Source organism: Salvelinus fontinalis, chromosome 34 (genome assembly GCF_029448725.1).
Source record: "Salvelinus fontinalis isolate EN_2023a chromosome 34, ASM2944872v1, whole genome shotgun sequence".
In the NCBI taxonomy this organism is placed as follows: Eukaryota; Metazoa; Chordata; class Actinopteri; order Salmoniformes; family Salmonidae; genus Salvelinus; species Salvelinus fontinalis.
Window position 1 is genome coordinate 35,069,617 of NC_074698.1, and position 72,089 is coordinate 35,141,705.

Sequence of the window (72,089 nt, forward strand, 5' to 3'; positions counted from 1 at the left end):
ACCTGTTTCTGTAGGTTGTAAGCCTTATCTGAGCCAGAATGGCCCTAGTGCAGCAGCCTGTTACCTGTTTCTGTAGGTTGTAAGCCTTATCTGAGCCAGAATGGCCCTAGTGCAGCAGCCTGTTACCTGTTTCTGTAGGTTGTAAGCCTTCTCTGAGCCAGAATGGCCCTAGTGCAGCAGCCTGTTACCTGTTTCTGTAGGTTGTAAGCCTTATCTGAGCCAGAATGGCCCTAGTGCAGCAGCCTATTACCTGTTTCTGTAGGTTGTAAGCCTTCTCTGAGCCAGAATGGCCCTAGTGCAGCAGCCTGTTACCTGTTTCTGTAGGTTGTAAGCCTTCTCTGAGCCAGAATGGCCCTAGTGCAGCAGCCTGTTACCTGTTTCTGTAGGTTGTAAGCCTTATCTGAGCCAGAATGGCCCTAGTGCAGCAGCCTGTTACCTGTTTCTGTAGGTTGTAAGCCTTCTCTGAGCCAGAATGGCCCTAGTGCAGCAGCCTGTTACCTGTTTCTGTAGGTTGTAAGCCTTATCTGAGCCAGAATGGCCCTAGTGCAGCAGCCTATTACCTGTTTCTGTAGGTTGTAAGCCTTCTCTGAGCCAGAATGGCCCTAGTGCAGCAGCCTGTTACCTGTTTCTGTAGGTTGTAAGCCTTCTCTGAGCCAGAATGGCCCTAGTGCAGCAGCCTGTTACCTGTTTCTGTAGGTTGTAAGCCTTCTCTGAGCCAGAATGGCCCTAGTGCAGCAGCCTGTTACCTGTTTCTGTAGGTTGTAAGCCTTCTCTGAGCCAGAATGGCCCTAGTGCAGCAGCCTGTTACCTGTTTCTGTAGGTTGTAAGCCTTCTCTGAGCCAGAATGGCCCTAGTGCAGCAGCCTGTTACCTGTTTCTGTAGGTTGTAAGCCTTATCTGAGCCAGAATGGCCCTAGTGCAGCAGCCTGTTACCTGTTTCTGTAGGTTGTAAGCCTTCTCTGAGCCAGAATGGCCCTAGTGCAGCAGCCTGTTACCTGTTTCTGTAGGTTGTAAGCCTTCTCTGAGCCAGAATGGCCCATAGAGCAGGAGCATATTACCTGTTTCTGCAGCTTGATGCAGCTTGATGTACAACTCCCAGGATGCTCGTCTGTCGCAGGGCCTTATCCGCAATTCATCTCCTTAATGCTGAGTATCAAACTCCCAACCTTCCAATCTCAGGGCGGACACTAACCACAAAGCCTCTGAGTTGTTAAATCTGTCGAAATATATTGGAAATCCACTCTCCTTAAAAACACAGTCAACTGGACTCATTAGTGTGAGCTTCTAGAACGTGCTGGACAGATGTGCCTCCGGTGACACTTTAAACCAAGCCTGCAGATCAGTGGTGTAAAGTACTTCAGTAAAAATACTTTAAAGTACTACTTAAGTTGTTTTTTGGGGTATCTGTACTTTACTATTTATATTTTTGACAACTTTTACTTCACTACATTCCTATATAAAATAATGTACTTTTTACATTTTCCCTGACACCGAAAAGTTCTCGTTACATTTGGAATGCTGAGCAGGACAGGAAAATGGTCCAACTCACACATCCCTACTGCCTCTGATCTGGAGGACTCACTAAACACATGCTTCGTTTGTAAATTATATTTGAGTGTTGGACTGTGCCCCTGTGTCACGACTTCTGTCGAAGTCGAAGCCTCTCCTTGTTCGGGCGGTGCTCGGCGGTCGACGCCACTGGTCTTCTAGCCATCATTGATCCATTTTTCATTTTCCATTGGTTTTGTCTTGTCTTCCTACACACCTGGTTTCAATCCCATTCATTACCTGTTGTGTATTTAACCCTCTGTTTCCCCTCATGTCTTTGTCAGAGATTGTTTTATGTTCAGTATTTTTGTGTTTTGTATTTGGTGGGCGATGGGTCCTCGTACCCACTTTGTTTCATTGTATTTCATGGTTTTGGAGTTGTGTGTTTTAAGTTATTAAACTACTCCATTCCACTAAGTTGATTCTCCTGCGCCTGACTTCCCTGCCACCTATACACACGACTGTGACAGCCTGGCTATTTCTTAAAAAACAAAACAAGAAAATTGTGCTGTCTGGTTTGGTAAATATAAAGAATGTTAAATAATTTACTGTTTCTTTTGATACTTAAGTATATTTCAGCAATTAAGTTTCATTTTGAGAACCTATGGCCTTTGATCTGGCGGACTCACTAAATACACATGCTTAGTTTGTAAATGATGTCTGAGTGTTGGAGTGGGCCCCTGGCTATCCATAAATACAATTCTGTTATTAGGTTGCCTTTTTGATTGCTTAATATAAGGAATAGAAAATGATTCATACTTTTACTTTTGATACTTAAGTATATTTAAAACCAAAAACTTTTAGACTTTTACCCAAGTAGTATTTTACTGGTTGACTTTCACTTTTACTTGAGTCAATTTCTATGAAGGTATCTTTACTTTCACTCAAGCATGACAATTGGCTGTTTTTTCCACCACTGCTGCAGATCTAACGTTTTAAAACTTGTTATAAGCATGTTTTAGCCTTTAATGTCTTATAATAAGGGGTATATATCTCTCTTCAGGATACCTCCAGAGTGGGATAGAGATATGGGGAGACAAACACCTGTAGAATAGTCCTAAGAGCCATATCTACACCACAAAATAAACACTAAATCAATGCATTGCACCACTACCTACTGGATGGACTGTGCAGCTAGAGTGTGACACACTACTACTACCTACTGAATGGACTGTGCTACTAGAGTGTTGATCAGTTAGTCCTAGTTGTAAATTCTACCCTAATTACCTGCAGTCATTGGCTTATAACAAGTGCTGCATCACTCTTCAGGTGATCCACACTAACTGATAGACTGGATTAGAGAGCATGAGTCATAGTTCAATGACGCTATGGCCCCAACAACACTAAGAAGGTTACTGTTAGTTACTCTGACAACATCAGCTGGTCTGTCAGTCACTAGACTGGAGTTGTACAGTTAGTTGACGTCAAGCAGCTAAACAAACAACGTATATGGGCATTGTTGATTTTTATTATCGTCAACCCTTTTATAGACAAAAATACAAATCTACGTGACCGACATTACATCATTGTTGACGTGTTTAAAACAGAATCCGCGGCTTCTCTTCAGCTGATAGGGCTGTATGCTTTGGAGACAGTTGATCACAAACTCACACGTCACAGAACCTTTGGTCTTCATTGGTTCAGACTGTAAACTGTTGCAGATGTGGTACCTCAATGATAGAATTGGAAGTCTTTCGGGCGAGTTGATTGCAGGACAGAGGCTCAAGGAGAGGGTATAGGATGGGAGAGGGTATAGGATGGGCACACTAGAGGGTATCCATAGAGACGGATAGAGGGCACACTTGCCACAAAGCCAGTTTAGCATGGGCAGCGCCACTGAAGGTTTTAACAGTCTTTAAGTAGTCAAATGGGTGGGACTTCCTATAGATTAAGGAAGATCACAGAATTCCATCCACGGCAGCAGGAGGAATCAACCAATTAATGACACTCCTCAGCAAACATCACCAACCTTGGCATTATTCCTGTTTAGACTATATACACTGCAGTTTAGTAGGTGGTATGCACCTTTTCAGTTTGTCTACGCACCGCAGATACACTTGTAGAAGAAGAAATTTACCACTTTAAAATGGAGATAGCCCTCAATGGCGCTTTCCATGCCGTCACAGATGGTAAAACGGCAAATGGGGGTGGGCCTTCTTTGCAACTCAATGGCTGCACCATGGAAGATTATTTAAAGCCCCAAGGCAGGAAATCAGAGCAGCACTTGATAATGTTGTGCGTGTTTGAGTTTCACAACATTGCAGTCAGTCTGCCAGAATCACTGATCTAAATAGCATCCTAAATAATTATGATTCTGTGCTTTGCCTTGGTCAAACGGATTCCCTGAAACACAGTTTTTCCTGCTGGTTTTATCGTCTTGTGACTGCAGACTTGTAGACTGACATGACAGAGTACAGCCCATACAGTCACCAATACATAGAATCAGAGGGTTAGAACAGGTGTAGTCAACTCTGACCCTATAAGGTCCAGAGCCTGCTGCTTTTCTGGTCCACCTGATCATTCATTACACAAACCTGGTGTCCCAGGTCTAAATCAGTCTCTGATTAGAGGGGAATCACCCACCTGGTGTCCCAGGTCTAAATCAGTCCCTGATTAGAGGGGAATCACCCACCTGGTGTCCCAGGTCTAAATCAGTCCCTGATTAGAGGGGAATCACCCACCTGGTGTCCCAGGTCTAATTCAGTCTCTGATTAGAGGGGAATCACCCACCTGGTGTCCCAGGTCTAAATCAGTCCCTGATTAGAGGGGAATCACCCACCTGGTGTCCCAGGTCTAAATCAGTCTCTGATTAGAGGGGAATCACCCACCTGGTGTCCCAGGTCTAAATCAGTCTCTGATTAGAGAGGAATCACCCACCTGGTGTCCCAGGTCTAAATCAGTCTCTGATTAGAGGGGAATCACCCACCTGGTGTCCCAGGTCTAAATCAGTCTCTGATTAGAGGGGAATCACACACCTGGTGTCCAAGGTCTAAATCAGTCCCTGATTAGAGGGGAATCACCCACCTGGTGTCCCAGGTCTAAATCAGTCTCTGATTAGAGGCGAACAATGAAAAAAATGTAGTGGAACTGGCTTCGAGGTCCAGAGTTTAATTTGACGGGATTAGAACATTTCAAATGGCCCCTCGCTCCCCTCGCAAACAATGTTGATCTCTTGCTTTTCCTTCATGTTGATATCTTACAACTATCTAGTACTGTGATACTACTGAATGATCCCACATAGTGGACAACTGATGTTTTCCTGTCTTTGTTATAATTAATTCAAATTAGCTATATAATCTGTTGCGGGACCAGACATTGGCCCTGCTAGACTACTCTTTAAATACATCCTCCAAGTAATCACTGATCTGACATGCATGGTTGCTTACATCAGTCATGTCAAATCAGTGATTACTTCAAGGAAGGGACGAAGGATCGTATTGCATTGTAAGATGATTCCAACAGGGTCATTTGGACTACTCTGGCTACTCAAACAGGGTCATTTGGGCTACTCAAACAGGGCCATTTGGACTACTCAAACAGGGCCATTTGGGCTACTCAAACAGGGCCATTTGGGCTACTCAAACAGGGCCATTTGGGCTACTCAAACAGGGCCATTTGGGCTACTCTGGCTACTCAAACAGGGCCATTTGGGCTACTCAAACAGGGCCATTTGGACTACTCTGGCTACTCAAACAGGGCCATTTGGACTACTCTGGCAACTCAAACAGGGCCATTTGGGCTACTCAAACAGGGCCATTTGGGCTACTCAAACAGGGCCATTTGGGCTACTCAAACAGGGCCATTTGGACTACTCAAACAGGGCCATTTGGACTACTCTGGCTACTCAAACAGGGCCATTTGGGCTACTCAAACAGGGCCATTTGGACTACTCAAACAGGGCCGTTTGGACTACTCTGGCTACTCAAACAGGGCCATTTGGGCTACTCAAACAGGGCCATTTGGACTACTCTGGCTACTCAAACAAGGCCATTTGGGCTACTCAAACAGGGTCATTTGGACTACTCTGGCTACTCAAACAGGGCCATTTGGGCTACTCAAACAGGGCCATTTGGGCTACTCAAACAGGGCCATTTGGGCTACTCAAACAGGGCCATTTGGGCTACTCTGGGCTACTCAAACAGGGCCATTTGGGCTACTCAAACAGGGCCATTTGGGCTACTCAAACAGGGCCATTTGGGCTACTCAAACAGGGCCATTTGGGCTACTCTGGCTACTCAAACAGGGCCATTTGGGCTACTCTGGCTACTCAAACAGGGCCATTTGTGCTACTCAAACAGAGCCATTTGGACTACTCAAACAGGGCCATTTGGGCTACTCAAACAGGGCCATTTGGGCTACTCAAACAGGACCATTTGGGCTACTCTGAGCTACTCAAACAAGGCCATTTGGGCTACTCAAACAAGGCCATTTGGGCTACTCAAACAAGGCCATTTGGGCTACTCTAACAAGGCCATTTGGGCTACTCTAACAAGGCCATTTGGGCTACTCAAACAAGGCCATTTGGGCTACTCTGAGCTACTCAAACAAGGCCATTTGGGCTACTCAAACAGGGCCATTTGGGCTACTCAAACAGGGCCATTTGGGCTACTCTGGGCTACTCCAACAGGGCCATTTGGGCTACTCTGGGTCTGGTATTCTACACCATTAATTTGGAAGCTGATTCGTGTCCTCTTTGGAAGCAGTGAGTATGTTTTGGAGCAGTGTTGGGCAATCATTGTACTGATACACTGTTGTTAAAGACAACAGTAAACATCACAACAAAGACATATTGACGTAAAAAGCTGCCTTTATTCAGGCATCCAGATAATAATTGAAGTACCGGTATACAGTATCTGATGCTTTTTGTATAGGCTGTGTGAGTGACCAAAATTAGCAGATTTTATTACGTATTCGCTGTTGTTGATGTTGGCAATGTCACTTTGAAAAAAACTATATTTAGGTAACCAATGCTTTTTTTGGAAAACAAATAAATTATAATAGAATAAACACAAAGAAATAATTTCCTACACATTTTCACTTTTTGCCAAAACAAAGAAGTGGGAACGGCCTCTCCTTTGCAGCTTAAGTAGAAAAGAGAGTAGTGAAAATGTTCCCCAGTCAGTCTGTGTACTGTTTCGTTGTTGGTTGAGCTGTGAACCCAGGTGGGAACCAGGTCCTCCCGCTCTCCTTCTCCCTCCACCCCTCCACAGGCTTCAGGGGTCGTCGGAGGTTGCGGCAGGTTAGTACTCCCAGAGACAGGAGGGGTCCACGGTTGCAGCGTCGCCCTTCAGCGTGCCGCTGTCCCCGCGCAGGTACTTGCCGTTCTTGCCCTTGATGCCCACCCGCCCGTGCTCCAGGAACTCCAGGAAGAAGTCCTCAGGCTTGTCTCCGTCTGAGCACACCAGGCCGCTGCTGGAGACATACCAGAACGTTCCACCCACGCCTGAGTGGAGATGGACAACGTTATTGTTAGTTAGAGATAAAGAGTGACATACTTGGTTTGGTGTACTTTGTAGTAATACTGATAGCACTATACCTTTTACTCTAAGACAGTAGAACACAATAATACTGATAGAACTATGCCACATTTTACTCTAAGACAGTAGAACACAATAATACTCATAGAACTATGCCACATTTTACTCTAAGACAGTAGGACACAATAATGCTGATAGAACTATGACACATTTTACTCTAAGACAGTAGAACACATGCAGATAGAACATTTACACATACATGGTACATGAAGACAAATGCAAACTGCCCACACACACACACACTGACTTTTGATGTGGTAGGCGCCATCGCTGAAGAGCAGTAAGAAGATGTCATAGACGGATCGGTTGGCATCCAGCGTGTTGGAGCTCTTGTGATGACACACAAAACCGTTCTCCCCTCGCAGGATCAACATGGGCCGATTAATGAGCTTCATCAGGAAGAGCTCATCATCACCTGCAACACAACGACAGGAAGGTAGAATAACAATGACAATAATATTAATAATGACAATAACAATAATGACAATAATATTAATAATGACAATAACAATAATGACAATAATAATAATGACAATAATATTAATAACGACAATAACAATAATGACAATAATAACACTACATAATAATGACAATAATTATTATAATAATAAGTACAATAATAATAATAATAATAAAATAATAATAACAATACATAATAATGACAATAATAATATTTATAATAAGTACAATAATAATAATACAATAATAATTATAATAAGTACAATAATAATAATAAAATAATAATGACAATAATAATAATTATAATAAGTACAATAACAATAATAAAATAATAATGACAATAATAATAATGACAATAACAATACATAATAATGACAAAATGAATGATAATTTGGTGGGTGCTTATATTTGTCCTATTTCACACATCTACAAGTGTGTTAATACGCATGTGTGAATTGGAACCCACTGGGCACAGACGTCACTTCAACATCTAGTTTTGACTTTGGTTGACTAACGTGAATTCAACTTGAAATCAACAAAAAATGTCACCATGACATTGAATTTAGTTTAAAAGTTGAGAAAAAAATGACAAAATACATTTACGTTGATGACTTTTTGTAAATCCAATCAGTTTTCCAGGCTGATTCAACTTTGTTTTGTTGAAATGACGTGGAAACAACGTTGATTCAGACGTTTTTTGCACCCAACTCCGGCCAGGTGAGGCTTTAATAACACATGTCCTTTTGACAGAAACGGACTGTCCATAGTACGGTAGGGCGGTAGGGACATAGGGCGGGTGGAAAATAAGGCTATAGGGTGGACATAGGGAGGTAGTGACATAAAGGGGTAGGGCGGTAGAGCCATAGGGCGGGTGGGACACGGGGCGGTAGAGACACGGGGCGGTAGGGACATGGGGCGGGTGGGACACGGGGCGGGTGGGACACGGGGCGGTAGAGACACGGGGCGGTAGGGACACGGGGTGGTAGGGACACAGGGCAGTAGGGACACAGGGCAGTAGGGACACAGGGCAGTAGGGACACAGGGCAGTAGGGACATGGGGCAATAGAGACATGGGGCGGTAGAGACATGGGGCAGTAAGGCCAAATGCCAGATGGGACTCTGGATTTTAGCCCAGTGGACCTGTCAGAATTATATTTTTTGAGCCAGTATTTTCTATTTGTATTTATTATGGATCCCCATTAGCTGTTGCCTAAGCAGCAGCTTCTCTTCCTGGGGTCCAGCAAAATGAAGGCAGTTTATACCATTTAAAACATTACAATACATTCACAGATTTTACAACACACTGGGTGCCCTCAGGCCCCTACTCCACCACATATCTACAGTACTAAATCCATGTGTATGTGTAGTGCGTATGTTATCGTGTGTGTGTGTGTGTGTCTGTCTGTGCCAATGTTTGTGATAGTTTACAGTCGCCGCTGTTCCATAAGGTGTTTTTTCATCTGTTTTTTAAATCTAATTTTACTGCTTGTGTCAGTTACTTGATGTGGAATAGAGTTCCATGCAGTCATGGCTCTATGTAGTACTGTGTCTGTTCTGGACTTGGGGACTGTGAAGAGACCTCTTGTGGCATGTCTTGTGGGGTATGCATGGGTGTCCGAGCTGTGTGCCAGTAGTTTAGACAGACCTCTTGTGGCATGTCTTGTGGGGTATGCATGGGTGTCCGAGCTGTGTGCCAGTAGTTTAGACCGACAGCTCGATAACTAAAAGTATTGAGGAAGTCAATCTCTCTTCCACTTTCAGCCAGGAGAGATTGACATGCATATTATTAAATTAGCTCTCTGTGTACACCCAAGGGCCAGCTGTGCTGCCCTGTTCTGAGCCAATTGCAATTTTCCTAAGTCCTTTTTTGTAGTGGGGCCCTAAAGGAAAAAAAAATGGGCCAGTGTGAGAGATTCCCGGGTTGATGTCTGGTCCCAGTCCATCCCTGTCCTTTGATCACCATTAATCTTCTATTCTTCTTCTCTTCCGTCCTCTGATCACATGCCAATTCTCTTCACACATGACATGTGCTCATTTGTCCCTCAGTCCTGTTGAGCACATTCCATGTGACACATTCAACGTGATCTCTATGCTAACTGAATCACATCAGAGATTTGGATCTCAAAGCACTTACCTACGGAATCACTGACGGCTGAAAGCTGCCCATTCTTTTTGGTGCACACGTACTTCCCATTGCTTGCCTTCAGTGCTACACTGCGGCCGAGCCATTCAATGTGAAACATGGTGTTGGCCTCCCTGTGGTTTTCCGGATAAGGGGATGAAAGAGAGGAATGAAAAGGGGGGGGTTAAGTTGAAAAGAATTTCATGGAAGGTTGTTTAAATCTAGTATAATTGTTTAAAGCAAAGTGTTTTGATGTATGCCCTCATAAGCGACATTACATAAAACGGTTCATATCCTCTGGTCGCAGGTCTGTTTAGTAGAGGTGTTTCCCTGTCCATTCTTCAGGCACCCTAAACTGTGGCACATTTTTGTTCTATTCCAGAACAAGAACACTAAGGTTAAATTAATTTGATTTAGTTGTTGACAAGTTCAATCAGGTGTGCTTGTTCTGACAAGACAACATCTGCATGTCCAACAGATAATGTTAGCATGTTAGCAAGAATGTCCAAAAGAATGAATTGGGAAGCCGTCTGTAGCCAACTCTGTGGTGTGCATTCTCATGGCGAACTAGTGAGTGTAACATAGATGTACTTACACCTCCGTGGCTGTGGACTGGATCCCTCCGTGGGAGACCAGTGTCCAGTAGTTACCGCCGTTGGTCCTAAACATGCACTTCCTGCTCTCCTTATCAATCTCCATCTGGAAGGTCTCCATGTCTGTCTCCACATCCTGGTTGGCTGAGATGCTCACACCTATGATACAACACAACAAACTTTATTGTACAGAGGCAACAACAAAACTTCATTGCTCCATTATACAGAGACAACTAATAACATTTTATTGATCCATTAAACAGAGACAACAAAACGTTATTTATCCATTATACAGAGACAACAAAACGTTATTTATCCATTATACAGAGACAACAACAAAAGGGAAATGAAAGAGAAAAAGACAGTTGAGAATAGAATGCCATGGCTCGGAGTCGAAGGACATTACAATGACGATGATTACAAGCTCTTCTCACAAGCCATTTACACTCAAAGGTGATTTGCAGGAGAACCATGGACACAGCAGTGATGTGACAGCTCATTAAATAACTGTCTGTCTCTCGTCTCTTCTCCTCTAGTGTTACACAGCTCAGGGACTCACAGCACAAAATCTGGTCAGAAGACAGTGCTATTCTTCTATCCCTGGCCTTGTCTAAATGGGCTGTGTGGTTAAGGTGAGGTACGCTGGATCATGTCGTGTAGGCCGAAGCTTTAGACATCCTATTCATTTAGGATGATGAGTTCTTCCTTATAGAGCTTCTCTGAAAGCTGACTATTCGAGAGTATATCTCTCTCTTTTTAAGGAGTAGGTCACCGAGCTCCACCGACCCAGATTGGATATAAAGGATCAGAAAAAACAGGGTAGGTTCACACACAAGTCAACAGATTTATGATCCTTTTCATTTTGTGATTTTAATGTATTTTTTTTTCAATCTCTTGCACTTCTGTATCATCCAAACCCAAATATGAGCTCCTTCCAATCGTCCACATTTCCTCCCTTGATACAAGCCCACATCTTTTTATCACTTCCACTCATAAATGCTCTCTGCTCCTTTATAGTGCAGGACTGTCAGGACAGAACATTGCCAACGTGTCATGTTAAACAGTATAATAGTCCTGGTCTTCTCGATGTGTAACTCTGCAAGTAAACCCTCATGTTGAGAGCAGGGGGGATATTACAGTATGCAAACACCACTACTGCAGGACTGTGAGCTCATAAAACACACAGTACCTAAATAAAAAATTACGAGGACATAAACACATTGCACCAACAATTTGAATGTGAATTACCGAGGCATAGCCGCTGCAACCTTGTCTCAGAGGAAAACGTATTAAATTTTCCTAAAATCCGTGCCGCTCCATTTAGAATGATAGGTTACTTTACATTGGCCTACAATGTAATAGCGGCCATACAATATAACATAATACGAATTGTAGGACGTATAGTATTTTACGTCTTGATCGTACCAGTTTTCTTTAACCCGTTTAGTACAGTATGATATATTATCTTCAACTGCTGTAGTATGATATGCTACGTTAGGGGTTAAGGTTAGAAGTTGGGTTATAGGGTTAAGGTTAGGGTTAGAGTTAGCTAACATGCTAAGTAGTTACAAAGTAGCTAAAATGTTGTAAGTAGTTGCAAAGTTGCTAATTAGCTAAAATGCTAAAGTTGTCTGTGATAAGATTCAAACACACAACATTATGAGTTGCTAGATGTTGGCGTATTACACCCATCCATTCACCCCAACCAATCACCCTCCTTTCGTTTTTTGCCTTAAGTAACCTACTGTCATCCCAAACGTATCATACTAATATGAGTGTATCGGATTTACATGGGCCAATGTAATGTAACCTAACGTAAAGCAACATATCATACTAAATGGAGTGGCACAGATTTGAGTCAAATACAGTCAATTCAGAAAGTATTCAGGTCCCCTGACTTTTTCAAACATTTTGTTACATTACAGCCTTCTAAAATTAATTAAACATTTTTTTCTCTGATCAATCTACACGTAATACCCCCTAATGACAAAGCAAAAACAGGTTTTAGACATTTTTGCAAATTTATAACAAAAAAATACAGAAATATGACATTTGTATGAGTATTCAGACCCTTTACTCAGTACTTTGTTGAAGCACCTTTGGCAGAGATTACAGCCTTGAGTCTTCTTGGGTATGATGCTACAGGCTTGGCCCACCTGTATTTTGGGAGTTTGTCCCATTCTTCTTTGCAGATCCTCAAGCTCTGTCAGGATGTATGAGGCGTTGCTGCAAATCTATTTTCTGGTCTCTCCAGAGATGTTCGATTGAGTTCAAGTCCAGGCTCTGGCTGGGCCACTCCAAGACATTCAGAGACTTGTCCCGAAGCCACGCCTGCGTTGTCTTGGCTGTGTGCTTAGGGTTGTGGTCCTGTTGGAAGGTGAACCTTCACCCCAATCTGACGTCCTGAGCGCTATGGAGCAGGTTTTCATCAAGGATCTTTCTGTACCTTGCGTCGTTCATCTTTCCCTCAATCCTGACTACTCTCCCAGTCCCTGCCACTAAAAAACATCCCCACAGCATGATGCTACCACCACCATGCTTCACTTTAGGAATTGTGCAAGGTTTCCTCCAGACGTGACGCTTGGTATTCAGGCCAAAGAGTTAAATCTTGGTTTCATCAGACCAGAAAATCTTGCTTCTCGTGGTCTGAGTCCTTCAGGTGCCTTTTGGCAAACTCCAAGAAGGCTGTCATGTGCCTTTTACTGAGGAGTGGCTACCGACTGGCCACTCTACCATAAAGGCCTGATTGGTGGAGTGCTGCAAAGATAGTTGTCCTTCTGGAATGTTCTCCCATCTCCACAGAGGAACTCCGGAACTCTGTCAGAGTGACCATCGGGTTCCTGGTCACCTCAATGACCAAGGCCCTTCTCCCCTGATTGTTCAGTTTGGCTGGGTGGCCAGCTCTAGGAAGAGTCTTTGTGGTTCCAAACTCCTTCCATTTAAGAATGATTGAGGCCACTGTGTTCTTGGGGACCTTCAATGCTGCAGACATTTTTTGGTACCCTTCCCCAGATCTGTGCCTTGACACAATCCTGTCTTGGCGCTCTATGGACAATTCCTTCGACCTCGTGGCTTGGTTTTTGCTCTGACATGCACTGTCAACTGTGGGACCTTATAGGTGTGTGCCTTTCCAAATCATGTCCAATCAGTTGAATTTATCACAGGTGGACTCCAATCAAGTCGTAGAAACATCTCACGGTGATGAATGGTAACAGGATGCACCTGAGCTCAATTTTGAGGCTCATAGCAAAGGGTCTGAATACTTTAGTAAATAAGGTGTCAAATATTGTTGTTTCATACATTTGCAAAAATGTCTAAAAACCTGTTTCCACTTGCCATTATGGGTTATTGTGTGTAGATTGATGAGGACATTTTTTTCTTTAACCCATTTTAGAAATGTTTTTTTCTTTTTTATTTAACCTTTATTTAACTAGGCCACTCAGTTAAGAACAAATTCTTATTTAGAATGACGACCTACCCCGGGCCAAACCCTAACCCGGACGATGTTGGGCCAATTTTGCGCCGCCCTATGGGACTCCCAATCATGGCTGGTTGTGATACAGCCTGGAATCAAACCAGGGTCTGTAGTGACGCCTCTAGCACTGAGATGCAGTGCCATAGAGGGCTGCGCCACTCGGGAGCCACACTGGTTGTAATAAGGTTGTAACTTAATAAAATGTGGGAAAAGTAAAGGGTTATGAATACTTTCTGAATGCACTGTATAATACGTTTTGCTCTGAGACCAGGCTGAATCACTATAGAGTTCAGCTTTATCATATCTAATAGGTTTTGGGTTCAGCTGTATAATATTTTATAGGTTTTGGGTTCAGCTGTATCATATTTTATAGGTTTTGGGTTCAGCTGTATAATATTTTATAGGTTTTGGGTTCAGCTGTATAATATTTTATAGGTTTTGGGTTCAGCTGTATCATATTTTATAGGTTTTGGGTTCAGCTGTATCATATTTTATAGGTTTTGGGTTCCGCTGTATAATATTTTATAGGTTTTGGGATCAGCTATATAGTGTATTATTGGTTTTGGGATCAGCTGTATAGTGTGTTATTGGTTTTGGGTTCAGCTGTATCATATTTTATAGGTTTTGGGTTCAGCTGTATAATATTTTATAGGTTTTGGGTTCCGCTGTATAGTGTATTATTGGTTTTGGGATCAGCTGTATAGTGTGTTATTGGTTTTGGGTTCAGCTGTATCGTGTTTTATTGGTTTTGGGTTCAGCTGTATAATGTGTTATTGGTTTTGGGTTCCGCTGTATAGTGTATTATTGGTTTTGGGATCAGCTGTATCGTGTGTTATTGGTTTTGGGTTCAGCTGTATAGTGTGTTATTGGTTTTGGGTTCAGCTGTATCGTGTGTTATAGGTTTTGGGATCAGCTATATCGTGTGTTATTGGTTTTGGGTTCAGCTGTATAGTGTGTTATTGGTTTTGGGTTCAGCTGTATCGTGTGTTATTGGTTTTGGGTTCAGCTGTATAGTGTGTTATTGGTTTTGGGTTCAGCTGTATCGTGCGTTATTGGTTTTGGGTTCAGCTGTATAGTGTGTTATTGGTTTTGGGTTCAGCTGTATCGTGTGTTATTGGTTTTGGGTTCAGCTGTATAGTGTGTTATTGGTTTTGGGTTCAGCTGTATCGTGTGTTATTGGTTTTGGGTTCAGCTGTATCGTGTGTTATTGGTTTTGGGATCAGCTGTATAGTGTGTTATTGGTTTTGGGTTCAGCTGTATCGTGTGTTATTGGTTTTGGGTTCAGCTGTATAGTGTGTTATTGGTTTTGGGATCAGCTGTATAGTGTGTTATTGGTTTTGGGATCAGCTGTATAGTGTGTTATTGGTTTTGGGATCAGCTGTATCGTGTGTTATTGGTTTTGGGATCAGCTGTATAGTGTGTTATTGGTTTTGGGATCAGCTGTATCGTGTGTTATTGGTTTTGGGTTCAGCTGTATCGTGTGTTATTGGTTTTGGGTTCAGCTGTATAGTGTGTTATTGGTTTTGGGATCAGCTGTATAGTGTGTTATTGGTTTTGGGTTCAGCTGTATAGTGTGTTATTGGTTTTGGGATCAGCTGTATAGTGTGTTATTGGTTTTGGGTTCAGCTGTATAGTGTGTTATTGGTTTTGGGTTCAGCTGTATAGTGTGTTATTGGTTTTGGGTTCAGCTGTATCGTGCGTTATTGGTTTTGGGTTCAGCTGTATAGTGTGTTATTGGTTTTGGGTTCAGCTGTATCGTGTGTTATTGGTTTTGGGTTCAGCTGTATAGTGTGTTATTGGTTTTGGGTTCAGCTGTATCGTGTGTTATTGGTTTTGGGTTCAGCTGTATCGTGTGTTATTGGTTTTGGGATCAGCTGTATAGTGTGTTATTGGTTTTGGGTTCAGCTGTATCGTGTGTTATTGGTTTTGGGATCAGCTGTATAGTGTGTTATTGGTTTTGGGATCAGCTGTATAGTGTGTTATTGGTTTTGGGATCAGCTGTATAGTGTGTTATTGGTTTTGGGATCAGCTGTATCGTGTGTTATTGGTTTTGGGATCAGCTGTATAGTGTGTTATTGGTTTTGGGATCAGCTGTATCGTGTGTTATTGGTTTTGGGTTCAGCTGTATCGTGTGTTATTGGTTTTGGGTTCAGCTGTATAGTGTGTTATTGGTTTTGGGATCAGCTGTATAGTGTGTTATTGGTTTTGGGTTCAGCTGTATAGTGTGTTATTGGTTTTGGGATCAGCTGTATAGTGTGTTATTGGTTTTGGGTTCAGCTGTATCGTGTGTTATTGGTTTTGGGTTCAGCTGTATCGTGTGTTATTGGTTTTGGGTTCAGCTGTATAGTGTGTTATTGGTTTTGGGTTCAGCTGTATCGTGTGTTATTGGTTTTGGGTTCAGCTGTATCGTGTGTTATTGGTTTTGGGATCAGCTGTATAATATTTTATAGGTTTTGGGTTCAGCTGTATAATGTGTTATTGGTTTTGGGATCAGCTGTATAGTGTGTTATTGGTTTTGGGTTCAGCTGTATAGTGTGTTATTGGTTTTGGGTTCAGCTGTATCGTGTGTTATTGGTTTTGGGTTCAGCTGTATCGTGTGTTATTGGTTTTGGGATCAGCTGTATAGTGTGTTATTGGTTTTGGGTTCAGCTGTATCGTGTGTTATTGGTTTTGGGTTCAGCTGTATAATATTTTATAGGTTTTGGGTTCAGCTGTATAATATTTTATAGGTTTTGGGTTCAGCTGTATCATATTTTATAGGTTTTGGGTTCAGCTGTATCATATTTTATAGGTTTTGGGTTCCGCTGTATAATATTTTATAGGTTTTGGGATCAGCTATATAGTGTATTATTGGTTTTGGGATCAGCTGTATAGTGTGTTATTGGTTTTGGGTTCAGCTGTATCATATTTTATAGGTTTTGGGTTCAGCTGTATAATATTTTATAGGTTTTGGGTTCCGCTGTATAGTGTATTATTGGTTTTGGGATCAGCTGTATAGTGTGTTATTGGTTTTGGGTTCAGCTGTATCGTGTTTTATTGGTTTTGGGTTCAGCTGTATAATGTGTTATTGGTTTTGGGTTCCGCTGTATAGTGTATTATTGGTTTTGGGATCAGCTGTATCGTGTGTTATTGGTTTTGGGTTCAGCTGTATAGTGTGTTATTGGTTTTGGGTTCAGCTGTATCGTGTGTTATAGGTTTTGGGATCAGCTATATCGTGTGTTATTGGTTTTGGGTTCAGCTGTATAGTGTGTTATTGGTTTTGGGTTCAGCTGTATCGTGTGTTATTGGTTTTGGGTTCAGCTGTATAGTGTGTTATTGGTTTTGGGTTCAGCTGTATCGTGCGTTATTGGTTTTGGGTTCAGCTGTATAGTGTGTTATTGGTTTTGGGTTCAGCTGTATCGTGTGTTATTGGTTTTGGGTTCAGCTGTATAGTGTGTTATTGGTTTTGGGTTCAGCTGTATCGTGTGTTATTGGTTTTGGGTTCAGCTGTATCGTGTGTTATTGGTTTTGGGATCAGCTGTATAGTGTGTTATTGGTTTTGGGTTCAGCTGTATCGTGTGTTATTGGTTTTGGGTTCAGCTGTATAGTGTGTTATTGGTTTTGGGATCAGCTGTATAGTGTGTTATTGGTTTTGGGATCAGCTGTATAGTGTGTTATTGGTTTTGGGATCAGCTGTATCGTGTGTTATTGGTTTTGGGATCAGCTGTATAGTGTGTTATTGGTTTTGGGATCAGCTGTATCGTGTGTTATTGGTTTTGGGTTCAGCTGTATCGTGTGTTATTGGTTTTGGGTTCAGCTGTATAGTGTGTTATTGGTTTTGGGATCAGCTGTATAGTGTGTTATTGGTTTTGGGTTCAGCTGTATAGTGTGTTATTGGTTTTGGGATCAGCTGTATAGTGTGTTATTGGTTTTGGGTTCAGCTGTATAGTGTGTTATTGGTTTTGGGTTCAGCTGTATAGTGTGTTATTGGTTTTGGGTTCAGCTGTATCGTGCGTTATTGGTTTTGGGTTCAGCTGTATAGTGTGTTATTGGTTTTGGGTTCAGCTGTATCGTGTGTTATTGGTTTTGGGTTCAGCTGTATAGTGTGTTATTGGTTTTGGGTTCAGCTGTATCGTGTGTTATTGGTTTTGGGTTCAGCTGTATCGTGTGTTATTGGTTTTGGGATCAGCTGTATAGTGTGTTATTGGTTTTGGGTTCAGCTGTATCGTGTGTTATTGGTTTTGGGTTCAGCTGTATAGTGTGTTATTGGTTTTGGGATCAGCTGTATAGTGTGTTATTGGTTTTGGGATCAGCTGTATAGTGTGTTATTGGTTTTGGGATCAGCTGTATCGTGTGTTATTGGTTTTGGGATCAGCTGTATAGTGTGTTATTGGTTTTGGGATCAGCTGTATCGTGTGTTATTGGTTTTGGGTTCAGCTGTATCGTGTGTTATTGGTTTTGGGTTCAGCTGTATAGTGTGTTATTGGTTTTGGGATCAGCTGTATAGTGTGTTATTGGTTTTGGGTTCAGCTGTATAGTGTGTTATTGGTTTTGGGATCAGCTGTATAGTGTGTTATTGGTTTTGGGTTCAGCTGTATAGTGTGTTATTGGTTTTGGGTTCAGCTGTATCGTGTGTTATTGGTTTTGGGTTCAGCTGTATAGTGTGTTATTGGTTTTGGGTTCAGCTGTATCGTGTGTTATTGGTTTTGGGTTCAGCTGTATCGTGTGTTATTGGTTTTGGGATCAGCTGTATAATATTTTATAGGTTTTGGGTTCAGCTGTATAATGTGTTATTGGTTTTGGGATCAGCTGTATAGTGTGTTATTGGTTTTGGGTTCAGCTGTATAGTGTGTTATTGGTTTTGGGTTCAGCTGTATCGTGTGTTATTGGTTTTGGGTTCAGCTGTATCGTGTGTTATTGGTTTTGGGATCAGCTGTATAGTGTGTTATTGGTTTTGGGTTCAGCTGTATCGTGTGTTATTGGTTTTGGGTTCAGCTGTATAGTGTGTTATTGGTTTTGGGTTCAGCTGTATAATATTTTATAGGTTTTGGGTTCAGCTGTATAGTGTGTTATTGGTTTTGGGTTCAGCTGTATAGTGTGTTATTGGTTTGGTGCATGAAAAGGGGCAGGAGTTTTTCCTGACTACGTGACCTGGCCAGGAAAAACTCTGGTTTCTATGTATAGCCTAAAACTCTCGGCCATAGATAACTCCTGGTCCTAGTTTTAGGCTTTATCTTCTAATTAGGTAATGCGGACAGGAAAAACTCCTGGCCTCTATACACAGCATGCGTTTCCTCCTGATTTGGGATCTCCCTGAGGTTTGAACGTCCAAAGAGGAAGTCCCCGGAGGTGAGAGGACCAGGGTGGTGTTCATTAGAAACTAAACGGGATAAAACTGAATGAAACATTGCATTGCATGCCCTAATGAACACGACCACAGGAGAGGTGGTGTGAGAGTTGACCTTGGCACCGCCTTGCCCCGAGGTATCCCGCTGCTCGGATGAGCCTGTCATTTGCACGACCTGTCTTATCCTGCCAGTTTATCTCGCACAGCAGATTACACGTGTCCCGAGGTGACCGCAAGTTGTGGCACTTACATTGTGATAAAAAAATGATTAAATGAACATGTCTGGTTGTGTTGTGACAGACGAAGCAGTGCACATGCGGGATTAGGTTCTGGGTGCTAAGATGACATGTTGGGTAACACATGTACTGTAGGCCTATGTACAGCGCCTTCAGAAATGATTCCCAGCCCTCAACATATCCCACAATTTGTTATGTTACAGCCTGAATTTGAAATGCATTAAACATTTTCTCACCCATCTACACACAATACCCTATAATGACTAAGTGAAAACATGTTTTTGACATTTTTGCAAATTTATTGAAAATGAAATACAGAAATATCTCATTTACATAAGTATTCAAACCCCTGAGTCAATTCTTTGTAGAAGCATATTTGGCAGCAATTACAGAAGTGAGGCTTTCTGGGTAAGTCTCTAAGTGCTTTCCACACCTGGATTGTGCACAATTTTGTATTTATTTATTTATTTCACCTTTATTTAACCAGGTAGGCCAGTTGAGAACAAGTTCTCATTTACAACTGCGACCTGGCCAAGATAAAGCATAGCAGTACGACAAAAACAACAACACAGAGTGACACATAAACAAACGTAAAGTTAATAACACAACAGAAAAGAAAAATAGAAAGATCTATGTACAGTGTGTGCAAATGTAGAAGAGTAGGGAGGTAGGCAATAAATATACCATAGAGGTGAAAATAATTACCATTTTAATACATTAATACTGGAGTGAGAACTGGAAGGAGAGGCGGCCAAAGGAAGTGTTGGCTTTGGGGATGACCAGTGCAATATACCTGCTGGAGCGCGTGCTACGAGTGGGTGTTGCTATGGTGACCAGTGAGCTGAGATAAGGCAGGGCTTTACCAAGCAAAGACTTATAGATGACCTGGAGCCAGTGGGTTTGGCGACGGATATGTAGTGAGGGCCAGCCAACGAGAGCATAGAGGTCGCAGTGGTGGGTAGTGTATGTGGCTTTGGTGATAACACGGATGGAACTGCGATAGACTACATCCAATTTGTTGAGTAGAGTGTTGGAGTCTATTTTGTAAATTACATCGCCGAAGTCAAGGATCGGTAGGATACTCAGTTTTACGACATGAGGCGGCATGAGTGAAGGACGCTTTGTTACGAAATAGGAAGCCGATTCTAGATTTAATTTGGGATTGGAGATGCTTAATGTGAGTCTGGAAGGAAAGTTTACAGTCTAACCAGACACCTAGGTATTTGTAGTTGTCCAGATATTCTAGGTCAGAACCGTCCAGAGTAGTGATGCTAGTCGGGTGGGAGGGTGCGGGCAGCGATCAGTTGAAAAGCATGCGCTTAGTTTTACTAGCATTTAAAAGCAGTTGGAGGCCACGGAAGGAGTGTTGTATGGCGTTGAAGCTCGTTTGAAGGTTTGTTAGCACAGTGTTCAAAGAAGGGCCAGATGTATACAGAATGGTGTAGTCTGCGTAGAGGTGGATCAGAGAATCCCCAGCAGCATTAATCTTTTCAAAATTCTTCATGCTCTGTCAAATTGGTTGTGGGTCATTGCTAGACAACCACTTTCAGGTCTTGCCATAGATTTTTTGTAGATTTATGTCAAAACTGTAACTCGGCCACTCAGGAACATTCACTGTCTTCTTGGTTAGCAACTCCAGTGTAGATTTGGCCTTGTGTTTTGTGTTATTGTCCTGCTGAAAGGTAAATTAATCTCCTAGTGTCTGGTGGAAAGCACTCTAAGCCAAGTTTTCCTCTAGGATTTTGCCTGTGCTTAGCGCCATTCTGTTTGTTTTCATCCTGAAAAACTCCCCAGTCCTTAACGATTACAAGCATACCCATAACATGACGCAGCCACCACTATGCTTCAAAATATGGAGAGTGATACTCCGTAATGTGTTTTATTGGATTTGCCCCAAATATAACACTTTTGTACTCAGGCAAAAAATGTATTGCCATATTTTCTTGGCAGTATAGTGCCTTGTTGCAAACAGGATGCATGTTTTGGAATGTTTTTATTCTGTACAGGCGTCCTTCTTTTTACTCTGTCTATGAGGTTAGTATTGTGGAGAAACAATGTTGTTGATCCATCCTCACTTTTCTCTAATCACTCTGTAACTGTTTTAACGTCACCATTAACTTCATGGTGAAATTCCTGATCGGTTTCCTTCCTCTCTGGCAACTGAGTTAGGAAGGATACCTGTATCTTTGTAGTGACTGGGTGTATTGATACCACATCCAAAGTGTAGTTTGCTCGAAGGGATATTCAATGTCTACTTTTTTATATTTGTACTAATCTACCAATAGGTGCCCTTCTTTATGAGGCATTGGAAAACCTCCCTGGTCTTTGTGGTTTAATCTATGTTTGAAATGCAATGCTCGACTGAGGGACCTTACAGATAACTAACTGTATGTATGGAGTACAGAAATTAGGTAGTCATTCAAAAATCACGTTAAACACTATTATTGCACACAGAGTGATTCCATGCAACGTATGTGACTTGTTCAGCACATTTTTACTCCTGAACGTATTTAAGCTTGCATAACAAAGGGATTTGAATACTTATTAACGAAAGACATTTCAGCGTTTAATTTAAATTTAATTTGTAAACACTTCGAAAAACATAATTCCACTTTGACATTATGGGGTATTGTGTGTAGGCCACTGACAAAAAAATCTCACTATAATCCATTTTAAATTCCGCCGGTCACAACAACATGTGGAAAAAGTCAAGGGGAGTGAATACTTTCTGAAGGCTCTGTATGTGTTTGTCCCCGCAGTTCCTTCAGATGTTTCCAGACCTGGGTTCAGATCAGATCTGTATGTGTTTGTCCCCGCAGTTCCTTCAGGTGTTTCCAGACCTGGGTTCAGATCAGATCTGTATGTGTTTGTCCCCGCAGTTCCTTCAGGTGTTTCCAGACCTGGGATCAGATCAGATCTGTATGTGTTTGTCCCCGCAGTTCCTTCAGGTGTTTCCAGACCTGGGTTCAGATCAGATCTGTATGTGTTTGCTGTGTCTCCGCAGTTTCTTCAGATGTTTCCTGACCTGGGTTCAGATCAGATCTGTTTGAAAGCTTCTAAGTGCCTTGAGTGTTTGATTGAGTCTTGAGTGCCAGATGGGTTTGTACTGTTGCTTAACCTTCATCAAACGCAGCCCAAAGTATTTGATAGACAATAAATTCTGAATCCAGCTCGTGCTTTGTCCACTGACCCCTCACTCCACCCATAGTGGTGTAATATCACCGTGTAATTGAATTATCTCCCACATGTGGTATTGTAGGGAAGCACAGCTACTGCAAAAGTTCTAGAAATACTCAAATGAAGGACTGGAAATGTATTTGGAGAAACCTGATGCAACCAAATAACTGTTGGGAATGCCCCATCCTCCAAAAGGCAGATATTGACTGAGGATACAAATATGATTGAAAAGCACAGATTTCACAATGAATAACAAGTAAGCACCAATGACATCATTAAAGATGCACTCCAGGATCTTAAGCACAATAAAATCATAACATATCATACGATTTTCACAATGTATATATGCATAAATTGTTTGCAGGATGTAACATATTATACGAAATGGATTACGTAGTACGTCATTTGATGACGTAGTACACAAAAAAAAGGGACCACTTTTGGCTCGTGAGCACCACTTTCAAAACTACTGGCTGAAATGATACAGAAGTTTGAGAGTGCATCTTTAATGAAGACAATATATAGTTGAGCTTCCAAAGTATAAAATATAGTCATTTTCTAAATGTTGCAACATTACAAACCGAACCCTTCACTTTAGAGCATTATTCAATCAAGTCTAGTGTTAAATTACATCATCATATCTAGGAGTGGGGGAGACTATATGCCTTAAAATGAGATGCGCGAGATACCCTACACACTGACATTAAGGGTTGTCCTATACACATCCCGTAGGGACTGACATTAAGGGTTGTCCTATACACATCCCGTAGAGACTGACATTAAGGGTTGTCCTACACACATCCCGTAGAGACTGACATTAAGGGTTTTCCAACACACATCCCGTAGGGACTGACATTAAGGGTTGTCCTACACACATCCCATAGAGACTGACATTAAGGGTTGTCCTTTACACATCCCGTAGGGACTGACATTAAGGGTTGTCCTTTACACATCCCGTAGGGACTGACATTAAGGGTTGTCCTTTACACATCCCATAGAGACTGACATTAAGGGTTGTCCTTTACACATCCCGTAGGGACTGACAGTAAGGGTTGTCCTATACACATCCCGTAGGGACTGACATTAAGGGTTGTCCTACACACATCTTGTAGGGACTGACATTAAGGGTTGTCCTACACACATCTTGTAGGGACTGACATTAAGGGCTGTCCTACACACATCCCGTAGAGACTGACATTAAGGGTTGTCCTATACACATCCCGTAGGGACTGACATTAAGGGTTGTCCTATACACATCCCGTAGAGACTGACATTAAGGGTTGTCCTATACACATCCCGTAGGGACTGACATTAAGGGTTGTCCTATACACATCGCATAGAGACTGACATTAAGGGTTGTCCTACACACATCCCGTAGAGACTGACATTAAGGGTTGTCCTATACACATCCCGTAGGGACTGACATTAAGGGTTGTCCTACACACATCCCGTAGAGACTGACATTAAGGGTTGTCCTATACACATCCCGTAGGGACTGTCCTTGAATGGCCCAGCCAGAGCCCGGACTTGAAGCCGATCTAACATTTCTGCAGAGACCTGAAAGTGACGCTCCCAATCCAACGTGACTGAGCTTAAGAGGACCTGGAGAGAAGAATGGGACAAACTCGCCAAATACAGGTGTGCCAAGCTTGTACCCAAGAAGAATCGAGGCTGTAATCGCTGCTAAAGGTGCTTCAACAAAGTACTGAGAAAAGGTTCTGAATACTTATGTAAATGTATTTTTACACATTTATTTTTATAAATGTGCTAATATTTCAAAAAATCTGTTTTTGCTTTGTCTTGATGGGGTATTGTGTGTAGATTGATGAGTAATAAACAACAACAATTTCATCAATTTTAGAATAAGGCTGTAACGTAACAAAATGTGGAAAAAGTCAAGGGGCCTGAATACTTTCCGAATGCACTGTATATAGCAGATTGTGTCTGCTGGAGTTCAAATTAGATACCACAGAAATATCCCTCAACCTTTCTCTTAAGCCTGTTACCACCCTAATCCCATACACACACCCCTCCACCCATCCTGCTCATTCGCCTGCTGTAATTCCCTCGGTGGTGCAATGCAAATCTGCACCACAGGGCCCACTAAGCAGCTTTCTGGTGCCTGCCTCTTTCCTAAAACAAATGTCGGGGGAGAGGAGACACCCGTGGTGTATTCATTAGTGCACATTGTAGCAAACGAAAATAAGAGTTTCTTAGTGGACAAGTTCAGGTTAGTCTCTCCCAGTTTCGTCCCGTTTGCTTCAGTCTGTTTCCTAGTCAATACACCCCAGGCAAAAACACTCCTCTTCAGAGAGACCAAGCATAACATTATGGGTTGGGTTGCCATATTGGACATTATGAAAAGCCACTTGTTGAAGATTTTAACCAAAGGAAGAGTAGAATGAACTGGGGATAATAATGAGTGCTATTTTTTTAAGATCAAATATACTTTTTCATGCCTGATCAATATTTGAGCCACTAGCCTACATACGTTATTTATTAATCTATTTCAATTTTTTATTTAACCTTAATTTAACTAGACAAGTCAGTTAAGAACAAATGATTATTTACAATGACGGCCTACCCCAGCCAAACCCGGATGACGCTGGGCCAATGCCTGAGACCGCTGCACTATTTAATATTTATTTTGTTGATCTGTAAAATCATCCTGAACTCGTACAATTTAAAATCACATTTACCTCTGTATTTTTACCAAATCGTAAGAAATAGCATACCAGGGGAGGCCTGTGCAGGGGAGGGAAGAATGCATCTCCCTAGTACATTTGGGAGAAATTGTAATGAATAAAACCTATATAAAATCATCTTGGTACTTGTACATTATGTCATTGTGAATGTAGCTGTGGCAGGGTGACACCCTTACTGAATGACACCTTACACGTCTTTGTTTGGAACTTCCTCCAAACCTGTGACCAGAAACAGCCAAAGTCCCTTCAATCTCTTTCTAACCTGTCCTCCATGCCTGCTGGCCTGTCTCTAGGTCTGTCAGCAGAGGCAATCTCTTTCTAACCTGTCCTCCATGCCTGCTGGCCTGTCTCTAGGTCTGTCAGCAGAGGAGATCTCTTTCTAACCTGTCCTCCATGCCTGCTGGCCTGTCTCTAGGTCTGTCAGCAGAGGCAATCTCTTTCTAACCTGTCCTCCATGCCTGCTGGCCTGTCTCTAGGTCTGTCAGCAGAGGCAATCTCTTTCTAACCTGTCCTCCATGCCTGCTGGCCTGTCTCTAGGTCTGTCAGCAGAGGCAATCTCTTTCTAACCTGTCCTCCATGCCTGCTGGCCTGTCTCTAGGTCTGTCAGCAGAGGCGATCTCTCCACCTTCATTCCTCTCTCAGGGAAAGCCTCTGCCGAGAGCTAATTATGGGTGTAGGTCACTGATCAGTCTGACTAGTTCTCCTATTTTAACTGCTCTCTCACTGCCTGTCCAGACTAATAGATGACTTCCTCTTCCTGCCACAATCAAACAACCTCAGCCCCCATTACAATTACAACCACTCCCTCTCCTCCCTCTCCTCCCTCTCCTCCCTCTCCTCACTCTCCTCACTCTCCTCACTCTCCTCACTCTCCTCACTCTCCTCACTCTCCTCACTCTCCTCCCTCTCCTCCCTCTCCTCCCTCTCCTCCCTCTCCTCCCTCTCCTCCCTCTCCTCCCTCTCCTCCCTCTCCTCCCTCTCCTCCCTCTCCTCCCTCTCCTCCCTCTCCTCACTCTCACTCCACAGATAAAGCAGCAGGTAGTTTCAGTTTAATAATAGAATGGTTGTGATCCTGAAATGCCCATTGATGGGAATTAGTTGGTAGCACCAGCAGGACCCCTCTGCCTCCCTGGAGTCATCAGCCTGCACTCTCCCTAATCTCTTCTATGGGACACACAATGGAAATGACAAAGCCCATTACCATGACGACCCGGATGACACGCGTAATGGCGCCCAATGGCTGACTGACCATATGCACCGTGCAGAGCGAGGAGACAAGCATGGCTGCCCTTCAGTTGTACCGTTCTTGTCACATGGTTTCACAATGTTCTATCTGAAAATTTCCAGGAGAGAGTCTCTGACAATCTTTTTGGATCCCCTAATTGATGACTATATTTCTGATTCTCGTTGAGTAGGGAACCTTCCCCTATGTGGGCTAACATTCCTAGTGGGCTGCTACACTGCATGCTTACTGTATTTTGAGATATGTCTCAATGCTCACTCAATTGAGTGAATGGTTTCTGAAAATGACAAATAGGACTGAACTGAGCCTACCTGTGATTAGAATTCAATATACTGCCTGCTTTTGACAGACAGAGCCACAGGCTTCACTAAGGGAGTAGAGCAGTGGAGGCTGATGAGGGGAGGACAGCTCATAATAATGTCTGGAATGGAGTCAACGGAATGGTATCAAACACATGGTTTCTATATGGTTGTTTTTTGTTGAGATGTGAGGAGTCTTTCAACAGCATTAACTTTTCATCTAATTGCTAAGGAGTGTAACTAAAGACAAAGTGAGCTTCAGCACTGAGCTAACTAACGGTGGTTCTATTGGACTGCCATTTGCTTGTGATAGAACCAACCAACCTCTACAGGAAAATGATGCAAACATCAACATTTTCCTACATTTTCCTGAATTTCTTGACGTCAACTAAAGCGCATGAAGTGTGGATTTGCAGGTCAATTACACTGGAGGTTGATCATGCTGAGCATAGTACAATAAGACATTATTTTCTGAACAAAATGGATTTGTACTCTACTCTTCTCAGAGCAGTGTGTTTAATGTAATGTCAGGTTTTTAGCAATTAAAAGCATCGAACAAAAAATAAAATACTTTCAAAAGTTCTGCAATTCTAAAGCTCCCTGAGAATGTCACTTGTTTTTTTCCCAATGGGTTCACAGCTGGCCTACCTACTCTATTTTCTCCATCCCATTCTTTCCTCAAAATAGAGCAGGCAGAACCTCCCTGGTTAGTCCATTTGCAGACTAAATGGAAAATAGAAAGCAGTGTAGAGCATTAGTTTGCTCAGTTCTGGGTGGATTCCAAGGAAAGTATAGCAAGTCAATTTGATAGCAATCTCCTGGAAACCCTACAGTGAGCCTAATGGGGTTCTGCTGACATTATTCCTTTCAATGCAGGAAGCTAGATGTGCACCTTCAGAGAGGATTCTGAATGTATCACCCAAGACATTTCCAACCCAAAATATTGTCCAAACATCAAATTAGTTCAAATTTTTCATCTCAGTAGAGACTATACAAAAACACTTAAATAATGTGCATTATAGCAATAAATATATACATCGGCTGGATAATTACCTTGTTTGACGGAGACAAATCTTTTGTTGGCTGCCTGGAAAATGACTTGTGGGTGGCTCTCCTCTAGATCAAACAGCTCATCCTTGCCAGGCTTGGAGCACCTGCCTGAGCGCAGCGTGCCGGTCGGGCCCATGGGCGTCAGGTACTTCCCATCGCAGTCCTTGAAGGCCAGCTTGCCCGACTTGAGCTCCAGGGTGAAGCTGGTGGTGGGGGTGTTCTCTTTGACCAGCTTCCCGTCGTTGCTGAGGAAGCGGCTGTCGCACGTCTTCAGGAAGTACTTTCCTTCCAGGTAGACCAGGGTGACCAGGGAGTCCGAGCCCCAGGGGATGTTGCTGTCCACCGAGATCTCTCCTTCCCGGGCAAACAGGTGGGCGTAGCGTTTGCGCGCGACGCTGAGCAGGCTAGATTGCGGGTGGAGGGCCAGGTGGACGGCCCACAGCTCGGGCTCCCCGATGGCCTGGGCGAAGCAGGACAGGTAGTCAGCCGAGCCCCCGAAGAAGCGCAGGTATGTCTCCGACTGCAGTGCCCAGCGGCCGTCCGACTGGGCCACGATCAGGAAGCGGCAGCCGGGCGAGTCGGGCTGCTCTGCCCCGCAGCTCACCTTACCATCCTTGTCGGAGGCCAGGTAGCGGCCCAGGTGGCTGCGAAGGAACACTACCTGGGTGTCCTGGTCCTCTTGCTCCAGAGTCCAGATCTGCTTCTTCTTCATGCTGGAGGCCGAGGCGTTCACCTTGAAGCCGAAGGCCTCGGCCGTTAGATAACGGCTTTCGTGGTTGATGAGGCCAAACTGCAGCTTCAAGGCTTTGTTAATTCCGTTCGTGGGCATCGTCAATCCGTTGTCCATAGACACACACACACACGCAGAGGTCTGGAGTGGAAACCTTTAGGATGAACGAGGGGGAGGGTAGAGGGGGAAGTGTGCCCCTTTCTCTTCTCTCCAGGCGCAAAATTCCCCTGCTTTAACAACCTCCCTCAGTCTAAATGCTTGACTTCCTCTCTCTCTTCCCCCAGAGGGTTTGCACAGGCGCTTGCTCTCTGTTACCTAATCAGCCAGGATTAAAATCAGCAGGACACAGGACCTCAATCCAACGAGCCGCTGACGTCACATACCAGTGCACTAAACCCACCTCTCCTCTTGCCTTCATTCTCTTCTTACAAATACACTTTATCTCACGCTGTTTCGTCTCATCTCCCCCCCTTTTTTATTTCACACTCTCTCTATCACTCACAATGACACTCTCATTTCTCAGCCTTGAATCTCTTCAGGCTGGCTCTCCATCACATAGTTAGGCACATATATACTGGAAACACATCCAGCATGGGGATTACCCCAGCACTGATCTCCTGGTGAGCCACAGCCTAATTGGAAAACGTCGGGTCGAGTAAAGGTGCTCTTCGTCTCCCTCTCTCTCTCTTTTCAGATTCTCATCTCTTTCTTTTTCCCTGCTGAAACAGGTTTTTATCTGATAGATTGGGTTTTACAGGGACAATGTATTGTACAAGAGTCAACATTTGAATCGATAGATTTCCCTAATTCAAATCAGCTTTCTCTTGTGTACACACAATGTTAACAGGAGGGGATTTGAATATGTCCACAAAGCCCTCTTTCACTTCTTTCCTTTCTTCCTTTTGTTTAAATGAACTGGAAGAGTGTGCCTTGAGTCATACTATGCCTTGAGTTGACTTGATTGATTAACTTGAATGTACAATACAGTTCCGTAATTTATCAGGTTCAAGAGTGTGAGTCATTTATTGACCAAAGTAGAGCATTGTTTGGTCTAACACCCATAAACTACTGCAGGAGATTCAAGAGAACAAGACTGAAAGTCCTGAACTGAGAGACCTGGGCTGACTGAAGAGTGCCATGTGGAAACATTAAACAAGTTAAGCAGTCATTAGTGCCTTTAACACTAGGAACCATTCAGCACTTTCACTTAAAATACTATTTACTATGAATGATATATTGATCTGTTTCCATCAAACAGCCACTTGATAATATAGAAATATCCTTTCTTTAGTTTAACACTGGCTACTAACCTCAGGCCACTCTCCCCTGACAGTCTGCTACTAACCTCAGACCACTCTCCCCTGACAGTCTGCTACTAACCTCAGACCACTCTCCCCTGACAGTCTGCTACTAACCTCAGACCACTCTCCCCTGACAGTCTACTGCTAACCTCAGACCACTCTCCCCTGACAGTCTACTGCTAACCTCAGACCACTCTCCCCTGACAGTCTACTGCTAACCTCAGACCACTCTCCCCTGACAGTCTACTGCTAACCTCAGACCACTCTCCCCTGACAGTCTACTACTAACCTCAGGCCACTCTCCCCTGACAGTCTACTGCTAACCCCAGACCACTCTCCCCTGACAGTCTACTACTAACCTCAGACCACTCTCCCCTGACAGTCTACTGCTAACCTCAGACCACTCTCCCCTGACAGTCTACTGCTAACCTCAGACCACTCTCCCCTGACAGTCTGCTACTAACGTCAGACCACTCTCCCCTGACAGTCTACTGCTAACCTCAGACCACTCTCCCCTGACAGTCTACTACTAACCTCAGACCACTCTCCCCTGACAGTCTACTGCTAACCTCAGACCACTCTCCCCTGACAGTCTACTGCTAACCTCAGACCACTCTCCCCTGACAGTCTACTGCTAACCTCAGACCACTCTCCCCTGACAGTCTTCTACTAACCTCAGACCACTCTCCCCTGACAGTCTGCTACTAACCTCAGACCACTCTCCCCTGACAGTCTACTGCTAACCCACTACCACTCTCCCCTGACAGTCTGCTACTAACCCACTACCACTCTCCCCTGACAGTCTGCTACTAACCCACTACCACTCTCCCCTGACAGTCTACTGCTAACCTCAGACCACTCTCCCCTGACAGTCTAATGCTAACCTCAGACCACTCTCCCCTGACAGTCTACTGCTAACCTCAGACCACTCTCCCCTGACAGTCTGCTACTAACCTCAGACCACTCTCCCCTGACAGTCTACTGCTAACCTCAGACCACTCTCCCCTGACAGTCTACTGCTAACCTCAGACCACTCTCCCCTGACAGTCTGCTACTAACCCACTACCACTCTCCCCTGACAGTCTGCTGCTAACCTCAGACCACTATCCCCTGACAGTCTACTGCTAACCTCAGACCACTCTCCCCTGACAGTCTGCTACTAACCTCAGACCACTCTCCCCTGACAGTCTACTGCTAACCTCAGACCAATCTCCCCTGACAGTCTGCTACTAACCTCAGACCACTCTCCCCTGACAGTCTACTGCTAACCTCAGACCACTATCCCCTGACAGTCTACTGCTAACCCCAAACCACTCTCCCCTGACAGTCTGCTACTAACCTCAGACCACTCTCCCCTGACAGTCTACTACTAACCTCAGACCACTCTCCCCTGACAGTCTGCTACTAACCTCAGACCACTCTCCCCTGACAGTCTACTGCTAACCTCAGACCACTCTCCCCTGACAGTCTACTACTAACCTCAGACCACTCTCCCCTGACAGTCTATTACTAACCCACTACCACTCTCCCCTGACAGTCTACTGCTAACCTCAGACCACTCTCCCCTGACAGTCTACTGCTAACCCCAGACCACTCTCCCCTGACAGTCTGCTACTAACCTCAGACCACTCTCCCCTGACAGTCTACTGCTAACCTCAGACCACTCTCCCCTGACAGTCTACTGCTAACCCCAAACCACTCTCCCCTGACAGTCTACTGCTAACCTCAGACCACTCTCCCCTGACAGTCTGCTACTAACCTCAGACCACTCTCCCCTGACAGTCTACTGCTAACCTCAGACCACTCTCCCCTGACAGTCTACTGCTAACCTCAGACCACTCTCCCCTGACAGTCTGCTACTAACCCACTACCACTCTCCCCTGACAGTCTGCTACTAACCTCAGACCACTCTCCCCTGACAGTCTGCTACTAACCCACTACCACTCTCCCCTGACAGTCTGATGCCTAACCAGAAACCCAGAAGACAGAGACATGACACGTGACCTTCTCCAGGACACACAGGACAATCATGACCTGTGACCTTCTCCAGGGCACACATTATGATGCATCTACCTAAGAGCATTATCAATCTTATTTGCTAAGGTTTCCGGTGCCATAACGAGTGTCTTATTCAAAGAAGTGGTGGAAACATGAAATGCTGTGTCTGTCAAATGATTGGCACCCTTTATAAAGATGAGCAAAAAAGACTGTATCAGGTAAATAATACACAATTCTGAGATACACTACCGTTCGAAAGTTTAGGTTCACTTAGAAATGTCCTTGTTTGTTTTGTCCATTTAAATAACATCAATTTGATAGTGTAGATATTGTTAATGTTGTAAACGACTATTGTAGCTGGAAACGGCTGATTTTTAATGGAATATCTACATAGGTGTACAGAGGCCCATTATCAGCAACCATCACTCCTGTGTTCTAATGGCACGTTGTGTTAGCTAATACAAGTTTATAATTTTAAAAGGATAATTGATCATTAGAGCAAAGGACTTTGCTTGAAGGAAAACAAATGTTTTTGTTTCTGTGTAGATATTATTAATGTTGTAAATTACTATTGTAGCTGGAAACGGCAGATTTATGGAATATCTACATAGGCCCATTATCAGCAACCATCACTCCTGTGTTCCAATGGCACGTTGTGTTAGCTATTCCAAGTTTATCATTTTAAAAGACTAATTGATCATTAGAAAACCCTTTTGCAATTATGTTAGCACAGCTGAAAACTGTTGTTCTGATTAAAGAAGAAATAAAACTGGCCTTCTTTAGACTAGTTGAGTATCTGGAGCATCAGCATTTGCAGGCTCAAAATGGCCAGAAACAAATACATCTCTTTCTGAAACTCGTCAGTCTATTTTTGTTCTGAGAAATGAAGGCTATACCATGCGAGAAATTGCCAAGAAACTGAAGATCTCATACAACAATGTGTACTACTCCCTTCACAGAACAGCGCTGGCTCTAACCAGAATAGAAAGACGAGTGGGAGGCCCCGTTGCACAACTGAGCAAGAGAACAAGTACATTAGAGTGTCTAGTTTGAGAAACAGACGCCTCACAAGTCCTCAACTGGCAGCTTCATTTAAATAGTACCCGTAAAACACCATGCTCAACGTCAACAGTGAAGAGGCGACTCCGGGATGCTGGCCTTCTAGGCAGAGTTGCAAAGAAAAAGCCATATCTCAGACTGGCCAAGAAAAATAAAAGATTACGATGGGCAAAAGAACATAGACACTGGACAGATGAACTCTGCCTAGAAGGAACCATTTTAGATTTAAGTATAACTTTTGTTTGACTGATGCCTTTAGTGAGCGGTCTAATGCTTTAATTCTTTCCCCTTTATTTAACTAGGCAACTCAGTTAAGAACAATTTCTTATTTTCAATGACAGCCTAGGCCTAGGAACAGTGGGTTAACTGCCTTGTTCAGGGACAGAACGACAGATTTTTACCTTGTCAACTCAGAGATTCGATCTTGCAACCTTTCGGTTACTAGTCCAACACTCTAACCACTAGGCTACCTGCCGTCCTAATTATATAAATAGGCCCTTTTAATTTTGTCTGGCTTGCCATTCCAAATAAAATATCATCTATTTTGTTTAAATAAGTTCAGAAGCAGGTCTCTAGGCAAAATTAGAAGCAAATAGGTCAACTGTGATATGATTATAAAGAGTGGAGGGATCCAAATTGTGGTTTTAAAAGAAAACATGTATCATCAGCGTACAATGACACCTTTGTTTTTAAGCCACGGATTTCTAATCCCTTAATATTATTGTTGGATCAAACTTTAACAGCTAACATTTCAATTGCAATAATAAATAGATATGCCGATAGTGGACAATCTTGTTTTACTCCTCGACAGTTTAAAACTTTCTGAGATGTAGCCATTATTTACTATTTTACACCTAGGGTTACGATACATAATTTTAACCCATTTCATAAGAGATCCTCCAAAATTGAAATATTCCAGGCATTTATATATAAACTCCAGTCGTACTTTATCAAAAGCCTTTTCAAAATCAGCTATGAAAACCAGGCCTGGTGTCCCTGATATTTCATAGTGTTCTATTGTTTCCAGTACTTGTCTTATATTATCTCCAATGTATCATCCATGTAAAAAACCTGTCTGATTAGGATGAATAATATTTGACAAAACCTTTTTAATTCTATGAGCCCAGCATTTAGCTACAATTTTTGCATCACAACACTGAAGTGTAAGAGGCCTCCAATTTTTTAAATGGACTGGATCTTTAAATATACCACTTTTGACTCTATTGACGTAAATTGTACTGAATTGCATGGACTCTAAAGGCACATTTTAAAGGGTCTCATACAATAAGGGAATCTGCTGTACCTATGTTATGTCGGAAAAAGTCCGTTATAAATTCTTCTGTCCTAGTTAAAAACAAGTTATCATCCAGTAGGCTCTGATTAAATTGGAAATTCTGTGAGAGTAATATATATGCCAATTATGTGATGGTCCGACCGCATTCTGCCCCCTATCAACACTTTTTAACTTTTGGTGCCAGAGAGAATGACATAAGAAAGTAATCAAGACGACTAGCTTGAATAAGCCTCCGCCATGTATATCTCACTAGGTCAGGGTATTGTAAGCCTCCATATATCCACTAATTCCAATATATGCATGACATTCATGATTTCCTTAAGTGCCTGAGTGTGATAGTTTGTAGTGTGATTTCCTTTACGGTCCATAGAGGTATTTAAACCTGTATTAAAATCTACCACCACAATAATAGAGTCTAGTGTTGCTTGTAGAGTTGATAAATTCTTATATATTTTTTCAAAGAGGTTTGGATCATCATTATTTGGATCGTATCGGTTAATAAGCCATCTCTTTATGGTCCAATAACATATTGTCACGATCGTGTGGCGGATTGACGGACCAAAATGCAGCAGTTGGAAAATAAGCCATCTTCTTTATTAACACCACGAAGATGAACACGACACAAAACTCTATACAAACTAACAAAACAACAAAACGAACGTGAAGCTACAAACGTTGTGCACATACATACAGGCTACAAACGTTTTACATAGACAATTACCCACAACAAATGAGAGCCTATGGCTACCCTAAATAAGGCTCCCAATCAGAGACAACCGAAATCAGCTGTCTCTAATTGGGAACTCATTCAGGTAACCATAGACTCTCCTAGATAACTAACCAACATAGACAACACTAGACATATACACTCAACACAAAACCATATACTACACCCCATAACCCCTTTACCATATAAACACCCAACACCAACAAAACATAAACATTCCCCATGTCACACCCTGACCTAACTAAAATAATAAAGAAAACAAAGAATACTAAGGCCAGGGCGTGACATAACCCCCCCCTTGAGGCGCGAACTCCGGGCGCACCATACACAGTCTAGGGGAGGGTCTGGGTGGGCTTCCCTCCACGGTGGCGGCTCCGGCTCTGGTCGCGGTCCCCACGTCACCACAGTACCTAACCACCTCCTAGGCTTCCTCCAAACGACCCCCCTCCACATTAACCCCATTGTATTAAGGGGCAGTTCCGGACTAAGGGACAGCTCCGGACTAAGGTCCAGTACCAGGGTAAGGGGCAGTACCAGGGTAAGGGGCAGTACCAGGGTAAGGGGCAGCACCAGGGTAAGGGGCAGCACCAGGGTAAGGGGCAGCACCAGGGTAAGGGGCAGCACCAGGGTAAGGGGCAGCACCAGGGTAAGGGGCAGCACCAGGGTAAGGGGCAGCACCAGGGTAAGGGGCAGCTCCGGACTGATGAATGGCAGCTCCGGACTGAGGGACTGCAGCTCCGGACTGAGGGACTGCAGCTCCGGACTGAGGGACTGCAGCTCCGGACTGAGGGACGGCCCATGGCTGGCTGACAGATCTGGCTGCTCATGGCTGGCTAACGGATCTGGCTGCTCATGGCTGGCTGACGGATCTGGCTGCTCATGGCTGGCTGACGGATCTGGCTGCTCATGGCTGGCTGACGGATCTGGCTGCTCATGGCTGGCTGACGGATCTGGCTGCTCATGGCTGGCTGACGGATCTGGCTGCTCATGGCTGGCTGACGGATCTGGCTGCTCATGGCTGGCTGACGGATCTGGCTGCTCATGGCTGGCTGACGGATCTGGCTGCTCATGGCTGGCTGACGGATCTGGCTGCTCATGGCTAGCTGACGGATCTGGCTGCTCATGGCTAGCTGACGGATCTGGCTGCTCATGGCTAGCTGACGGATCTGGCTGCTCATGGCTAGCTGACGGATCTGGCTGCTCATGGCTAGCTGACGGATCTGGCTGCTCATGGCTAGCTGACGGATCTGGCTGCTCATGGCTAGCTGACGGATCTGGCTGCTCATGGCTAGCTGACGGATCTGGCTGCTCATGGCTAGCTGACGGATCTGGCTGCTCATGGCTAGCTGACGGATCTGGCTGCTCATGGCTGGCTGACGGATCTGGCTGCTCATGGCTGGCTGACGGATCTGGCTGCTCATGGCTGGCTGACTGATCTGGCTGCTCCTGTCTGGTTGGCGGCTCTGGCAGATCCTGTCTGGTTGGCGGCTCCGGCAGATCCTGTCTGGTTGGCGGCTCTGGCAGATCCTCTGACGGACGGCTCTAGCGGCTCCTGTCTGGCTGGCGGCTCTAGCGGCTCCTGTCTGGCGGACGGCTCAGTGGGCTCATGGCAGACGGGCGGCTTTGCAGGCTCATGGCAGACGGGCGGCTTTGCAGGCTCATTGCAGACGGATGGCTCAGATGGCGCTGGGGAGACGGATGGCTCAGATGGCGCTGGGGAGACGGATGGCTCAGATGGCGCTGGGGAGACGGATGGCTCAGATGGCGCTGGGGAGACGGATGGCTCAGATGGCGCTTGGCAGACGGGCAGTTCAGTCATTGCTGTGCAGACGGCAGACTCCTGCCGGCTGAGGCGCACTGTAGGCCTGGTGCGTGGTGCCGGGACTGGTGGCACCGGGCTGGGGACACGCATCTCAGGGCTAGTGCGGGGAGCAGCAACAGGACGCAACAGGTGCGTGGTTTAGACACTGGTGGTAAAGGGCTGGAGACACGCACCATATAGCTAGTGCGTGGAGGAGGCACTGGTGGTACTGGGTTGGGGCGGGGAGGTGGCGCCGGAAATACCGGACCGTGCAGGCGTACTGGCTCCCTTGAACGCCGAGCCTGCCCAACCTTACCTGGTTCTATGCTCCCCGTCGCCTGACCAGTGCGGGGAGGTGGAATAACCCGCACCGGCCTATGTAGGCGAACCGGGGACACCATGCGTAAGGCTGGTGCCATGTACGCCGGCCCGAGGAGACGCACTGGTGACCAGATGCGTTGGGCCGGCTTCATGACATACGGCTCAACGCTCAGTCTAGCCCGGCCGATACGTGGAGCTGAAATGTACCGAACCGGGCTATGCACACGTACAGGAGACACCGTGCGCTCTACTGCGTAACACGGTGTCTGCCCGTACTCTCGCTCTCCACGGTAAGTACAGGGAGTAGGCGCAGGTTTCCTACCTGACTTCGCCACACTCCCTTTAAGGCCCCCCCCAAGAAATTTTTGGGTTGTACTCACGGGTTTCCAGCCTTGTCTCCGTGCTGCCTCCTCATATCGCCTCCTCTCGGCTTTAGCTGCCTCCAGCTCTTCACGAGGAGGGCGATATTCTCCCGGTTGAACCCACGGCCCCTTACCATCCAGTATCTCCTCCCATGTCCATGAATCCTGTGTAGGTAGGTCCTGTTGCCGCTTTCCATGCCGCTTGGTCCTATGGTGGGTAATTCTGTCACGATCGTGTGGCGGATTGACGGACCAAAATGCAGCAGTTGGAAAATAAGCCATCTTCTTTATTAACACCACGAAGATGAACACGACACAAAACTCTATACAAACTAACAAAACGACCGTGAAGCTACAAACGTTGTGCACATACATACAGGCTACAAACGTTTTACATAGACAATTACCCACAACAAATGAGAGCCTATGGCTACCCTAAATAAGGCTCCCAATCAGAGACAACCGAAATCAGCTGTCTCTAATTGGGAACTCATTCAGGTAACCATAGACTCTCCTAGATAACTAACCAACATAGACAACACTAGACATATACACTCAACACAAAACCATATACTACACCCCATAACCCCTTTACCATATAAACACCCAACACCAACAAAACATAAACATTCCCCATGTCACACCCTGACCTAACTAAAATAATAAAGAAAACAAAGAATACTAAGGCCAGGGCGTGACACATATTTAAAATCATTCATATACATTGCGGATCTGTTTGGACAATTTGCACATTTGGATCAAAATGACTGTTAATTATCATCACCCCTTTTGAATTTCTTTGCCCATGTGAGAAATATATTTTGCCCCCCAAGTCCATTTTCCACAAAACTTAATCTAAAATTGTTGAATGTGTTTCCTGTAAACAATATATATTATATTCCTTCTCTTTTAACCAGGTAAATAGTGATTGTCTTTTCTTATTATCTGCTTATTATTATTTTTACAATTAAAACTGGCTGTATTTATTTCACCAGTTACCATAATGAGACACAAGTTTCAATTATATTTATCATAATATATGTCTGTAAACGTACCATTAAAAAGTAACCCCTGAATGTCTCATAATGATTAGTGACGCATGTAGGACTGAATGTCTCATAATGATGAGTGACCCCTGAGGGACTGAATGTCTCATAATGATGAGTGACCCCTGAAGGACTGAATGTCTCATAATGATGAGTGACCCCTGAAGGACTGAATGTCTCATAATGATGAGAGACCCCTGAGGGACTGAATGTCTCATAATGATGAGTGACCCCTGAAGGACTGAATGTCTCATAAAGATGACTGACCCCTGAAGGACTGAATGTCTCATAATGATGAGTGACCCCTGAAACCCTGAATGTCTCATAATGATGAGTGACCCCTGAAGGACTGAATGTCTCATAATGATGAGAGACCCCTGAGGGACTGAATGTCTCATAATGATGAGTGACCCCTGAAGGACTGAATGTCTCATAAAGATGACTGACCCCTGAAGGACTGAATGTCTCATAATGATGAGTGACCCCTGAAGGACTGAATGTCTCATAATGATGAGTGACCCCTGAAGGACTGAATGTCTCATAATGATGAGTGACCCCTGAGGGACTGAATGTCTCATAACGATGAGTGACCCCTGAAGGACTGAATGTCTCATAATGATGAGTGACCCCTGTAGGACTGAATGTCTCATAATGATGAGTGACCCTGTAGGACTGAATGTCTCATAATGATGAGTGACCCCTGAAGGACTGAATGTCTCATAAAGATGAGTGACCCCTGAAGGACTGGATATTAAAGGTGGGAAATGTTTTCTATACTTAGCTTTCAGGAGGTAGATAAACAACATAAAGGTAGACCAAAGATGATGGATAAATTAAGATGGTTCATTCAGGCCATTTACCAGTGAGGAAAAAAGTATGTTCCGGTCTATTTAACTGGGTGTGTCTCCCATAGACACCAATGCAATAGCAGCTGGGTCTGGTCTACTTATAGTAAGTACTTCATTGACTTACATTCATTGAACCAGTAAAAAACAAGTGCAGTGTCTCGCTTTCTCTTTGGTCTCCGGGTAGCCTCAGCAAAATGACAGTGCCATGAGCAGCACCGCACATAATGGCCATGTTCGGGAGGATAAACATTGGGTAAATTGTGACTGACTGACTGATGTACAAATTATAATGAGTGGTTATTTAGTGAAGACTTTGCTCTCACACAGTCACACTCAGTATCTACTCATGTGCATACAGTGCATTTGGAAAATATTCAGACCCCTTGACTTTTTCCCCATTTTGCTGTGTTACAGCCTTATTCTAAAATGTATTAAATGAATTGTTTTCCTCATCAATCTACACACAATACCCCATAATGACAAAGAGAAAATAGGTTTTCAGAAATGTTTGCAAATGTATAAAAAATTATAAAAACGTATTTACATAACTATTCAGACCCTTTGCTAAGAGACTAGAAATTGAGCTCAGGTGCATCCTGTTTATTGATCATCCTTGAGATGTTACTACAACTTGATTGAAGTCCACCTGTGATACATTCTATTGATTGGACATGATTTGGAAAGGCACACACCTGTCTATATAAGGTCCCACAGTTGACATTGCATGTCAGAGCAAAAACCAAGCAATGAGGTCGAAGGAATTGTCCGTAGAGCTCCGAGACAGGATTGTGTCAAGGCACAGATCTGGAGAAGTGCACCAAAAAATGTCTACAGCATTGAAGGTCCCCAAGAACACAGTGGCCTCCATCATTCTTAAATGGAAGAAGTTTGGAACCACCAAGACTCTTCCTAGAGCTGGCCGCCCAGCCAAACTGAACAATCGGGGGAGAAGGGCCTTGACCAAGAACTCGATGATCACTCTTAGAGAGCTCAAGAGTTCCTCTGTGGAGATGGGAGAATCAGGCCGTTATGATAGTGGCCAGACAGAAGGCACTCCTCAGTAAAAGGTACATGACACCCCTCTTGGTTTGTCAAAAGGCACCTCTCTGGTCTGGTGAAACCCAGATTGAACTCTTTGGCCTGAATGCCAAACGTCACATCTGGAGCAAACCTGGCACCATCCATACGGTGAGGCATGGTGCTTGCAGCATCATGCTGTGGGGATTTTTTTCAGTGGCAGGGACTGGGAGACTAGGCAGGATCGAGGGAAAGATGAATGGAGCAAAGTACAGAGAGATCCTTGATGAAAACCTACTCCAGAGTGCTCAGACTGGGATGAAGGTTCACCTTCCAACAGGACAACAACCCTAAGCACACAGCCAAGACAAAGCAGGAGTGGCTTCAGGACAAGTCTCGGAATGTTCTTGAGTCGCCCAGCCAGAGCCCGGACTTGAACCCATTCAAATGTCTCTCTTAAGAGGATCTGCAGAGAACAATGGGAGAAACTCCCCAAATACAGGTGTGCCAATATTGTAGCGTCATACCTAACAAGAATCAAGGCTGTAATCGCTGCCAAAGGTGCTTCAACAAAGAACTTAGTAAAGGGTCTAAATACTTATATAACTGTGATATTTCCGTTTTTGATTTGTCATTATGGGGTATTATGTATAGATTGATGAGGGGGGGAAACGATTTTATCAATTTTAGAATAAGGCTGAAACCTAACAAAATGTGGAAAAAGTCAAAGGGTCTGAATACTTTCTGAATGGACTGTATGTTAGTAGGAGATATGCATCTTTAAAATGACTTATTTAAAGCGCCCAGCACGTCATCCTCGTTAACAGTTTGAAAAATGTCAGAGAGTGAGATAGGGAAGCGACAGCAGCGAAGTCCTGTAAGGCAATACAAACCAGACTAGATGCCAAAACCGTGACGGCCGGGATGGAGAAAGTGTACAATGATTGCTCTGCATGTAGGCCTACAACGCGCCAGCTCTCAAACACCATATGTGGTGCAACAGATTGTTGGATGTCTATGAACACGCTGTAATACATCACTGCAGCAACCCATCACATTGATGAGCACTTGGGAAATGAAGTCCCATGTAGGCTACTACTGACCACAGAACATGGAGGAGAGGCACACAGCAGAAAACCAAAAACGGCATTAACTACCATCGTTGCTCAGTGGGTGGGGGACAGCGGTAAAATGAGCGCTGTCTGGTAGGGTTTCCACTAGATAGCACAGCCACAAAGTCAACATTGTCTATCGTAAAAATTTTAGAAATAGGTGTGGTTTATGACTTTGTGGCTGTGGTAACTACAGTGACGACCATCTGGTAGGTAGCCAGGTCTGCGGTAGATTGAACTGCATTGCCCCTTAGTGGTCATACACAGGAAAATATCTGCATTTTAGAAAAGGAAGTTAAAATGGGAAACCTCAATTGTTGCATAGATATGACACAGATCTATAGATCTATTTTTTCTGAACACAGACTGGCTATAACTGTAAAAGTGTCTCCAGCAAGACCATTAGAGTACGTACACAGACATTAATCCGCTTTACTACTAAACGGCTTCTTCCTCTTAGGTTAAAGGTTATATGTTAATTGCACCAGAATAAATATCTCCTGTTTCTACTACACAGCTCCTGTGGGCTATGTACACCTATGTTTTATTTATTCTAATTAAGCAATAAGGCCTGACGAGGTGTGGTATATGGCCAATATACTGTACCACGGCTAACAATGCAGAGTGCCTGGACACAGCTCTTAGCCGCGGTATATTGGCCATACAGTATATCACAAACCTCTGAGGTGCCTTACTGCTATTAGAACTATACCAACGTGATTAGAGGAGTAAAAATACATGTTTTGTCATACCCGTGGTATACGGTATGATATACTATGGCTGTCAGCTAATCAGCATTCAGGGCTCGAACCACCCAGTTTATAATTAATATAAGGAAATGGTTTCAGATATCAGTGATCCATCGATTTGCTCAATAGCAATGAACCATAAAGCATTCTTTCATCAGAGCATAGCAAGTAGGAATGGCATGTTCACATATTTTGTTGAGGGATTATAATGAGGAACATCCAGCAGAGGAAATGGTGCAGAAGATACATTTATGCTGCAAAAAGTTTGGTTTCAATTCATTAAAAACAATATGTATCTGATCATTTATGCATATGTGCTTTGGATGGTGCCCTCATTGATCGTGTCCCCGCGTATAAATATCTGGGAATCTGAATTGACGAAAAGCTATGTTTCAAAAAGCATGTTGATGAGTTAGTTAAGAAATTAAGAATTAAAATAGGCTTCTTCTATAGGAACAGGTCCTTTATTTTGTTAAATAGCAGAAAACAAATAATTTATTCCAGTTACTGACCCTCTTGCATAAACTTACACCATACCTGACCTCACTGTTAACCTTCAGACGTATAAGTTACTAGATCCGGAGTCATGGATGGCTAACCCAAGAGATCCCTTCCATCTCTTTGTTGGGTAAATCTGCTTTTAGTTTCTTTGCGCCTGTGGAATGACCTCCAAAAGTTCTGAAAGTTGAGTTGGTGCCTCTAAGGCAATTCAGGTGCCTCTAAGGCAATTCAGGTGGATGTTAGAGGGCCTTTTTACTGAACAATGTGTTTGAACAATGTGTTCTCTTTTTCTTTCTCTCTCTCGGAGGACCTGGGCCCTAGGACCATACGTCAGGACTACCGGGCATGATGACTCCTTGCTGTCCCCAGTCCACCTGGCCTTGCTGCTGTTCCAGTTTCAACTGTTCTGCCTGGGGTTATGGAACCCCTACCTGTCCCAGACCTGCTGCTATCAACTCTTAATGATCGGCTATGAAAAGCCAACTGACATTTATTCCTGATTATTATTTGACCATGCTTGTCATTTATGAACATTTTGAAAATCTTGGCTCTCTCTAATTCTCTCCTTCTCTCTTTTTCTCTCTCTCTGAGAACCTGAGCCCTAGGACCATACGTCAGGACTACCGGGCATGATGACTCCTTGCTGTCCCCAGTCCACCTGGCCTTGCTGCTATTCCAGTTTCAACTGTTCTGCCTGCGGTTATGGAACCCCTACCTGTCCCAGAGCTGCTGTTTTCAACTCTTAATGATCGGCTATGAAAAGCCAACTGACATTTATTCCTGATTATTATTTGACCATGCTTGTCACTTATGAACATTTTGAACATCTTGGTCATGTTCTGTTATAATCTCCACCCGGCACAGCCAGAAGAGGACTGGCCACCCCTCATAGCCTGGTTCCTCTCTAGGTTTCTTCCTAGGTTTTGGCCTTTCTAGGGAGTTTTTCCTAGCCACCGTGCTTCTACACCTGCATTGCTTGCTGTTTGGGGTTTTAGGCTGGGTTTCTGTACAGCACTTGGAGATATTAGCTGATGTACGAAGGGCTATATAAAATAAACTTGATTTGATTGATTTGATTTGTTTCATATGATTGTGTTTTGCTTTTCCTGTTTTGTGTTTGCTTTTCATGTATTGTGTAATTAGTGTGTATAGTGTAATTGTTGTTGATTGATGTGTTCATGCAGGCTCAACATGGTCTCAGCATGACTCCCTGCTTAAATAAAGATTCAATACAATTAAATACAATTTCACTGGTAAATAACTTGTTTATTTGTAGGCCTATAGCGAAGTTAGTTTGTACGAGTTTAGAATTCTAAGCAGGTTGAGCAGTTTACTACCCCTGTTAGCAGTGGTGTGTATTCATGGATGGCAAGGGAAGTCAGGCTTTCCCAAAACATTGACCAATAAAAAAATACATAAGTGTCTTTCAGTTCGCAAGAGGCTGAACGAATCTCACCGGAGAAAGCATCCGAGTGAGTGAAACAGCGGCCATGTATCTGATGCTGTCTGGTCAACATTATTGCCGCCAGTAGCATTGAATGCAAGGGAAGCCAGCGAGCATTTGGCCTCCCTTGATACATTTTTTTATAAAATAATAGCCAATCAGCGTAGAGCTAAACTGAGCGAGCTAAACTGTGAATGGTCCTGACACACCCCAAAAAAGTGTAAAGGGAAGCCAGTTTGGATTTCACATCAAAAGCAAAACATAATTGACAGAAACATGAATTGTATCTCGTTGTGCTGTTGTCCTCCATTTGTTAGCTAACTAGCTAAAATGGTCCCTTTCCTAAATTACCCATGGATGGAGATAGGGATTTGGACTTGTGGTTTTACTTATTTCTCCGTACTGGCCAATGATTATAACGGTGATTCTGATACAACCATTAATTCATACATTGTGCCCCTGGCCTGAGAGGATGGAAGTTCAATATGTAGCTAATGTACTGTAGTAGGCTAATGTTAACTAGCGGCACATCGTTGCCCATGAAAGGAAGTTAGGCAAACGAGCAAGCATTTTAGCCAGGTAGTCTAGGAAAACAAAAACGAAAAGTGTGTACTGTATGACAGTCATAGACTGTTTCGTCAACATGTTTTTTTCTACTTGCACAAATGCACACACACACACACACACACACACACACACACACACACACACACACACACACACACACACTCTCTCTCTCTCTCTCTCTCTCTCTCTCTCTCTCTCTCTCTCTCTCTCTCTCTCTCTCTCTCTCTCTGTCTCTGTGGTTCTAAATCTAAATCAACAGTTGTTTAGTAGTCCGAAAATGTTGGAAACATTAACTTGCTTGACCATGCTGTAGATCATGTAACTGTTTGTTATATGAAATATGCTTTGTGGACTTCACCGGACAGAAGTTGCTCTCCGGTTTTGTGATGAAACAAAGGTGTTGTTTAATTTATTCAGCCACTGTGTCTTCGTATTGTCTCGACATTACACAGAACCTAAACCGGCTGCGCGCGTGCGCCATCGTGCATAAATGTATTTTGCCCCCCCACACCAAACGCGATCACGACACGCAGGTTAAAATATCAAAACAAACTCTGAACCAATGACATTAATTTGGGGACAGGTCGAAAAGCATTAAACATGTATGGCAATTTAGCTAGTTAGCTTGCATTTGCCAGCTAATTTGTCCTATTTAGCTAGCTTGCTGTTGCGAGCTAATTTGTCCTGGGATATAAACATTAGGTTGTTATTTTACCTGAAATGCACAAGGTCCTCTACTCCGACAATTAATCCACACATAAAAACGGCCAACCGAATCGTTTCTAGTCATCCCTCCTCCTTCCAGGCTTTTTCATCGTTGAATGTATATGGTGATTGGCATCTAAACTTTCATAGTATTACCACGACAACCAGCAACACAGTTCGCCTTTCAATCACCCATGTGGGTATAACCAATGAGGAGATGGCACGTGGGTACCTGCTTCTATAAACCAATGAGGAGATGGGAGAGGCAGGACTTGCAGCGCTATCTGCGTCAGAAATAGGAATTACTTCTATTTTAGCCCTTGGCAACGAGGACGCTCGTTGACGCTTGCGAGCAGTGTGTGTGCAATAATTGAATAACATAGATTTCTAAATTTATTTTGCAACGCTCGCGCATGCGACACGATCGGGGTAGTCAGGGTATTAGGCCTATACATCACGGTCGCAAGGCATATGAACTAACATGTTATAGAGCAAACAGCGCAATTATCACAACACATAAGTTTGGCTTCCCCAGTGATTTTACCCACACCACTACTGCCTGATAGCCAATTATAGCCCCACAGACAAGTACAGGCCTCTCACACATTGAGTTGTTTTTTTTTTACAAGAATTGCCTTCTGCTAGCCTGTATTTCGGGTGCAATTTTACCAGATTTTAATCCCAAAAGCAGCCAAATTCTGATATTTTGCCCAATTATTGGTATTTTGACCAATCAGATCAGATTTAGGCTGCCTGTGTATACTAGGTGCTTTGAGGTTGCATTGTAAAGTACTGAATAACTAAGCACAGGTCACGTATTTGACATGGTCTAAAATGTATTTGATTAATGTATCGACTATGAAGGGCAGCATAGCCCACCTTTGCCTATCTCTCGTCAAACTTTCGATGCAACACTGGTCCAGGGTGGGCAGATCTGATGCAATACAATGCAATGCATGACACGAAGCTGATCTTAAAAAAGAATAGTTGGGCAAACATCTATTTAACTAAACAAAACATAATCAAGCCATGTTCCTAAATTACGATTGGATCGCGCACTAAGAGGTATTATATTTGATCGCGCCCTATCGGCTACTTTTGTCTTACTACAATATGAGCGCCCCAGACCTCTTTTCCCATTGTCTTTTCCACAATGTGGATTCACTTGATATTGGGTTAGCCTGCTAACACATTCAACGACATCTCTTACATTTCTAAATTCTACTGAATTTAAATGACCCAAAACCTGTAGGCTAACCCAACATGCACCAGTTTCCTCCCAATCCATCCAGTCTCTTTAATGTCGTCGACCCTGTGAATGACAACGGTCAGTCACTTCCACCGTAAAACACCTCCCAATCCAATCCCGTGTCTTTTTTTGAAAACAATGCCCATATTTGGTGTGAGCAGGTGAACGCGGAGGCGGAGGATGATGCACGGTTGGGGAGAAAAGGGGCTATATAGTCTCCTGCTGAACTGTGGAAAACATAATCATTCCCCGATTCTTGAAGAGAAAGCATCCTAACTGACAGGTAAGCAAACGCCACTATCCCGACGTTTGGGAAAGCCAATCTGAAATGTCGAGTTGTATCGCTAAATGTGTTTGTTCTAGCAATGGTTAAAATCACTTGATTTGAAATACAGCTTTGCTTGGATTTGTCTGTGAATACGTGTTTGAGCTGTTGGGATCGGAACCATATATTGAGAGAAAATAAATGACTGATTGGAAGTCTTTGCTTTGTTCCAAATGATTTGTGTTTTGTTCAATTCCACTGTTTTTACAAGGTCTGCTAGTAGACTAGTGTTTAAGTCACTGGTTAAACATTTTAACTAATTGTTACGAAGTACAGTTGACTATGGTCCTATGTCTACACTTACTAATGAGGACTTCTAATTTGTCACATTTATACTGTAGTAATTGGTGGTCTGTATTGACGATATACCCTGCACCAGGCAATGGTATGGCTTTGTTCTTGCTATTTAGGCCTTGATTCATTCATCCTCGTTTGTTTTTTACAGAATGGCTGAAGACGATATTGCTGCACTGGTGGTTGACAATGGTTCAGGCATGTGCAAGGCTGGTTTTGCAGGAGACGATGCTCCCCGTGCTGTCTTCCCCTCCATTGTTGGAAGACCCAGACATCAGGTTGGAACCATACTGGGCTCTTGGATATCGAATTCACTTAAAATAGGCTATATAGTTTGTGTAAAGAAGTATGGACACCTTCAAATTAGTGGATTTGGCTATTTCACCTTCAAATTAGTGGATTTGGCTATTTACCTTCAAATTAGTGGATTTGGCTATTTCATCCACATGTTGTCAGTGAAGGGCCTTACTGGAAAGCTTTGACTTTCAATGTGGCACTTTCCTAGAATGCCACCTTTCCAACAAGTCAGTTTGTTGAATTTCTGCCCTGCTAGAGCTGCCCTTGTCAACTGTAAGTGCTGGTATTATGAAGTGGAAACATCTAGGAGCAACAGTGGCTCAGCTTTGAAGTGATAGGCCACAAGCTGACAGAATGGGACTGCTGAAGCATGTAAAAATTGTCTGACCTCGGTTGCAACACTCCCTACCGAGTTTCAAACTGCCCCTGGAAGCAACATCAGCACAAGAACTGTTTGTTGGGAGCTTAATGAAATGGGTTTCCATGGCCAAGCAGCTGCACACAAGCCTAAGATCACTATGTGCAATGCCAAGCGTTTGCTGGAGTGTTGTAAAGCTCACCGCCATTGGACTCTGGCACAGTGGAAACACGTTCTCTTGAGTGCTGACTCACGCTTCACCATTTTGCAGTCCGACAGATGAATCTGGGTTTGGCGGATGCCAGGAGAACGCTACCTGACTGCGTAGTGTCAGCTAAAGTTTGGTGGAGGAATAATGGTCTGAGGCTGATTTTCATGGTTCAGGCTAGGCCACTTAATTTCAATAATGGGAAATCTTAACTTTACAGCATACAATGACATTCTGGATGATTCTGTCTTTGGGGCAACAGTTTGGGTGAAGACCATTTCCTGTTTCAGAATGACACTACTCCTGTGCACAAAGCGAGGTCCGTACAGAAATGGTCTGTGGATCGTATGGAAGGACTGGCCTGCACAGAGCCCGGACCTCAACCCCATCAAACACTTTTGTGATGAAATGGAACCCTGCTAGTCAGGCTTATTTTTCTCAACATCAGTGCCTGACCTCACTGATGCTCTTGTGGCTGAATGGAAGCAATTCCCCACAGCAACGTTCAAACATCTAGTGGAAAGCCTTCCCAGAAGAGTGGAGGCTTTTATAGCAGCAAAGGAGGGGACCAACTCCATATTAATGCCCATGATTTTGGAATTGAGATGTTTGACGAGCTGGTGTCCACTTTTGGTAATGTTCTCTATTTCTATATTTGACTTTGGGATAGAGTTTGAGGAGGCTATACAGAGCTCTTCCTTCTGGGGGTGCTCTTGAGCCAAGAGGTCCACTAAATGGACAAATATTGTCCAGAAATTGCCTCATTAAAAAGAAAGGGACACCCCCTCCCCAAAAGCATAATGTATTGGTAGCCTAAAACTAAAGATTGTGATTTCATGAGTTAAGAAATTGATTGTGATGTGTATATGAAACATACAGGCAACTCAAGCCAACATTTGATGAAAACAACTTCTGTAGTGTGTCGTAACTTGAGTTTATGCATAGTGCAGGGACAAAGTGTAACGGTAGTGTCTCTTTCCCCAGGGTGTGATGGTGGGCATGGGACAGAAGGACAGCTACGTGGGTGACGAGGCCCAGAGCAAGAGGGGCATCCTGACTCTGAAGTACCCCATCGAGCACGGCATTGTTACCAACTGGGACGACATGGAGAAGATCTGGCATCACACCTTCTACAATGAGCTGCGTGTGGCCCCTGAAGAGCATCCCGTCCTGCTCACAGAGGCCCCACTCAACCCCAAAGCCAACAGGGAGAAGATGACCCAGGTAAGTGGGGGCATTAGTGTCTTTTACAAATGGAACACTGTGGCAGTAGTAAATAAACCCAGGCATTTTATTTACTACATGTGAAGACTCCTCATCCACTAGCAGAATGTAGAGCAGTAGACATCAGGGTTACTCTGTTCACCTTGCCTGAGGGTAGGTATTGATTAGTGGTGGGCCTCACATTCTTAGCAGTAGGTGTTTAAAACACCCTTTTTAAAGGGTCTCGCATAGTCCTAATTCCCACCTTCTATTATTCTACCAGATCATGTTTGAGACCTTCAACAGCCCAGCCATGTATGTAGGTATCCAGGCCGTGCTTTCTTTGTACGCATCTGGTCGCACCACAGGAATCGTGATGGATTCCGGGGATGGCGTTAGCCACACGGTGCCCATCTACGAAGGCTACGCTCTTCCCCACGCCATCCTGCGTCTGGACCTGGCGGGCCGCGACCTCACGGACTACCTGATGAAGATCCTGACTGAGCGTGGCTACAGCTTCACCACCACGGCCGAGAGGGAGATTGTGCGCGACATCAAGGAGAAGCTGGCCTACGTGGCTCTGGACTTTGAGCAGGAGATGAGGACCTCTGCTGCCAGTTCCTCTCTGGAGAAGAGCTACGAGCTGCCTGACGGACAGGTCATCACTATCGGCAACGAGCGCTTCCGGTGCCCTGAGACCATGTTCCAGCCGTCCTTCATTGGTGAGATGTTTTCTGCGTATTAGAGGAACTTCAGCTAAAAATGTCCTTGTTAAAAGCCATTTGTCTGTGGTTGTCAACTATAGTAATTCTAGTCCTGAAATCCACATTTCTATCCACTACTAAAATGGAGGCTGAATGTTTCCTCTTGGTAGAGGTCACACACTCAAGATGCACCCTCATTTATGTGTTGATATGACTTCATAGGCACTAAACACCCAATTTTTGGGGGGGGGTCAATTTTTGAAAATCAGTGGACAAAGGTTCCATTTGGCCACGAGTCGCTCTTTAATACATGTACAAATGTTCTTGTCTAGACAATGTTACTCAGATTAGTGACATCATTTACCACTACACAAACCATTTTCACAATCCTATGGAGCTCTGAGGTTCTTGCCAGTTGCGTGTTCACTGACCTTATTAAAAGAGCTGTACTTGTAGGCCTGTTAATTTCTGTTCCTAGGGCTGCCATCAACATGTACTTGCTTGCTTTTGTAGGAATGGAAAGCACTGGAGTGCACGAGACCACCTACAACTCTATCATGAAGTGTGACGTGGACATCAGGAAAGACCTGTATGCCAACACTGTTCTCTCTGGTGGAACCACCATGTTCCCTGGCATCGCCGATAGAATGCAGAAGGAGATCAGTAGCTTGGCACCCCCTACTATGAAGATTAAGGTGGTCATTCGTGTGATACTGTGAATTTCAGCCCATGGGCATTCAGTGGGGCATCTCTTGACTAGCCAATTTTATTTTATTTTTTTCCCTCAGTTGATCTCTTTTTGGCTTCCCAAATACTTTCATAAGAAATCACATTTATTAATGTATTCTGCACTAAAACAACTTTAGTTGACCTCCCTGTATTCCTAATGAATATGTCTCATCTCCAGATCATCGCCCCTCCCGAGCGTAAATACTCTGTGTGGATTGGCGGCTCCATCCTGGCCTCTCTCTCCACCTTCCAACAGATGTGGATTTCCAAGCAGGAATATGAGGAATCCGGCCCGTCGATCGTCCACCGCAAATGTTTCTAAAGCCTCAACTCTTAACCTCAGTGTTACTCCTTTCAGGGAGTCTGTTATTTCAGATGGCTCTCCTGTCCAGAAGCGAACACCTTGCCCCTATCCCCTAAGCATTTGTGTGGCTCTAAAATGATCAGATGAGTAGAAGTGAATTCCACCTAAACGGTAGAGATAAAGCCATATTGTTTCAGTTCTACATTGTGTCCTGGGGGGGAGTGACAGGGTGGTTTCTGGGTAGGCGCAGTGTTAGGGCTGTGGCATTCTGTGTTGTATTTGTCTTGCTGTAACATCTGGGCCATTGAATAAACGTTCACTGTAACGTGATACTCTGTGTCGTCTGTATTTGCAACATTAAGTCTTTTCATATGTTCAGAATGCATTTGTCACTTTGTTATTTACTGATCATTTCAGGGAATGATGTGGTTTGAAATTCTGACTTTGTCCACTGGGTAGCACTATTGCCTCATCTATCTACTGGAAGTGAAATGTTTGACTTTCTTGTCATGGCAGCAGATAGGATGCCTTAATGTATTTGTCATTGACTGGAACCCACTGCAGGTTAGAAATCAAATGGGTGAATCTAACGGTTTTCTCATTGTTATATTCTCTTGGTGAACCTCACATTTATGGCTTCATCTCTCAGATCTTTGGGATGTGCTGGCCAGGTATGACATTCTTTCATCTCATTATAGATGAAGGCACGTTGAAGCCACTTCTATAATGTACACTGAAAGCCCACTGTCTTTGACAGGAGTACATGCTAATAACAGAAGTAGCTGTTCTAATCACATCAGTGAGGACAGAATTTTATATCAGGGGGGTTTTGTCATAAAGCTTTGCAGGTGTGTGTTCTACACCTGACTAAATCCCAGACTGAAGCAGGTGAGTTTACCCAAAGCCTGTTTTGACATAGGTAACACTGGTCAACTGGGTGGTACTTCATACGGCAGGCACATCTCAATTGAACTCGAAGCCAGGTCCACTTATTTTCATTATCTAGATCTGGGACACCAGATGGGTGCAATTTAATGATCCTATAGACCAGCTCTAGGGTTAGTCCTGAAGTAAAACCTGCAGACTCCAGAACCACAGTTGGCGATCCCTGATTTGCATGCACATGTCCACTAGATGGCAGTGCATTCTGTCACATGACCTACACTGGTAGGGAGCAGGTGCTGCTTTCACATTCTGTCACATGACCTACACTGGTAGGGAGCAGGTGCTGCTTTCACATTCTGTCACATGACCTACACTGGTAGGGAGCAGGTGCTGCTTTCTCATTCTGTCACATGACCTACACTGGTAGGGAGCAGGTGCTGCTTTCACATTCTGTCACATGACCTACACTGGTAGGGAGCAGGTGCTGCTTTCACATTCTGTCACATGACCTACACTGGTAGGGAGCAGGTGCTGCTTTCACATTCTGTCACATGACCTACACTGGTAGTGAAGACAGTGTTTGAGGTCAACACTTGACACACCCTATCCCCTCAGCCCTCAAATTAAGTGGACACTTCTGATATCATGACGTCTGAGTATACACTTGCACATTAAGAGGCGATGGAAGGAATGGTTTTTAAATGGGCCGCCCTTGCCTGAAAATTCGTCACTCGTTCATCCCGCCACCGGTAGCTTGTGGATGCTTTAAATGCGCTAGAGTCAATTATGAGTGCATGTCTACTTATATTAAACATATAATCAATATACGCCTACTGTATGATAGCTAGCAAATGAATTAGCTAAATAACGTTATCCGGCCTAGCTGGAACTTCTGGAGGGAAATGTTTTATTTTTACAATTTCAAAAACATTTACTTTTTACGAGACGTGTTTGTGCCGTCATGTGCATTAGTAGTACAATTTCTAACTGATTTACATTTGTTTTTACTTACACTTGTATGTTGACTCCATATTGGCGCTCACTACTACATTTTTGGCAGACTTTTCTTAAAGGATGCACAATCGTTGTGAATTGAATTATGGGGAGCTTCAGGGCCCGGAGTGAACATAATTGTACACTCGCAACCTTGACTAAAAACGAGGGCTGAGGGGCTTAAGTTACAAACTTCCCATGCTTGGCTAATCATTTGGACCGCCCTCCAAGATGGTGATGGGGATTCACCCAAGGGCATAAGACGAGGGTGTGTCTTTTATGAGTTTGAACCGCAGCCAGTGCTGCCTTCACATCCCGTCACATGACCTACACTGGTAGTGAAGTCTGTGCTGCCTTCACATCCCGTCACATGACCTACACTGGTAGTGAAGACTGTGCTGCCTTCACATCCCGTCACATGACCTACACTGGTAGTGAAGACTGTGCTGCCTTCACATTCTGTCACATGACCTACACTGGTAGTGAAGACTGTGCTGCCTTCACATCCCGTCACATGACCTACACTGGTAGTGAAGACAGTGCTGCCTTCACATTCTGTCACATGACCTACACTGGTAGTGAAGACTGTGCTGCTTTCACATTCTGTCACATGACCTACACTGGTAGTGAAGACTGTGCTGCCTTCACATTCTGTCACATGACCTACACTGGTAGTGAAGACAGTGCTGCTGTCACATGACCTACACTGGTAGTGAAGACAGTGCTGCTGTCACATGACCTACACTGGTAGTGAAGACAGTCCTGCTGTCACATGACCTACACTGGTAGTGAAGACAGTGCTGCTGTCACATGACCTACACTGGTAGTGAAGACAGTGGTGCTGTCACATGACCTACACTGGTAGTGAAGACAGTACTGCTGTCACATGACCTACACTGGTAGTGAAGACAGTGCTGACTTCACATTCTGTCACATGACCTACACTGGTAGTGAAGACGGTGCTGCTGTCACATGACCGACACTGGTAGTGAAGACGGTGCTGCCTTCACGCCTTCACATTCTGTCACATGACCTACACTGGTAGTGAAGACGGTGCTGACTTCACATTCTGCCACATGACCTACACTGGTAGTGAAGACGGTGCTGACTTCACATTCTGCCACATGACCTACACTGGTAGTGAAGACAGTGCTGACTTCACATTCTGTCACATGACCTACACTGGTAGTGAAGACGGTGCTGACTTCACATTCTGCCACATGACCTACACTGGTAGTGAAGACAGTGCTGACTTCACATTCTGTCACATGACCTACACTGGTAGTGAAGACAGTGCTGCTGTCACATGACCTACACTGGTAGTGAAGACAGTACTGCTGTCACATGACCTACATTGGTAGTGAAGACAGTACTGCTGTCACATGACCTACACTGGTAGTGAAGACAGTGGTGCTGTCACATGACCTACACTGGTAGTGAAGACAGTACTGACTTCACATTCTGCCACATGACCTACACTGGTAGTGAAGACAGTGCTGACTTCACATTCTGCCACATGACCTACACTGGTAGTGAAGACAGTGCTGACTTCACATTCTGTCACATGACCTACACTGGTAGTGAAGACAGTGGTGCTGTCACATGACCTACACTGGTAGTGAAGACAGTACTGCTGTCACATGACCTACACTGGTAGTGAAGACAGTACTGCTGTCACATGACCTACACTGGTAGTGAAGACGGTGCTGCTGTCACATGACCTACACTGGTAGTGAAGACAGTACTGCTGTCACATTCTGTCACATGAACGACACTGGTAGTGAAGACAGTACTGCTGTCACATGACCGACACTGGTAGTGAAGACAGTGGTGCTGTCACATGACCTACACTGGTAGTGAGGACGGTGCTGCTGTCACATGACCTACACTGGTAGTGAAGACGGTGCTGCTGTCACATGACCTACACTGGTAGTGAAGACGGTGCTGCTGTCACATGACCTACACTGGTAGTGAAGACGGTGCTGCTGTCACATGACCTACACTGGTAGTGAAGACGGTGCTGCTGTCACATGACCTACACTGGTAGTGAGGACGGTGCTGCTGTCACATGACCTACACTGGTAGTGAAGACGGTGCTAACTGAACATGACCTACACTGGTAGTGAAGACGGTGCTAACTGAACATGACCTACACTGGTAGTGAAGACGGTGCTAACTGAACATGACCTACACTGGTAGTGAAGACGGTGCTAACTGAACATGACCTACACTGGTAGTGAAGACGGTGCTAACTGAACATGACCTACACTGGTAGTGAAGACGGTGCTAACTGAACATGGGAGAACCTCAGTGGTTTCATCTAAACCCTTAGGGATCTTAGTCTACAACATGTTTTTTGGTGGCTGCAGGTACCTAGAACTGATACTGTGTAGCGCTCATATTCATATCTGGACTGGAAGCCAGTTCCACTGCTTTATTTTTCATTGTTCCCCTCTAATCAGGTATTGATTTAGACCTGGGATACCAGGTGGGTGCCATTAATGATCAGGTAGAACAGGAAACCAGCAGTACTGCAGACCTCCAGTGTATGATTTGAATGCCCCTGCTATATAGATTTATAGGTTAAATCGGGTGTCAAACTCAATCCAAGGAGGGTCGAGTGTCTGTGGGTTTTTCTTTTTTCCTTTCAATTAAGACCTAGACAACCAGGTGAGGGGAGTTCCTTACTAATTAGTGACCTTAATTCATCAACCAATTACAAGGGAGGAGCAAAAACCCACAGACACTCGGCCTTCCGTGGAATGAGTTCGACACGTGTGTGAAATCAATTTGGTTCACTGTAGTCTTTTGAAAGGGGCGGGAATTGCATGAACAACCAATCCATAGACAGTTTCACATCCAACTAGCTGTCTATTGTTTCCCATCCTTTTGAGGAAAATCCATGTAGCTTTGGCCCCTTGTGGGGTATGAGATCATTGAGACAATTTGGTGAGTTCATTGATCAATAACAACATTTTCTCTGAAAAGGAGGTAAAGGATGAGTGAATTATCTATTGGATTTTACATTTGGATAACAGCTCCAATTATGTGCTGATGTCATTGAATATTTCATTTAAACTTATTTAATCCCCAAACAATGATAGAATCATCCATAAATATCACCCGTGAATTAATAAAACAAAGCAATGGACAAATGGCATATCTGCTCTCAAATGCATTACTCCTCTGGATCTATGTAGGAATATTCTTGGTGACCAGTACCTCACTCATAGTTCCATGTACACTATACATACTGTCTGAAACACTTTTAAAGGGAATTCAGTGTAATAATATCCCCTGGTATGTCAATCAGCACAGAGATCAACTCAAGTGAAGCGTGTGTAATTTGGGGCAGACCACAGGCATGTTACATTCCTACAGTACTACATATCATAACTGCTGATCAATTATGATTCATAGTAACTTTGCTGTCTGTCAAGTTTGCAGGTATAAAACGTACTTGTTACTGCTGTCTGATCCTAGATCAGTGTCTGAAAGGAGAATTAAGCTGGAGTTTGGGAATGACCTGTTTGTTTCATTTGCCGCCCTGAGTACCACACTGTGTGAGTGCATCCGTGTGCGTGTGTGTGTTTGAGCATGTATGCGTGCATACGTGTGAGTGTGTGTGCGTGCATGTGTATATGTGTGTAGGCTAAGTGTGTGTGTGTGTGGTACTATAAAGTTGTATTGTTGACTTCTGGAATGCTCTAATGCACTGTAAGGTGTGTGACCAGAGTGCTGGCAGATGAAGGTCTCAATGAGCTAATGAGGACAGTGGCTTTCTTCTCTCCTTAACACCCCTCTCTTCATCACCCTCTCCTGCTGGGTTACCCAACCACTGTGTTTGGAAGCCTGTGTGCGTTACCAATTTCATCTTATTTTCACTATTTGTCTTGATCTCTCTCTCTCTCTCTCTCAAAGGTAAATGACACCTTGAATGTTAGACCAGAATATTCATAGGGAGAATCTCAATTGCATTTCCTCACGCCTCACAAAGGTCAGAGGGGAGGGACCTCGGAACTTATCATCCAATGTTCTGACCTTCTCATCCAAAGGGTTTTCAGAAGGAGGCAAGGAGGTAGGAAGCCAAGAATAAAGGAAATACAATAGAGGTTCTATTCCTCCTCTCCTCTTCCATCTGTAAGCTTGTAGCCCCTCCAACGGCCACCCCTGTAGACCAGCAGGACCAGCAGGCAGGACCAGAGGAGGACAAATGTGTTGAGATGTGCTGTTGCTTAGGCCAGGATTCAATCTGGACCGTGGAAGATCCACGTTGTAGCGCGGTTGACATTTAAAGGTCATTTCAGATTGAGCCGCCATCTGCAGCGTTGACCTTGAATGCGATCTCCTCGACTGCACTAACATTGGGAGATGGGATTCAAAGGGGTTCTTTGGCTGGGATTCTCCCTCCTTAGCATGTCTGTGGTCTGTGACCCTATTACCCAAGGTGTTCATCCATTTACAGGACGGCCCTCCCACAAACCTGTTAAAGGCTCACCCAGCCCAGACCCACGCACAAATCCACTCACTCACTCACTCAGCCACCCACTCATGCTCTCTACCTGTTAAAGGCTCACCCAGCCCAGACCCACGCACAAATCCACTCACTCACTCACTCAGCCACCCACTCATGCTCTCTACCTGTTAAAGGCTCACCCAGCCCAGACCCACGCACAAATCCACTCACTCACTCACTCAGCCACCCACTCATGCTCTCTACCTGTTAAAGGCTCACCCAGCCCAGACCCACGCACAAATCCACTCACTCAGCCACCCACTCATGCTCTCTACCTGTTAAAGGCTCACCCAGCCTAGACCCACGCACAAATCCACTCACTCACTCACTCAGCCATCCACTCATGCTCTCTACCTGTTAAAGGCTCACCCAGCCTAGACCCACGCACAAATCCACTCACTCACTCACTCAGCCATCCACTCATGCTCTCTACCTGTTAAAGGCTCACCCAGCCTAGACCCACGCACAAATCCACTCACTCACTCACTCAGCCACCCACTCATGCTCTCTACCTGTTTAAATTACAGTCATTTAAATTAGCCTCCGTAAATGTCAACTCTTTTAATGCCAAGTTGTAACAGCAAATTGTTTTGCGAGCTGTCATTTGTTTTTATCGTATGCCAACTTGTTAAAACCTTTCTTCCTGTCTAGCGTGTAAAGCACAGACGTGCTCATAGTAATGGCTGGAATAGAATCAATGGAACGGTATCGAACACATCCAACACAGGTTTTCCACGTGTTTGATACCATTCCATTCACTCCATTCCAGACATTATTATGAGCCGTCCTCCCCTCAGCAGCCTCCTGTGATGTAAAGACAAAATCGGTCATGCAAACAGAGCAGGTTATTTCACTTACTTTCAGGGTCAAACGATTAACTCTGACATATGGCACAATACAACATAGTCCCAGTTTGTTGTTGTAAAAACCTCTGGGATCTAAATACCTGGTTGTGAATGATTGTGGGAGCCCTGTGTAGATAGAGACATACCTGGGTTCAAATAGTATTTGTTTTCTTCCAAATACTTTAGCTGCACTTGAATGAGCTTTCCTGGCAACCCGGGGTCAATGGAATAGTGCCTGCAAACTGGCACTCCAGACAGGCTCAATTGAACGCTCACAGTATTTGAAAGTACACCAATACTATATGAACCCAGGTCTGGATAGAATGGTGGTCTTTTAGGGCGAGCCCAGACAGGCCTTCGGGGGACAGCAGCAGGACTCCTGTTATTGCCCTCCTCTCTGTTCACTGGCTCAGACAGACAGGAAAGGTCATCTGTGGCCTCAGCGGCTCCCTCCGCTCTGACAGAAGCCTGTCTCTTTCATGTAAGAAAAATGACCACATGAATTACACTGGCAGGTGTGTGTGTGTGTGTGTGTGTGTGTGTGTGTGTGTGTGTGTGTGTGTGTGTGTGTGTGTGTGTGTGTGTGTGTGTGTGTGTGTGTGTGTGTGTGTGTGTGTGTGTGTGTGTGTGTGTGTGTGTGCGCACGTGTGTGTGTCTGCCCAGATGTGTGTGGACTGTACCGACATCTTGCTCCCCTGCATTCACAGAGGTTTATGTAGGACAGCTGCCATGTTACAGGGGCTGGACATACTTGGCTCCCACTGCATTTCTCCTCCATGGCTTTAACTGTATTTCCACAACCAGACACTGTCAAATTAAATAAATACTCTGTGGCCCAGTGATACAGCGTACTACTCCTCCCATGCTGATTCCAAGGCTGGTGCTACTGTAGGGAGGTCACAGAGACATGATGCTGGTTCTACTGTAGGGAGGTCACAGAGACATGATGCTGGTTCTACCGTAGGGAGGTCACAGAGACATGGTTCTGGTTCTACCGTAGGGAGGTCACAGAGACATGGTGCCGGTTCTACTGTAGGGAGGTCACAGAGACATGGTGCTGGTTCTACTGTAGGGAGGTCACAGAGACACGATGCTGGTTCTACTGTCGGGAGGTCACAGAGACACGATGCTGGTTCTACTGTAGGGAGGTCACATAGACATGGTGCTGGTTCTACTGTAGGGAGGTCACAGAGACACGATGCTGGTTCTACTGTAGGGAGGTCACATATACATGGTGCTGGTTCTACTGTAGGGAGGTCACAGAGACATGGTGCTGGTTCTACTGTAGGGAGGTCACAGAGACATGGTGCTGATTCTACTGTAGGGAGGTCACAGAGACTTGGTGCTGGTTCCACTGTAGGGAGGTCACAGAGATATGATGCTGGTTCTACTGTAAGGAGGTCACCGAAACATGATGCTGGTTCTACTGTAGGGAGATCACAGAGACATGGTGCTGATTCTACTGTAGGGAGGTCACAGAGACATGGTGCTGGTTCTACTGTAGGGAGTTCACAGAGAAGTGGTGTTGGTTCTACTGTAGGGAGGTCACAGAGACACGATGCTGGTTCTACTGTTGGGAGGTCACAGAGACACGATGCTGGTTCTACTGTAGGGAGGTCACAGATACATGGTGCTGATTCTACTGTCGGGAGGTCACAGAGACACAATGCTGGTTCTACTGTAGGGAGGTCACATATACATGGTGCTGATTCTACTGTAGGGAGGTCACAGAGACACGATGCTGGTTCTACTGTAGGGAGGTCACATATACATGGTGCTGATTCTACTGTCGGGAGGTCACAGAGACACAATGCTGGTTCTACTGTAGGGAGGTCAGAGAGACATGATGCTGGTTCTACTGTAGGGAGGTCACAGAGACACGATGCTGGTTCTACTGTAGGGAGGTCACAGAGACATGATGCTGGTTCTACTGTAGGGAGGTCACAGAGACATGATGCTGGTTCTACTGTAGGGAGGTCACAGAGACATGATGCTGGTTCTACTGTAGGGAGGTCACAGAGACATGGTGCTGGTTCTACTGTAGGGAAGTCACAGAGACGTGGTGCTGGTTCTACTGTAGGGAGGTCACAGAGAATTGGTGCTGGTTCCACTGTAGGGAGGTCACAGAGACATGATGCTGGTTCTACTGTAGGGAGGTCACAGAGATATGATGCTGGTTCTACTGTAGGGAGTCACAGAGACTTGGTGCTGGTTCTACTGTAGGAAGGTCACAGAGATATGATGCTGGTTCTACTGTAGGGAGGTCACAGAGATGTGGTGCTGGTTCTACTGTAGGACGGTCACAGAGACACGATGCTGGCTTTACTTTCGGGAGGTCACAGAGACATGGTGCTGGTACTACTGTAGGGAGGTCACAGAGACATGGTGCCGGTTCTACTGTAGGGAGGTCACAGAGACATGATGCTGGTTCTACTGTAGGGAGGTCACAGAGACATGGTGCTGGTTCTACTGTAGGGAGGTCACAGAGACATGATGCTGGTTCTACTGTCGGGAGGTCACAGAGACATGGTGCTGGTTCTACTGTAGGGAGGTCACAGAGACATGATGCTGGTTATACTGTAGGGAGGTCACAGAAACATGGTGCTGGTTCTACTGTAGGGAGGTCACATATACATGGTGCTGATTCTACTGTAGGGAGGTCACAGAGACATGGTGCTGGTTCTACTGTAGGGAGTCCACAGAGAAGTGGTGCTGGTTCTACTGTAGGGAGGTCACAGAGACACGATGCTGGTTCTACTGTAGGGAGGTCACAGAGACATGGTGCTGATTCTACTGTCGGGAGGTCACAGAGATATGGTGCTGATTCTACTGTAGGGAGGTCACAGAGACGTGGTCCTGGTTCTACTGTAGGGAGGTCACAGAGACATGATGCTGGTTCTACTGTAGGGAGGTCACAGAGACATGATGCAGGTTCTACTGTAGGGAGGTCACAGAGAAGTGGTGCTGGTTCTACTGTAGGGAGGTCACAGAGACTTGGGGCTGGTTCCACTGTAGGGAGGTCACAGAGACATGATGCTGGTTCTACTGTAGGGAGGTCACAGAGATATGATGCTGGTTCTACTGTAGGGAGGTCACAGAGACATGATGCTGGTTCTACTGTAGGGAGGTCACAGAGACGTGGTGCTGGTTCTACTGTAGGAAGGTCACAGAGACATGGTGCTGGTTCTACTGTAGGGAGGTCACAGAGATATGATGCTGGTTCTACTGTAGGGAGGTCACAGAGACATGATGCTGGCTTTACTTTCGGGAGGTCACAGAGACATGGTGCTAGTTCTACTGTAGGGAGGTCACAGAGACATGGTGCTTATTCTACTGTAGGAAGGTCACAGAGACAAGGTGCTGGTTCTACTGTAGGGAGGTCACAGAAACATGATGCTGGTTCTACTGTAGGGAGGTCACAGAGACATGATGCTGGTTCTACTGTAGGGAGGTCACAGAGACATGGTGCTGGTTCTCCTGTAGGGAGGTCACAGAGACATGATGCTGGTTCTCCTGTAGGGAGGTCACAGAGACATGGTTCTGGCTCTCCTGTAGGGAGGTCACAGAGACATGGTGCTGGCTCTCCTGCTTTTAAAATGTTCCGTTTTGGTGGTCAGTGACCTGTAGCACCTACCAGAGGGTAGGGGCTGAATGAGGTAATTGGCTGGATGGGAGGGGTTGTTGATGATTTTTTCTGCACTTGGAGGTGTGCTTGGTGTACAGAGAGCTCATAGAGGGAAGGTCCCAGCCAGTGATCTTTGAGGCTTTCAACACAACCCTCTCTAGTCTGATCTTTGAGGCTTTCCACACAACCCTCTCTAGTCTGATATTTGAGGCTTTCAACACAACCCTCTCTAGTCTGATCTTTGAGGCTTTCCACACAACCCTCTCTAGTCTGATCTTTGAGGCTTTCAACACAACCCTCTCTAGTCTGATCTTTGAGGCTTTCGACACAACCCTCTCTAGTCTGATCTTTGAGGCTTTCCACACAACCCTCTCTAGTCTGATCTTTGAGGCTTTCGACACAACCTTCTCTAGTCTGATCTTTGAGGCTTTCCACACAACCCTCTCTAGAATTGTAAAGAATCTGTCATGGTTATTGGTTGGTCAGTGATTATGACGGGCTCCTTGGGGTTCTTTCTTATTCTGTAGTCTTTGACTGTCTCTGTGGTCGTTGTCCTTACACCAGGTCACCGCCCGAGCCACTTCACGGCGGTACTGTGTTAGCAGGCCTCTAGCAGGCCTCTGGTCAGAACAGTAGCATCCAGCGGGACAGCAGGGGAAAACATCCCAAACATTACACGCTGAGGATCATTTATAGTCCTTTATAGTTTGTAGAGCCTTGATCTACTGTGAATGGGAATGATGTTACTACTGCCATCTGAATGATGTTACTACTGCCATCTGAATGATGCTTCTACTGCCATCTGAAAGATGTTACTACTGCCATCTGAATGATGTTACTACTGCCATCTGAATGATGTTACAACTGCCGTCTGAATGATGTTACTACTGCCATCTGAATGATGTTACAACTGCCATCTGAATGATGTTACTACTGCCATCTGAATGATGTTACTACTGCCGTCTGAATGTTGTTACTACTGCCATCTGAATGATGTTACAACTGCCATCTGAATGATGTTACTACTGCCATCTGAATGATGTTACTACTGCCATCTGAATGATGTTACTACTGCCATCTGAAAGATGTTACTACTGCCATCTGAATGTTGTTACTACTGCCATCTGAATGATGTTACTACTGCCATCTGAATGATGTTACTACTGCCATCTGAATGATGCTTCTACTGCCATCTGAATGATGTTACTACTGCCATCTGAATGATGCTTCTACTGCCATCTGAATGATGTTACTACTGCCATCTGAATGATGTTACTACTGCCATCTGAATGATGTTACTACTGCCATCTGAATGATGTTATTACTGCCATCTGAATGATGTTACTACTGCCATCTGAATGATGTTACTACTGCCGTCTGAATGATGTTACTACTGCCATCTGAATGTTGTTACTACTGCCGTCTGAATGATGTTACTACTGCCATCTGAATGTTGTTACTACTGCCATCTGAATGATGTTACTACTGCCATCTGAATGTTGTTACTACTGCCATCTGAATGATGTTACTACTGCCGTCTGAATGATGTTACTACTGCCATCTGAATGATGTTACTACTACCATGTGAATGATGTTACTACTGCCATCTGAATGATGTTACTACTGCCATCTGCGTGATGCTTCTACTGCCATCTGAATGTTGTTACTACTGCCATCTGAATGATGTTACTACTGCCATCTAAATGATGTTACTACTGCCATCTGAATGATGTTACTACTGCCATCTGAATGATGTTACTACTGCCATCTGAATGATGCTTCTACTGCCATCTGAATGTTGTTACTACTGCCATCTGAATGATGTTACTACTGCCATCTGAATGATGCTTCTACTGCCATCTGAATGTTGTTACTACTGCCATCTGAATGATGTTACTACTGCCGTCTGAATGATGTTACTACTGCCATCGGAATGATGTTACTACTGCCATCTGAATGATGTTACTACTGCCGTCTGAATGATGTTACTACTGCCATCTGAATGTTGTTACTACTGCCATCTGAATGATGCTACTACTGCCATCCAAACTAAATCTGAGCTAGTCTTTAATATGTGGGCTGTGTATCACATCCCAGGTCCCCTAGACAACCCCTATCGTGAGCTCTGGCCCCTGTCTGGCTGTCTGTCTGCCTGTGTAGAAGTAGATACAAGTGTTCCTTGTTTCCCACACACCCATTGAGCCTAACTTCTCTGACAAAATGATGTCAATGTGTTTACAGAAGAGAAGTAGATGTACCAATCTGGCCCTTCTGTAGGTCTCTTCTAGTCATTTTCCCACTCTTGTCTTTTAGATTGTTTACAGAAGGAAGCGCTTGGCATTCTCTCATCTGGCATTGAGAAACCATGACTTGGCTTGGGTTTGTTAGCAGAGCATCATTCACAGTCCCAGTGCCTGTTTCACTCTAATTCATGCACTACTGAGATCCATTCTTCCCCCAATAAAAGACATTTAGTTGATTGTTCAGTCTGTTGTTGATTACATCCTTGTTGGTGAGCAGAACAGGACAACAGTCCAGCAGCCGTCGCCTGAGGATTGGAGAATGGGGTCGATGCCACATCTACAGGACAGATTTCAAGCCACTTTAGTAACTGTTGGGGTTTTCACTCAGTTGAACAATTCTCATTGCGTTCTTCTGTTTGCCCAGCTGTAATGTAGGGTGCAGAGAGAAAGAGGATATTGATGTCAGAAGTGCAAACAGAAGGTGACACTTGACCTCAGAGAGGGAGGTGGCATGGTGTGAATAGTGCAGAATCTCCTGCGTAACTATTCCAATTGGTCGGTGCTGAAGTGCTAAGCCTATCGGGAGCCTTTGTGCCGTATAAGGCTTGTGTTCCCCTGAGCATGCGCCACCTGTCAACTTCTTTTAAGAAACGCAAGTGTTCTGTGTTGTGTGTGTGTGTGTTGTGTGTGTGTGTGTGTGTGTGTGTGTGTGTGTGTGTGTGTGTGTGTGTGTGTGTGTGTGTGTGTGTGTGTGTGTGTGTGTGTGTGTGTGTGTGTGTGTGTGTGTGTGTTTAAGTGCTTACAGAGACAGTGTGATGGTAGTCTTGGATGTTAGCAGGAGCTGAAAGTGCAGTATGTCTGAGAGTATTGTTCTAGGAAGGGGGGGCAGTATGTCTGAGAGTATTGTTCTAGGAAGGGGGGGGGGCAGTGTGCCAGAGAGTATTGTTCTATGAAGGGGGGGGGGGGGGGGGGGGGGGGGGGGCTGCTGGGCAGTATGTCTGAGAGTATTGTTCTAGGAGGGGGGAGGGGCAGGTGGGCAGTATTTCAGAGAGTATTGTTCTAGGAGGGGGTATGGGCAGCTGGGCAGTATTACAAAGAGTATTGTCCTAGGAGGGTGGATGGGCAGCTGGGCAGTATTTCAGAGAGTATTGTTCTAGGAGGGTGGATGGGCAGCTGGGCAGTATTTCAGAGAGTATTGTTCTAGGAAGGGGGAGGGGCAGGTGGGCAGATTCAGAACACCCAATAGGACTTTCACTTCTCCACTTACAGTAGTGATCCAAGAAAGTAATGTGTGCGTGCGTGTGTGTGTGTGTGTGTGATTACGTGCATGCACATTCACGTGCATGTGTTTTCGTGTGTGTGTGTGTGTTTTCCAAGGGGGCCACCTGATCATATAACATCAACGGCTGAAGAGCCGTCTGCCTCCTGTAGTCATTAAGCCCCTACGAGGGGCAGTAAATCAGCACTGTGGCTGCAGCAGCTGCTCTGATCACCTATTAACACTTCCAGAACGTGTGAGGACAGAGTGCTGTCTTGTAAGCCGATCCCATTGGACAGACCACTGATAAAGGCCATCTTAAACCCAGTACTCCGGCTCTGTGGTTTGCATACCAAAGGAAGTGGGAATCCGGGGGGTAGCGAGGAAGGGGGAAGTGGAGATGGAGAGGCGCTATCATTATGGAAACTGCCCCAGGCAGTTCAAGACAGATATGACGCTGTGGGTGTATTTATCAACTTTAAGCCACTGGACTCTCTGAGCCAAAGCCTTATCCCCCAGGTGGTTGGTGTGTTCAAACGTTAATACATTCAACGTCGTGGTGGGGGACTTCCTAGGCGAATGCCTGCAAGATCTTCAACCAGGAAGACTGAGATATCAGTTTCTCTCACATATGACTGACTATGTTACTCTGTGATAGGGAAAGAGAAGAGGACATGTTGGACATATGAAAGAGGTATTCTGGGATAGGGAAAGAAACGAGGACATGTTGGACATATGAAAGAGGTATTCTGTGATAGGGAAAGAGAAGAGGACATGTTGGACATATGAAAGAGGTATTCTGGGATAGGGAAAGAAAAGAGGACATGTTGGCCATATCAAAGAGGTATTCTGTGATAGGGAAAGTAAAGAGGACATGTTGGACGTATGAAAGAGGTATTCTGGGATAGGGAAAGTAAAGAGGACATGTTGGACATATCAAAGAGGTATTCTGGGATAGGGAAAGTAAAGAGGACATGTTGGACATATGAAAGAGGTATTCTGGGATAGGGAAAGAAACGAGGACATGTTGGCCAAAACACTGCAGATAATACTTGGACTCTCCCTGAATTGACATGAATTGATCCTGTATGTGAATGGACAAAAGGATCAATGACAAATCAAAGAGCACGTTAAGAAAACACTGGCCTCAACCACTCTTCATTGCTAGGGTTTTGTGTCCGAGGTGATCTTGACCACCGTCTTGTTTCTGCCGTTGATCTGATCAGACCAGAAGAACATAAACATTATTCAAATGAATACCAGTCATGAGTTGACGTGAGCAGTCAGACCAGAGAAAATACTCCCCACTCAGGAGGGTCTCCATGGAGACCAAACAGGGCATGAAGTGAATTCTCTGTGTGGATCAGACAGCTGGATGAGACAATTTAAGTTACATTTTCTTTCTTTCTCTCTCTCTTTCTCTCTCTAAAACCCTTCTCCCCTTCTCTATGTATCACCTCTGTCTCTCTGTCCCGCTCTACACCTCCGCTTTGGGTGGTCCCATAACCTTTTTTTTCTACACTCAAACCACAATCCCCTTTACTGTACAATTACATACATTGCAAATGGCTAGCTAGTTAGCGGTGCGTGCTACCAGAGTTTCAATCAGTGACATCACTCGCTCTGAGATCTTGAAGTAGTTGTTAACCTTGCACTGTAAGGACTGTGGCTTGTGTGGAGAGATAGGTAACGATGCTTCGTGGGTGAATTTTGTGGATGTGTTCAGAGGGTCCCTGGTTGGAGCCCAGGTCGGGGCGAGGAGAGGGACAGGAGCAACAGTTACATGAGCATGGCTTTACCTTCTGCACCAGGTGCATTTTGTGCTTTGAGTTTGCGCTGTCGACTTTCACCATCACTATAACCCTGTGGATTTGTTTTAAGGAAATGAAAGATGTCTCCAAAATGTCTGATGAAAGGAGCGCTTTGTGGCCTGGGGGCTTTTACTGTGATGACATGTCAGGGTGTCAGTCATAGTGGATGACTCAGTGTTCTGTCAGTATATTTTATTATGCTGAATATAAACAGAGAGTCACACAGTGGAGGATACACACACACACACACACACACACACACACACACACACACACACACACACACACACACACACACACACACACACACACACACACACAGTGGAGGACACACATACACACACACACAGACAGACAGAAACACACACATACACACACACACACACAGTGGAGGACACACACACATACACACACACACACACACACACAGTGGAGGACACACATACACACACACACACACACACACACAGTGGAGGACACACATACACACACACACAGTGGAGGTCACACACACACACACACACACACACACACACACACACAGTGGAGGACACACACACACACACACACACACAGTGGAGGACACACATACACACACACACAGTGGAGGACACACACACACACACACACACACACACACACACACAGTGGAGGACACACATACACAGTGGAGGACGTGTTTAGGGGCCTTGGCAGCCGGCGCTGGAGGCTTGGCAGCTGGGCAGACTCTTTTATACCCTAGAATGACTGGCAGTTTGACCCACACATTCACACAACTCAGACAGAGGGGTTTGAAAGGAGAGCGCCAATAGATATCTTCTCTGTGTGTGTGTGTGTGTGTGTGTGTGTGTGTGTGTGTGTGTGTGTGTGTGTGTGTGTGTGTGTGTGTGTGTGTGTGTGTGTGTGTGTGTGTGTGTGTGTGTGTGTGTGTGTGTGTGTGTGTGTGTGTGTGTGTGTGTGTGTGTGTGTGTGTGTGTGTGTGTGTGTATATTCAGGGTATTGGGTAGCCTGACTGTGCTAGTCTCTTTTTTGTCTCTGGCCCTGCATGAACAGGTGTGTGTAATAGGACACTAGCAGGCCTCAGATCCTCCTCTCTCGCCTGGCTGACTCATCTCATCTGTTTCTCAGTGCTATTTCCCACAATTCAACCCATGTTTCTGTGTGTGTGTATGTATGTGTGTCCTCCACTGTGTGCGTGTGTATGTGTGTCCTCCACTGTGTATGTGTGTGTATGTGTATGTGTGTGTATGTGTGCCCTCCACTGTGTATGTGTGTGTGTGTATGTGTGTGTATGTGTGTCCTCCACTGTGTGTGTGTGTGTGTGTGTGTGTGTGTGTGTGTGTGTGTGTGTGTGTGTGTGTGTGTGTGTGTGTGTGTGTGTGTGTGTGTGTGTGTGTGTGTGTGTGTGTGTGTGTGTGTGTGTGTGTGTGTGTCTGTGTGTGTGTGTGTGTCTGTGTGTCTATGTGTCTATGTGTGTATTTGTGTCCTCCACTGTGTGTGTGTGTGTGTGTGTGTGTGTGTGTGTGTGTGTGTGTGTGTGTGTGTGTGTGTGTGTGTGTGTGTGTGTGTGTGTGTGTGTATCCTCCACTGTGTGACTCTGGATGGCATTGTAGTGGAATTTGACTGTATCTCAATTATTCTACACGTTTGACCTGTTGCATACTTAGAACTGTGCCTGTAGACAGACGGGTGTCTGAAGTTTGCTCTCACAAGGTCGGCTCAGCGGAAGTGAAATTACTGGCTGAACGCCCAAACTGTGGTTGCCAGGTGTTTTCCTCCTCGGCAGCCGGTCTCTGGGAGCAAACGCTTTTGCTGAGAAAGGATGCACTTGGCTATCTTTGTGTAACCCGGAGCAACAGTATAAATATGCTGAGGGGGAAATACCTTGTCAGAGCTTCTGACTGAACATGAAGTGCTGTTTGTCTGTAATCTCTCCGCTGGCTTGAAGAAACATACATTTATTTAAGCTTGACTTCAAATCAAAGTTTATTTGTCACGTGCCCCGAATACAACAGATGTAGACCTTCAGTGAAATGCTTACTTCCAGGCTCTAACCAACAGTGCGCACACACACACACACACACACACACAACCCAAGAGCACAAACACATGCATGCAAGGGTTGCACACACGCACACACACAAACACACACATGTGGGCACATCCTATGCACACACAAAATCACACACACACACTCACTCACACATGTGAGCACTCCCTCACATAAATATGTAAACATGCTTACACACAAACAGGCCCCTACAATATTCCCATGCCCCCCCAGACAGAAGCCATTGTATTGTGATTAATGAGGTGTCTCCTGTCCCCGTTGCTACTCAGGGTGATGGTGGCCTTTCTCTCAGATTTCCTCCTCTCCTCCTGACCCAGCAACCAGCTGTGTGTATTTTCTTGTGTGTACATGTGTGTGCATGTGTGTGTGTGTGTGTGTGTGTGTCTGTACGTGTGTGTGTGTGTGCGTGTGTGTTAAAGGGGGGGTAGTGTGTGTGTGTGTTAAAGGGGGGGGGGGGTGTAGTGTGCGTGTGTGTGTGTGTCTGTACGTGTGCGTGTGTGCACGTGTGTGTTAAAGGGGGGGGGGGGGTGGCGTAGTGTGTGTGTAACAGTTTAACTTTAGTCCGTCCCCTCGCCCCAACCCGGGCGTGAACCAGGGACCCTCTGCACACATCAACAACTGACACCCACGAAGCATCGTTACCCATCGCTCCACAAAGGCAGCGGCAAGGGGAACCACTACTTCAAGGTCTCAGAGCGAGTGACGTCACCGATTGAAAGGCTATTAGCGCGCACCACCGCTAACTAGCTAGCCATTTCACATCCGTTACATGTGCTTGTGAGGCAGTGCATTGTGTGTGTCTGTACGTGTGCGTGTGTGCGCATGTTGCGTGCGAAAATGGCAGTTGAATACATGGAGGGGGGGGGATAACTCCCACATGAAAAGATGGCTATTCATAGTGCAGTATGGTCTGCATGTCCCTGACCCAGTCTGTTACTGTAATAACTTGACATCCGACTCTGTTGACTCAGTGTGGAGACACTGGCCTTGTTCCTATACCTTCAAGATCAGGGCTCTTCAAACATGTTCCTGGAGAGCTACCGTCCTGTGGGTTTTCACTCCAACCCTAATCTAGCACACCTGTGTGTATGTGTGTTAAAGCGGGAGGGGGGGGAGTAGTGTGTGCGTGTGTGTGTGTGTTAGGGGGGGGCGTTCTGTGTGTGTGTGTGTGTGCGTGTGAGGCAGTGCGCTGTGCTGCGGTAACAGCACACGCAGGCAGTTATCGGAGGAGCTGAGAGCTGGGAGCTTCATGAGAGCCTCGTGTGGTTTACAGCAGCCCACTCACTCTTAGCTGAACAGCTGTTTGTAGCGAGCTGCACCAGAGAGCTGCACCAGAGAGCTGCACCAGAGAGCTGCACCAGAGAGCTGCACCAGAGAGCTGCACCAGAGAGCTGCACCAGAGAGCTGGACAACACTGTCAATAGAGGAGGAATGCTGTGTAAACAGCCATGGGTTTCAGGAAGCTAGCTGTGTTGGCTGTGAATAAGGGGTAAACTACACTCCCAGGAACAAGCCGGGGAGAGGAGAGGGAGAGGTGAGAGCAGGGTAGAGGGAGAGGCGAGGGGAGAGGAGGGTAGAGGGGAGAGGAGAGGGTAGAGGGAGAGGAGGGGAGGGGAGGGTAGAGGGAGAGGAGGGGAGGGTAGAGTGAGAGGGGAGGAGAGGGTAGAGGGAGAGGGTAGAGGGGAGGAGGAGGAGGGGAGAGGAGAGAGGGGAGGGTGAGGAGAAGGAGGTTGAGAGGGGAGGGGGAAGAGGAGGAGAGGGGAGGGGGAGGAGAAGGAGGGGAGAGAGCGGAGGAGAAGGAGAGGGGAGGTTGAAAGAGGAGAGGGGGGGAGAAGGAGAAGGAGAGGGGACAGCTATGCCCAAATATAGGAAACAAGAAAACATGGGAAAGAAACATTTAAAAAATGTTGTGCAAAAGAAAATGAAAACGAGTGGTTCTCTTTGGAACTGCTCAGATAGTACCACTATTAATTAATTGTGTTTCATTCCGTTTCTTACTGTTTTCCTCAGTTTCTTTCCTAGTGAACAGTACTTAGGAGTTGGCACTTACCTCTCTCATCTTTCTTGATTTCTCAGTTCAGTTCACAATGATAGTTCCTTAGCGATGTGGACACTGAGGAACTTGAAGCTGTCAACCCGCTCCACTACAGCCCCGTCAATGTGAATGGGGGCGTGTTCGGCCCGCCTTTTCCTGTAGTCCACGATCAGCTCCTTTGTCTTGCCCACGTTGAGCGAGAGGTTGTTGTCCTGGCACCACACTGCCAGGTCTCTGACCTCCTCCCTATAGGCTGTCTCATCGTCATTGGTGATCAGGCCCACCACCGTTGTGTCATTGGCAAACTTGATGATGGTGTTGGAGTCGTGCACGGCCACACGGCCATGCATAGCAAGAATAAAAAATGCACGACACGTTTAACTATCTATGAACAGCCCTAGTCTAATAGGTTGTAGAAGGGTTGCCGTTAATTGCTCCAGTCTCACTGGCCTTGCCGGTTCAGAAGGAAGCCTGTAACAGCCCTAACAGCCACAGACCCCTCTTCCTTATTTACGAGGTGTGGCTGCTTTTCCAGCTGTCCCACCACTTACACACGGGACAGTACGAGAGGGGGACTCAGGGTGTTTTATGACAGCCCATAACTTTTGGCCATTGTTGGTTCCCACAGGGCCAGGGGCCACTGACAAATTTTGTGGAGGTGACAGCATTGGAGGTTTGGAGGCCACTAGGGCTCATTCTGTCAAGTTTCCTCGGCGCCATTTTGTAACCTGTCACCAACAGAGTGAAAGGGGGTATCCAAATGAGCGTGATCAAACACAGACCCT

At 44.9% G+C, this 72,089-nt stretch overlaps 2 protein-coding genes across 2 annotated transcripts; one reads left to right on the forward strand and one right to left on the reverse strand.

Moving 5' to 3' along the window:
• Positions 1-6,336: 6,336 nt before the first annotated feature.
• Positions 6,337-29,089, reverse strand: LOC129833776 (fascin-2-like). The gene is made up of 5 exons (XM_055898581.1): positions 27,773-29,089; positions 10,261-10,417; positions 9,678-9,799; positions 7,332-7,499; positions 6,337-6,990 (listed from the first exon to the last, which is right to left on the reverse strand). Exons 1-5 carry the CDS (start codon positions 28,614-28,616, stop codon positions 6,788-6,790), a joined length of 1,494 nt encoding a protein of 497 aa, XP_055754556.1. The 5' UTR covers positions 28,617-29,089; the 3' UTR covers positions 6,337-6,787.
• A 17,557-nt stretch (positions 29,090-46,646) lies between these two features.
• Positions 46,647-51,352, forward strand: LOC129833778 (actin, non-muscle 6.2). The gene is made up of 6 exons (XM_055898582.1): positions 46,647-46,883; positions 47,371-47,497; positions 49,067-49,306; positions 49,569-50,007; positions 50,503-50,684; positions 50,897-51,352. The coding sequence occupies exons 2-6, from the start codon at positions 47,372-47,374 to the stop codon at positions 51,038-51,040; spliced, it is 1,131 nt and encodes a 376-aa protein (XP_055754557.1). The 5' UTR covers positions 46,647-46,883; position 47,371; the 3' UTR covers positions 51,041-51,352.
• Positions 51,353-72,089: the final 20,737 nt, after the last annotated feature.

What these genes read in the sequence shown, in the direction of transcription:
- LOC129833776 (XM_055898581.1), bottom strand. Translation starts at nt 28,616, where the DNA reads ATGGACAACGGATTGACGATGCCCACGAACGGAATTAACAAAGCCTTG. An exon ending in AGCCGTCAGTGATTCCGTAG is followed by an intron (nt 7,500 to 9,677) that starts GTAAGTGCTTTG and finishes GTTGTGTTGCAG; the next exon opens with GTGATGATGAGCTCTTCCTG. An exon ending in TGGCGCCTACCACATCAAAA is followed by an intron (nt 6,991 to 7,331) that starts GTCAGTGTGTGT and finishes ATCTCCACTCAG; the next exon opens with GCGTGGGTGGAACGTTCTGG.
- LOC129833778 (XM_055898582.1), top strand. Translation starts at nt 47,372, where the DNA reads ATGGCTGAAGACGATATTGCTGCACTGGTGGTTGACAATGGTTCAGGC. An exon ending in ACAGGGAGAAGATGACCCAG is followed by an intron (nt 49,307 to 49,568) that starts GTAAGTGGGGGC and finishes TTATTCTACCAG; the next exon opens with ATCATGTTTGAGACCTTCAA. An exon ending in GTTCCAGCCGTCCTTCATTG is followed by an intron (nt 50,008 to 50,502) that starts GTGAGATGTTTT and finishes TTGCTTTTGTAG; the next exon opens with GAATGGAAAGCACTGGAGTG.